This window comes from Bos mutus, chromosome 6 (assembly GCF_027580195.1).
Source record: "Bos mutus isolate GX-2022 chromosome 6, NWIPB_WYAK_1.1, whole genome shotgun sequence".
In the NCBI taxonomy this organism is placed as follows: domain Eukaryota; kingdom Metazoa; phylum Chordata; class Mammalia; order Artiodactyla; family Bovidae; genus Bos; species Bos mutus.
The window spans coordinates 3,083,366-3,144,313 of NC_091622.1; the positions used below are offsets into that span (position 1 = coordinate 3,083,366).

The following is a 60,948-nucleotide window of genomic DNA, read 5'->3' on the forward strand; positions in this document are numbered from 1 at the left end:
ATTTCTTTTTCTTGTCTGAATGCTCAGCTAGCACTTTCAGTACTATATTAAATAGAAGTAGTGAGAGTTGGTATCCTTGTCTTGTTCCAGATTTTAGCAAGAAGGCTTTCAGCTTTTCACTGTTTAATATTGCATTGGCTATTATTATGTTGAGATATGTTCCTTCCATATTCAGTTTGGTAAGAATTTTTATCATGAATGATTGTTGAATTTTATCAAACACTTTTCCTGTATTTATTGAAATGATCATGTGGTTTTTTTAAAATCTTTTGTTGATGTGGTAATAATAACAAAATAATAATTCTTCCCTCTTTTTCCTTGTAACATTGCTGTCACTCACTTTACTTATACATAAATGTGCTCATGCATAAGGATATATACTGCTATGTACTCAATCATGTATGTTTACATATGTAGATAAAATAATAACTGCAACTGTGTAAATGATTTTATATGTTTATATAGATATACATTATTGCTATTATTGTTGCTATTACTATTTTTAACAGACTACTATTTGTTAGAATAAGAAAAACCAAAGCTTTTATTTTATAATCACTTACTTCTCTGCTGTTCTTCCTTTATTTATACAGATCTGAGTTTATGACTTATATCATTTTTTCTATGACCTATCTCATATTCAAATTAAAAGCAGGAAGAACTTTTAATTTGAATATGATATATTTAGGTACAGTATTGTATGTATGTGTGTTTCTTGCCATTTATCCTCCTTGGTATTCTTCATGTTTCCCAGATCTGTGGTTTGGTGTCTGACATTAACTTTGAAGAAATTCTCCCTCATTATTGCTCCAAATATTTCTTCTGTTACATTTTCTCTTATTCCGTTTTTGATATTCCCATTATACATAGGTTATACCTTTTGTAATTGTCCCACATTTCCTGGATATTCTGTTCTGACTTTTTTGTTTGTTTGCTTGCTTATTTTGTCTTATTTTCTCTTTGCTTTTCAATGTTGGACGTTTCTATTGACTTACTTTCAAGCTTAGAGATGCTTTCCTCAGCTGTGTCCAGTCTAGTAGTGAAACCTTTAAAGATATTCTTCATTTCTCTTACAGTGTTAATGATCTCTGGCAATTCTTTTTTAAGCTTTCTTATAATTTCCACCTCTCTGCTTACATAGATCATCTGTTCTTGCATGATGTCTATTTTATTCATTAGATCCCTTAGCATATTCATCATAATAAGTTACTTTGAATGCCAGTCTGACAATATCAATATTCTTGCCATGTCTGAGGCTGACTCTGTTGCTTGCACTGTCTCTTCAAACTGTGTTTTTTGATTTCGAGTATGCTTTTAATTTTTTCTTAACAACTGGACGTTATGGGTAAAAGTAACTGATAAATAGCCTTTAATGATGTAGTGGTAAACTGTGAGGAGAGGGGATGTACTCAACTGTCCTAAGATTAGGTCTCACTCTTTGAGTGAGTCTCTGAACTGTGAACTTCACAAGCTCTCCTTAGGTCGCTCGCCCCACTTAGGAGAGGTACGTGCTTACATTTGGCTGGTGTTGGGTACATCCCTTCTCTACTATGGGAGACAAAAGGTAACTGGAAGTGGGTGTTACTCTTCCCCCAGGCCAGTTAGACTGTGATAAAAATCCAGCAGGTTAGGCTCTGACAAAATAATTCTCCTAAAGAGCAGGCCTTGTTATGAAGTATAGAATGCTCTGACATATTTTAAAATGGTTCCTCTTCCTCGCCTCCTGCTAGAAGCACAAGAGGATTTTTCTCCAATATTCACCGTAAAAGTGCAGTTAAGCTCCTGAGGGTAAACAACACAGCGTGCCTCTCCCCTCCCATATGACTGGAGTTTTTAACTCTCAAACTTGTCCACTCGAAAGTGAAAGTGAAAGTGAAAGTCACTCAGTCCTGTCTGACTCTGCAACCCCATGGACTGTCCATGGAATTCTCCAGGCCAAAATACTGGAGTGGGTAGCCGTTCCCTTCTCCAGGGGATCTTCCCAACCCAGGGATTGAACCCAGGTCTTCCACATTGCAGGCAGATTCTTTTCCAGCTGAGCCCTGTCTGCTACTAGGGAAGCCTGTCCACTCTAAGTCTCTATTAGAGTTCAAGTTTTTTTTGCCCCAGTACTGCTTCCATAGAAGTTTCTCCTCCAGTAACTTGTGATTCTCTGTAACTGTTTGTCTCTTCAATTTGGGTCCAGTAGTCTGTTCAGTGACTTCACTTCTCTTATGGACCTAAAGAGAATTTCTGGTTTTCAGTTTGTTCAGTTTTTTACTTCTTAGGACAAGGTGACAATTTCTAAGCTTATTACTTGCCAGACTGGAGACCAGAAGTTAGGGTTTCTTTTTGGAGTGATAAACAAAAACTGGAATCATATAGTGATATTGATTGCACAACTCTGTGAATATACAAAAGACCACTGGAAAATACTTCTAAATAATTAATTTTTATAGTATGCCAATTATATCTCAATAAACAATAAAGAGAAAGATTGCCCAGAAATCCAAATGACCCTCACAGTTTTCATTTCTGATGCTAAAACAAACAGAACTTTAGGCAAGGCTACTTTTGACAAAAGAATAATAAGATATAATTGCTTTAAAAATATGTGAAAAGTCACAGTTCATGATGTAATTCTGCTTAGTGAAGTAGCAGTTGTAAAGTTCCATGAAAAACTGCTTAAGTATAAAATACTGAAGATTTAATTTTAAAAAACAGTTTTAATAAAATACTGTTCACCCTTGGTCAACAATTTTAATTGACAGCTCTTTACGTTCTCTCCCAGGCAGGATTCAAGATTAAGGAGTTATGTAGGCACAGTCCTTGTAACAAGACTCCACTCATGAGACCCTATATGATGATGTCAGGCTTCAACTCGACCTGCTTATTGGTAAAATAATCCTAGAAGATGACTCAAGCTGGGATACCAGAAAGACTAGGGGTTGTATAGATCAGGAGGGCAGAGGAGAGCAAGACCTAGAGAACATGAAAGCAGGTTTGTATTGATAATCCTTGGGTGAGGGAGATCTGTGTCCCAGCTCTGCCCCTGGGCTTGAATCACCATAATTAGGGATTTGTGTTAGCTCTCAGAGGATGGCTTTGAAAATATTTAACTTTTACCTTCCTGATGTTGTTTAGGATTAGGGTCAGTGTGGACTAGAGATACAGGTCAGGAATGGAAAAATAGGGGATGCAGAGGTGGGGGAATCACGCAGAGTCTGGCACGTGGGAAACGTTCTTGGTGTAGGTCAAAGGCTCGTAGTCAGAAGCCAAGTTGCCTGGATTAGAATCCTGGCTGTCATTTACCAGCTGAACAACATTGGATGAGTTACATAACATCTCCATGCCTCAGTTTTATCTTCAGATATGTGAGGAAAGCATTAGTGGTACTTTATAGAATGATTTGTGATAACTGCTATGTATGTGATCATTTTTATTAGAAATTAAAAAATAGCAATGAAAATAAGCCCGTTGTAGAAATGTTTAATATATATATATTCATATCCATACAATGTGTTGCATGTACACACACACAAATATACTAATAAAGGAATCATTAAATGAAATTTGAGAAATCTTATCCATTTGCCCTAGAAAGCTATGCTCTCATTCTCATGGGCTCCAATTCTTAAGTGTAATGTGTTGTTTGATGGACCACAGGGATAAGTAGGTGAAGAAAATAGGGAGACTGTGACAGAATTCATGCTTCACTGAGAAATTACATTCCAAGAGAATCTCTGATTGCTGAGAAAAGCAATCCTGGCTGTAAAAAAAAAAAAAAGGTCTAGCACTACCTCTAAACTCACTGAACAAGGCCAGTTATCCCTGGGACCCCAGCTTAAATTTACTTCTTTCTACCATTTTTACTGTTCATGGAAAAATACTTTGTCAAAATAAATATTTACTTGGCTATTGAATTTTGAAGGTATGGTAAAATGTGCATGCACATATATATTCTTGGAAATTTGTGGAATAGAGAAGAGAATGACAATATCCAGTCAACAGTAAAGAAATAAAGGTGGTATGAATAACCCATGGAGAAGGAAATGGCAAGCCACTCCAGTACTCTTGCCTGGAAAATCCCATGGACAGAGGAGCCTGGTGGGCTGCAGTCCATGGGGTCGCAAAGAGTCAGACACGACTGAGCAACTTCACTTTCTCTTTCACTTTCTTTCTATGAATAACCCAGTTCTATTTTAAATGGAATTCTCTCAGAAGGAAATTCTGGATACAAATAATCACCATGGCCATATTCTCTCCCCTCTTCCATGTCAGTCCTTTCTGCAACTGAAATAAGAAAGAAGGTGAATGTCATTGTTATGCCTTAATAATGTTACTTGTATGAGGGAAAGAGAAGTCACTTCCTAAAACTCTATCATATGTTCAGCACATTGACGGGTTTGATAGCACTGGCAAGACTTTAGTCTGGTTCCTGCTGCATCTGCTGCTCAGTGTGTGGGGCTCAGATATTTCAACTTGAGCTTCGGTTGCCTCTTCTGTGAAGTGGTCACACCAGTCACACAACCTCACAGGTACTTAAATATTTGATATACTACTTGCTTAGGAAATGGCAACCCACTCCAGTGTTCTTGCCTGGAGAATCCCAGGGACGGGGGAGCCTGGTGGGCTGCCGTCTATGGGGTCACACAGAGTCAGACACGACTGAAGCGACTTAGCAGCAGAAGCAGCAGACTAAGTGCTTGAAACCCTATTATCATTTTCTTCCTATTTTATATAAGCTACATTATAATTATGCTCTTGTACTAAACCAGCAATTGATTTTTGTTCTTGAGTTTAATAAAACTCAATGGTTTGTATTTAACATGAATGTTTATTTCTTCTTGAATCACAATGGATCTGTGGTTGATTCTAGACTTTACTACTAGCTCATGGACATCTTTGGATGAAAGAGAAGAATTTGGTATTTGGTTCATTATGAAAAGCTAAAGAATGAGTAGCCTATACAGCTGAATGAAGATTCGAGAAATGGCGTCTCAGCAAATGTGCTGACAAAAAAGCACCTGCATATTCAGGCTGTTCTCAAGCAGCTATTTGTTTCCATAGCACCTAAGTAGACAAAGACAAATCTTCCATTTGTCCCCCAAAGCAGAAAACACCAGTTAGTTTCAAATTCCAGGTTTTGGTAAGGAAAGATGATATTTTTCATTATGCATTAAATGATGGTTTTAGAATTTTTTTTCAGCTAACTAAAATTCATTCTTTGGCTATAATTTGAATTTATATTAACATTCAATGCAAAGACTGATATTTGTCTTACAAGACAAATCATGCAAGTTTCTAAAGTGTCATTTTGGTTATTTTAGAAACGAAAATGATATAATAAAAGAGAAAACACCTCTGTGGTAAAAATGAACTTAGGAGAAGGAGTCCAAGAAAATTTGAGCATGTAAAGTCAATTTAATAATAAATGAGAAAGAAAGATTTGGACCATTATTTATTCATTTTTAAGAAATTTTTTTAAAACCTTCATGTACTTGCTTGCACTTTGCTAAATACACTGGGACACAGAGTCATATAAAACAGTTGCTGTCTTCATTAAGCTTCAGCAAGCCAGGGAGAGAGGCTGGACCACCAAGGGCTATACCACAAGGTATAAAATGCTTTATTGGCAAGCGGGTAGAGGATGCTTCACAGGCGGGAAGACAAGGACCAAAAAAAAAAAAAACAGTGAAGCTAAAGAGAGACACAAGAGAGACTGTTCAGAAAACAGAGAAACAATTTTAGTAAAATCAGACACATTTAACATTTTGTATAATACATCAAAGATATACTTATTTTTTAAAATATCTCTCCTTTCAATGATTCTGAGGCACAATAATGATTACAGGGTACATGAAATGAAGTATCAATATATACGTGACAAAATGCCTTGGTACACAGTGCATGATTGGTAAGACTCCACAGGGCACACAGTTCACACAAGTTAACATGAGCTACAGGAAGTGACCTCAGTTTTCTAGTATTTACCCCTCCTAGGCAGGGTGGGCAATCTTTCAACACTGTACACCTTGGTGCCCTTTGAAATATGGCCATTGAACATTAAAAATGAGTAACTATGTAGGCACTGATGTATAGAAAATACACTTTGTGGTCATATATATTATAAGCTGGAAATAAATGCTTTAAAGCTACATATATTTATTTATGCCAGAAAGCTTGACAAACACTGAACAGTCCATGAAGAATGGAAGCCTCTTGATCATTCATTCAAATAAATATATTCCAACTCTATGCAGCAATACTAATTTAATTGTTATACTCTGAAAGCCTTTGGTTGTCAGGAACCAAAATAGTTTTGAGGTTAGGGAACTGGTTTTCCACTTAATTCTTGTGGATGATCCAATTCCCCATGATATTCACCACTCAGTATTTTTAAATGCATTTTTTCATCTGAAGTGATAATCAATTAGGAACAAAATAAATCCTGTCTTAAAATTTCAAAAACAATGCAAGTCACTTCTGAACGATCTCAGACTAGGCATTCACATCTTGAATGCTGCTTTTGCAAGCTGTCACGTGTAACAGGCTGAAGGGATGTGTATACTGCACAGGACTGCCCAATCTATTGACAATCTCATCTAAGCAGGACTGTCCGATCTACCAACAATCTCACTGAGCCAGGGTGGCTCAATGGAGAGAGAACATCGGATACAGTGCTTCTAAAGTCAGTTTATACAAATATATTAAAGAAATTTCTTTCTAATAAATACAATATAAAAGCCTCTCTACTCTATGCATAAGTTTACAAAAAAACCACTTCAAAGATGTCTGGTCAAAGCTATAGCTATTGCCAAAATATTCTAAAGCCCACACAATTTGTTCCAGATATAATTATGACGGCTACTACAAAAGCAGTAAAAAGCAACACAAGAAAATCTTGGTCTTCCTTAAATGATTTCAATCCCATTCTGTAAGAGAACAGGTAATGAAAGTCCATTCAGGTTGTGCTTGTTTTTAAGCAGACGTCAATCATTTGGGACCAAATGCTATGGCAGGTTCAGATTTTTTCATTATCGTCAGTGTGGATCTTTTTAAGTGCGACTGGGCTTGCTTGCTTCAGAGATGTCTTAGAAACATCCGTGTGCATGGTGGACATGGCGATGGTCTCATAGTCGTCATCCCGAGACCGGAAATCACAAAAGCTAAAGAAGAACTGCAGGTCTCTCTGGAAATTTTTGTTCAGGAAGCCATAAAATATAGGGTTGACACAAGTGGAGATCATGGCTGTGAGGTGGCAGAGAAGGAACAACAGATTATGGTTGCAGGTAGCAATGATCTGATGGTCCCAGTCAAACACAGTGTTGAAGATGGTGAGAGGCAGCCAGCAGACGGCAAACGCCACCACGATGGACAGCAGCATGACGTTGATTCTTTTGGCTTCACTGGACCTGTACTTATTGTCTCTCATCTTGTCCATCATGCTGTTTCTTCTTTTTAAGCGTACATATATCTACAGGAGGGAAAAAATAAAGAATTCAAATAGAACCACTCACTGAATGAGTACTCCTGTGGAAAGAAAGTAAAAATGAAAATGGTAGGGGGAAAAGGTTTTCCTACCTTGAAGTAGCAAATAAATATAAAACAGAGCGGGCCAAAGTACTGTAGCACCAAGAGGAGAGTGGTGTAAGACAGCCGGTGAGAGTCTGATGGAAATTTATCAAAGCAGACGTATTTGTCCTTGAAGGCATCAAGGGTCACATTTTGAAATGGCTCATCTGTCAATACTTGATAGATCAGGAAGGGCAGAGAAGAAGCCACAGCAAGGACCCAGATGACAGCAATACCTACGTATGCATGTCTATTATTTGGTCTCCAACCCCGAGGATTGATAATCAGCTGATGCCGTTCCACGGCAATAAGGACCAGAGAGAAGATGGACACAGTGATGGAAACGCACTGCACAAAGGGGTTCAACTTGCACATTGCCTCACCAAAAACCCAGTGGTCCATCAGTGTGTAGACAAACGTGAAGGGAAGACACATGATGGCCACAAGCAAGTCTGAGAAGGAAAGGTTCACAATCAGGATGTTGGTGACATTTCTCATCTCTTTTTGTTTCAAGATGATGATGATCAAAGCCAGGTTTCCAGAGACCCCAAGAATGATCACAGCTCCATAAGCAAGTGCTAACGTGAATATCATGGCCAAGGGCAGATGACAATCATCATTTTCAAAAGCCAAAAACCGGGAATTCTTCTCTGAAAAGTTATAATAGATTGAATGATTTTCCACCTGAGAAAATGATGTTGAATTCATTTTGACTGGTTTGGCTGTTATAGATGACTTTAGACAAATGGACAGTATGTTTCTTCAAAGCAGGTCAAAGACTCAACTTATTTTTATTCTCTATATTAAAATCCGTTTATCAAAATTATTCTGAATTCTTCATTCCCTTGAACTGAACAATCTGTAAAGAGAAAATGACCAATTGTTTTATTAATTTTATTGAGGGCAGTCGCAACAAGTTCTCACTCATACTACAATTTAAAGAGAAGACACTGAAATAAACAAAATGTATTCTATATATACATCTTTTTTTAAATAGTAGAAACGGTGCAAACAATTTGAAAACATTACTAATACTTTTAATTGAATGTACTTATGTATTGAGTTTCAGGAAAATGTAGTGGTCTGTGCATTAGTAAAGTGTGTATAAATCTCCTGCCTATAAGTCTTACATAAAGGACCATCAGCACATTCCTAAACATTGTAGGAATATTAACATATAAAAAAACAATGCACAGGTTAGAATATTTGAAACAGATATGAAACTAAGAAAGGAAAACAAAAAAAAGTTGTACCTAATTCTTTCTCTTATTCTAAAAAAGAATTTATCAAATTGTATTGATAGCAATAGCCCCATCATACACTGAACTGCTTGCTCTTCAGAGAGGACTATTTGGCACAAGTACCTCAAGAAAATGATCAATTCAGTGAACCACCAAGAAACTTTATCCTATGAAGGACTGCTGAAAGACCAGGAGATGTTTAATCCAGAAAGGACTTCCTAGGAATCATACACACATCTTCTCCTATCTGAATGGGCAGCATTTGGTCCATAGCTTCTGGTTCAGAATACTGTGTCCACTCAAGTTAGAAGTAGGACCAAGGGAAGTGGATTATATTAAAACTATTTCACATCTTTACGAGGAACAAGAGTTTAATCAGATGGAACAAACTGCCTGCAAACTGTTCCCCACACATAATTTGTAATTGCTACTAGAAAGTCTGGGAAAGTTCTCATGGTGTGTAGGGGATTCAACTGGGGTAACTCTGAAGTTATTTCTGACTTAAAGATTCAACAACTTAATTAACATGTCAGAAGCTTTCTATGGATTTCTAAGGTTTTGTTCATGTAAATATCTTCCCTCCCACTAGACTGTATACAAATAGAAGGCTGAGATGTAAATTTTAGTTGTACTTTTGATCTTTCACAGCATTTTGTAATAGGAATACTCTTTTCTTACCAACAAAACAAATCATAGACAACAGTCTTGTAGACCTTAAAATCTCCTTTAAAAAAAAAAATCTCTGATTTTCCTTAGATTATTAAGTAAATATACGAGATGGGGTTTCTTATGTTAATTAACAAGCCATTGTGCCTGTGTTAAGAAAGGGAATTGCAGTGCTTTTCTTTCTTCTGTGAGAACAATAAAGAAAATCATGCAGATTTACTTCCATTGAAAAGGAGATAAGAAATTTCATGAATAAAATATGCTTTTGCTTTTTAAGTCGTGCCACTATTGAATCTTTCCTTGAGTGCTTTTGCTTTCTAGAATATGAGGTGTTGTCTGTTATAAAACTACAACTTATAAAACTGAAGAATAAAAGTAAAGGTTGCTACCATGTAATGAGAATGAAATTAGCAGAGCTAGGAAAGGCAGTGGAATGATATCAAGTATGAATGTTATAGAAACTCTCTCCTCTGTCAGCAGCCTGGAAAGACTCCTAGACTTCCTTGGAATCACACTTTTCTCTCAAGAATACCAAAGAGAGAGGATATCTGTGTCTCTCAGTGTCTGAAAATGAACTGAGAGGAAGCAAGTGCTATTCTAAAAATTATTTGGACATTTTGAATTTAAGAATTCAGGAAAAATAATTTTTAACTGGAGGATAATTGCTTTCCAATTTTGTGCTGGTTTTTGCTGTACAACAACGTGATTATACATATATTGTCTCCCTCTTGAGCCTCCCTCCCACGCCCCCATCCACACCTCTAGATCGTAACAGAGCAGCAGGCTGAGCTCCCCGTGCTATACAGCAACCTTCTACTAGCTGTTTTACACAGCTAGTAGAAGTGTATACACTTCAATGCTACTCTCTTAGGAATTCAAGAAAATTTCTCATCATACTTCAGAGTCAAGTTGCTAGAAAGGCATTTAACATTACGGCTCAATTATCTGACTTTTTCTTTACTGGTAGAACTAGCATGACAGGAAACTGAATCCTCTAACTCCACACAGCCTCCTGTCAGCACATGGGACCCAGTGGAGCATGCGACACAGCGATCACTACGCTTCCTGGGCTGGCCTGACACCTGAACACCACCACCCTGTCCCTCACTCCTGGTCTAACAACCCCACAGGACATGCCCTGTCCCAGCAGGGCCAGTCCCTTCACAGTCACCAAGGGCACCAGCCCATTATAGCTTCTGCATCTTTGCCTCTGCTGCTCCTCATCATCCATCCAAATTCTACCCAGCTTTCAAAGCACTATATAGTCCCTTGAATCTTAATTGGCTCCTCTCAATTATAATATTATCTCTTGAAGGTAGATATTATGTGTATTTCATAATACCTTGCAAATATCAGCTTTAGAATAAAAATGGCTGATGTGGAAAGCTTTTATGTGAGTTAATACTAACATCAATAGCTGAATTCTATTGTTGACTGGAAAAAATGCATGACCTAAAAGCTGAGAATTATGTTTTATTTGGTGGACACACTGAGGACTCAAGCCCCGTAGACACCCTCTCAAATCATTCTGAGGGACTTCTCCAGAGAGGTAAGGGAGGAGCCAGCATATATAGGAGTTTTTGCAACAAAAATCAGGTAGTTGGAACATCAAAATATTACTGTTAATTAAAGAAAACAAGACACCTGAAGTTAATGAATCTAATGCATTTCTATGTATGGGAAGATATAAGAGTCTGGGCTTACTGAAATACTGTCAGGGCCAGTATCCTGTTCTTTCCTGTGTCAATTTCCTCAGGGTACACAGTTCAGGGCAGCTGCAGTGGCTGGTGGCTTGATGGCCCAGCATTCTTTGTTTGCTGATATGGACTCCAAGGTGACTTCCTTGTCTACACTATCATAGTCCTTTTACATGTAAAATGGATGCTAGTTAAAAGAATCATTTTACTAGGTCAGGTGTGGGGGATGTTCCACTTCATGAAAAATTTAAAAAGGAATTGTTTCTGAAAGAGAATTCACTCATCCAAGAAATATTTATTGGACACTATTTTGTGTCAGACATGGTTTTTGTGGAAACAACAGTGACCTTCCTACTGGGTTTCTAGTCTTATGGACAGAGAAAGACATGAAAAAATAAATACGTAAAAGAGACAGTACACAAGATGGTAGTAAGTGCAGTGGAGAAGAATAAAGCAAGGCAGGGGACTTGGGATTGTCGGAAGAGCATTGCTGCTGGGTGGCTTGGAAGGTGTCTGATTGCTTGAGAAGAGGGCTATGAGCCAAGACCCCGCAGTCGGGGAGGGAGCCATGTAGACGCCTCAGGGAGGCAGCCCATGTGGAAAACACAGCCAAAATCCTTAAGACTGGAGTGTGTGTGGTGCAAGTAGATGAGAAGTGAAACAAATAAGGGAGGGACTATGGAGCAGTAGTTGGAGGGTAAGCAGAGGAGAAACAGACTGCAGAGTATGACTCCAGGGACAGTCTTTGACTTGTCTCAGACAAGAGGAGGACTCGCCGGAGAGTCTCTGGTAAAGACGTGAAGTCCTATGATAGTGTTTTAAAATTCTTACTCTAGCTGTTGTTTTCAAGGACTTAAGATAGGAGAGAGAAGTAGGTGGGTTCATTTAGAGGCTAGTGCATTAATCCAGGCAATAGGTAATGGAGGCACCAAGATGTTTGCAGTGAAAACAAAGAAAAATACAGTTTATATCTATTTTACATCTATATCTAAGTCAAAATTTATTTTGACTTTGACAAAAGTCACTACATATGGGACTTAATGCAAACACTTATTAAATTATTACAGTTTATGGGCAACAAAGCTTTCTTGCAGATGAATTTAGGTTAAATCTACTGAAACTCCAGTCTTTGAAATTATCTTTGAATTTATATTTGAAATTTATATCCCTTTAAAATTATATTTGCTACACATACCTGTTGAGGAATAGCAGTTTTCTTATTACGTAGAAGTTACTTTAGCTACATAGAAAATGAAAACTATTTTTTTTAGAGTATTCAAAAGACTCCTTTGCTAAGTGCATGTCATTCCACTTGGGTAAAACAGTTCTGCATGAGATAAAAGGTATATTTTCAGCCTACCTAAACATAATCTCAAGGATGATAATTGTCAAAAAATAACAATATTGAGAATTTACATACATCATCTTTGAAAAAGAAAATGATTTAATATTTATTATTCCAATATACACCTCTAAAATGAAATAGGGACCTAAAGACACGTGGCAAAATAAAAACAAATGGTTGTTAAATCTCAATAGAGCTGTCGTGCTCCTTGGGACAAAACAGACACACACACTACATATATCACCAGTTGGCAAATTAGCCCCCTTCCAAATGGAAATATTTCTCCATTACAGTTAGAGTACTGGCCTTCATGGTTTGCTGTTCCGAGAGCTGTTACAACCTGAGAAAACAGCTCTCTGGTCACAACCTGTTTCAGGTACATTTTATCATTTATTCAAAACTGCCTGCTCAACTCCCTAGTTTTTTGGAAAAGAAGTATCAGCCTTGTTACTTACCAAATTAACTTTGTTAATAACCAAAGTTATTGCTAGTTCATGGACGTGAGTTACATAATTCTGTTTTTTTTTTTTTCCCCTTCCGGGAGGGCTTGCTCAACAGACACCTGCCTTGTAACAATAAGGAAAGACTAATAAAGCAGTAGTCGCTCACCGAAAAGCAGTAGGTCTTTGGTCATCGGTATGCAACGCAATCCGGCAGACAGCTTTCTGCTCTCACCGGGGAAGCAACACTGTTGCTGGGGTTTCGCGTTCAGGCAGAGCCAGGCAAGCTCTGTGCTTCCCCTGCCCGTGTGCCACCTGGCAAGTTATGCTTTCCCTGGGATCTTGGTGGGAAGGCAAATCTGAAAGCCCTTTAAAAAAAGAAAAGAAAAAAAGAAAAAATAAAGGAATGTCAAAACATCCCCTCACTTTCCCCTCCCCTAGATTTTCCTGAGTTATCAAAGAACAAATGGGATGTGTTAAATCAAAATTCCTGTCGGCACGCTTACGCGCCCACCTTTTTCATATTGTGTGACTACGTGAACTGCCCCAAACTGTCCTCATTCCTAACACTTCCACCCCCTCCCTCTCCGCCACACACACACACACACACACACACACACACACACACTTGCCATCCATTTGTCTGGAGATGTCTCTACCAATAACGATGAGACTGGCCAAAGCAGAAAACATCCACAACGGCCGGAAACAGACAAGCAGAGCCCAAACTCAGTTCTCTCTGGCCCAACGGGAAAAGTGGAAGTGCTAGTTGCTCAGTCCCATCCGACTCTTCGCGACCCCATGGACTGTAGCCCGCCAGGCTCCCCAGTCCATTGAATTCTCCAGGCAGGAATACTGGAGTGAGCAGCCATTCCCTTCCCAGGCGATCTTACCCTCCCAGAGATCCAACCCGGTATCAGTCCTTAAAATATTCTCCGGTCTCCAGTCCACCTGGACCACTCCAGACCACCAAATGGACCACTTTGGCCACCCCAATCTCCAGTTCATCCACAATTTCCTACCCAGTGGCGCTCCACCACCACCACCAGTGTAAAAGGACCTCGAGAGTTGGATGCTGGAAACTCGGAAGTAGGGAACAGGGTGTCTCTTAGTGAGCGGCGTGAGACAGGAGAGGCCGGCTCCGGGGGGTAGGGCTCCACCCAGGCAGCGCGCTGGGCGCCCACCTGGACCGGGGCGGCTCCCCGCCGACACGAGCGGAACGCGGGGCCGAGGCGGACTCGCAAGCCCTCCTCCTCCCGCTGTCCCAGCGGCGTGTTCCTTCGCAAAAGCCCACCGCAGCCGCCCCGCGGAGGCTCGCGAAAGATGCCAAAGACAGCGAAGGAAGAGGGACGCAGTCTCACCATGGCCAGAGGAGGGGCACTCGAACCCCGTACAGAACCTGGGTCACCGGCGTCCACCCCACACCTCAGCGGTCCCGTGTGGCGGGTGGTATGGAGCATCTCGCTACCGCCTGCGCGGGACCGAACCGAAGGCTGCCCGGGCGCCCGCAGCTCCTCATTTCGGGACTCAAAAGCCTTTCCTTCCTCTCTCATCCTTCACCTCATCAGTGAGAGATTTCTCAAAAGTCAGTCCCTTCAAAAGTGTACACTTGGAACTTACCCTGTCTGCTGGATCCGTCTTTTGGCCCGTTTATTAAAGCGAAAAGGACGGTCGCGGAAGGGAGTGGAGTGGAAAGATCGCGGGTGTTTGTCCGGCACAAATCCTAAAGATCGGTGGGGAAGGAAAGAGCCGCCCCTGAAGCTGAGCTCCACCTAGTCCCGGACACGTGACAGCCCGGGTGCGCCGCAGCCCCCCGCACCCTCTCCGCGGTCTCGCCGGAGGCTCCGGGGGAATTCGAGAGGCAGCGTGGAGAGCCGCGCGCACTGTCCGTCCACGCGCCCCGGCCGGGGTGCGCGCTCGGCACTCGGAGGGGCGGGCAGGGAGGCGCTGCGCCGGACTGAGGTCCCGCCCGCGCGCGGTCGCTGGCGGTCGGTGCCACCTCGCGGCCGAGGCTGTGCGGGAAGCCGAGAGAAACCCAGCTCCGGGGAAGCGGGCCCTAAGCCCATCCCGACTGCGCCGCTTCTGTCTCTCGCCTCTCTTGTGATGTTCGGATGTTTCTTACGCCAGACCAGAAGTTTTTGTTTTTGTTTTTTAACAGCGAACAAAGAGAAGACCTTAAAAAAGCACAAGTAGCAAATCTCAGATAAGATGGACTGGCTTTTTTTTGAAGGTTTTCTTTTCTTTTTCTTTTTTTTCCGCTAGGAAAACGCGGTGAGTCAGATGTGTTCCCAGCATCGAGCTACTTACTCCTTTCGGGGAGCATGAGGAATGGAACATTCGCCTGCGGGTCAGAAAGAGTCAGTGCTGTTTCCTAGGTACTTAATCTACTACCGTGCGGAACGCTATGAAAGAATAAAAGAATAGAATGTACATAGAGTGCATTGATGGAGCAAGGCCATCCTGGCTAATTGTGATACAATGATCTCAGATCTTCTACATAGTTCTAGTGTACTTGGAAAAGCCAAAGTTGTCTCTCTCTCTCACACACACACTGTTTATTGATGTAGATGACTACAACTTCTTCCAAATCAAGCTGTTAAATAATAAAAAGTCTTCTAATAAAGATACAGAACACTGCCTAGGAGATAGATACAAGCTTTATTACTATAACAACTACGATTGAAATCTGCTTTCAAACTAAAAACAGAGCAAAATTCCAAGACAAATGGAATTACTTAAACTTTGTTGGAAAGTTTTATTTTTCTAATTGTTAGGTTGATTAAATACTATTTAAAGTTCAATAGAAATTATATCTCATTATTTATATAATGTTGTACATAATCTCTGTAGTCCCTCCCCCTCAAAAAAGGTTTCTAAAATGTTTGTCATTGGATATATTTTTAGAAGGCGACTTCTCAAGTGGCCCTAGTGGTAAAGAATTCGCCTGCCAATGCAGGAGAGAAAAGAGACACGGGTTAGATCCCTGGGCTGAGATCCCCTGAAGTAGGAAATGGCAACCTGCTCCAGTATCTTTTCTGGAAAATTCCATGGACAGAGGAGCCTGGTGAGCTACAGTCCATGGGGCACAGTCATATATGACTGAGCACTGTATTTTTATAAAGTTGGAAAGGAATTATGACCAAGGATCAAAATACCACCATCAGGTAATAAATATACTGTAACAATACATATGATCATATTTTTTAAAAACCCACTAATGATTAAAGAATAGTAAAATGGCATATATAATTTCTTTTTTCTAAACTAAGGATGAAAATATAAGACACTTTAGGAGTTTCAATTGTTTAAAGAGAAATAACTCATTTAGGTTTCTATTCACTCTCTGTTTACTCCATCCCTTAAGTCACATTCTGTTCATAGAAACAAATTTACCCCAGCTCCTCATCATCAAATTGGCTGTTTTTACTCTGCTGCAAGAATTACAAATGAAATAATTTAATTCTCTAAAAAGAATACATTTTTATGTAAACAATTTGCTATATCAAGAAATATTTTAGATTTAAGAATATAATTTGGAGTCATTAGACACTTTCTTTTCTGTGTTTTCCAGGAATAAAAGCATGTCTGCAAGAATGCCCAAATTACGATGTCCATTGTATTTAGTCATCTTCTTAATTTTTTATAAAGTGTCCCCACCAAGGCCAATTTATAAAGCTGCATTCTTGAGACATTAATGTCAAACACTAATCTTTGAAAAATTGTTGGTCTCAAAGACTTTTTTCCACTTCAAATTTTATGATACAAAGGGAGTTTTGAAACTCTGAGTGAAAACAGATTTATACAGTTTCCTAGGAATATCATTTACTAAAGACTCTTTGCAACATGTGAAATAAAAACTTATAAGCACAGTATAATAAGATCTTCTTATAATGTAATCTTATAGAAGATCTGAAATAAGCAAAGTAGTATGAGTTGCTCAGAAAATGTGTTAAACAATAATCTGAATTCCTCAAAAAGATTTAAAAGTATGAGTGTTAAAGATCTTCTTTTCTTTCTACTATTAAGTGAACAGTCAGTTGCATACTTTCCTACTTGAGATTCAGTTCAGTTCAGTCGCTCAGTCCTGTCTGACTCTTTGCGACCTCATGAATCGCAGCACACCAGGCTTCCCTGTCCATCACCAACTCCCGGAGTTCACTCAGACTCACGTGCATGGAGTCAGTGATGCCATTCAACCATCTCATCCTCTGTCGTCCCCTTCTCCTCCTGCCCCCAATCCCTGCCAGTATCAGAGTCTTTTCCAATGAGTCAACTCTTCGCATGAGGTGGCCAAAATATTGGAGTTTCAATTTCAGCATCATTCCCTCCAAAGAAATCCCAGGGCTGATCTCCTTCAGAATGGACTGGTTGGATCTCCTTGCAGTCCAAGGGACTCTCAAGAGTCTTCTCCAACACCACAGTTCAAAAGCATCAATTCTTCGGGGCTCAGCTTTCTTCACAGTCCAACTCTCACATCCATACGTGACCACTGGAAAAACCATAGCCTTGACTAGATGGACCTTTGTTGGCAAAGTAATATCTCTGCTTTTCAATATGCTATCTAGGTTGGTCATAACTTTTCTTCCAGGGAGTAAGCGTCTTTTATTTTCATGGCTGCAGTCACCATCTGCAGTGATTTTGGAGCCCAAGAAAATCAAGTCTGACACTGTTTCCACTGTTTCCCCATCTATTTCCCATGAAGTGATGGGACTGGATGCCATGATCTTAGTTTTCTGAATGTTGAGCTTTAAGCCAACTTTTTCACTCTCCTCTTTCACTTTCATCAAGAGGGTTTTTAGTTCCTCTTCACTTTCTGCCATAAGGGCGGTGTCATCTGCATATCTGAGGTTATTGATGCATATCTGAGGTTATTGATAATTCTCCCGGCAATCTTGATTCCAGCTTGTGCTTCTTCCAGCCCAGTGTTTCTCATGATGTACTCTGCATATAAGTTAAATAAGCAGGGTGACAATATACAGCCTTGATGTACTCCTTTTCCTATTTGGAACCAGTCTGTTGGTCCATGTCCAGTTCTAACTGTTGCTTCCTGACCTGCATACAGGTTTCTCAAGAGACAGGTCAGGTGGTCTGGTATTCCCATCTCTTTCAGAATTTTCCACAGTTTATTGTGATCCACAGAGTCAAAGGCTTTGGCATAGTCAAGCTAGGTAAAACCTCACCTTTGCTAGAGAGAGAAAATGTTCTGCATCTTGTGAAATTTCACAACAGCCAGATCTATAAATCATGACTGGGAGAATTAAATTAGTGACTTATTCTCATGTTCTCTCAGGCAACAGTCTTGTTCTACCATTTAAACAGAAGCATAGGATCTACACCTTAAACCTCTGTAGATCTTAGTTTTATCATTTAAAAATTGGAAGAGCTTATGGTCTGGTGCTAAAAATTCCATGATTTACTTCTTGGCTAGATAAAAGTCTGTCACTATATTCACTCTGGAATTTACCCACTGTAATTACTTTATTGGCTGCCTGATGAATTTCTGCTATAAGGGTTAAAGTTCCTGAAATATTGGCAGGTCTTGATACATGAGAATTATCACAACATCATTCAGAAAAATATTTTTTATTTAATTTTCTTGAACTGTAGTTGACTAACAATGTTGTGTCAACAGAAAAATCTTGATAGGAATTAATACTACCTGTGAAAATTAGAATGTAGGTAATATTGACTAGAAGAAAATTCCACTTGGATAGAACTTACTGTAAAGTATGTTGATGAATCAGTTCATTATTCTATGAATTATTAGATGCCAATTTTTCCTTCTTTCTGTGACTTACCTACTGCTTTTCTTTGAATCTATGATGTCATAGAATGTAAGTTGCAATGTTATTTTATGGATCACCAAGAAAAAAAAAATGCTTCTAGTAAAAAAATGACATACAATCAATTGTAATTAAATTTCAGAATATTAAAATATTTTTAAAGTCCTCATTTTTGAATCAATAAAATATAGTAGGTAAAGAACTTTGCCTAAATTGATTAGTACAAATGATCAGTGCAATCACTTTATTCAGCTATCTTTTTGAGAGAATTAACAGAAAGAAGTGATAGTTGATTTAATTAAAATGTTAGTATGCAAGTATATAGACAATTCAATTATCTTCATAGTATAGAAGAAACCAAATATTGGTCATAGATTTGCTCTTGATTTGAAATGGGAATGTACTCAAGGAAATAGGCTACAAATTTAGAGCATTCGTTATAAAATTCTGTCAGAATAGATTCTGTATGACAATGATCTTAAAATTACTTGGTAAATATTTGAACATTTTTCTGCAGATTTCGTCCTGTTAAACACTCTTTAAACATTCAACAAACATGTAATGTTATTTTGCAAAAGTGTAATGCTATGTATGTATTACATGGTATAATGAAAAGAGCTTTGTCATTGTACTACTATCATTTTTATTGTAATCACTACCACTCCCTTCGTATCTCCTTTCAAACAGGAGTAGGTATAGCTAGAGAGAAGGGCTAGGATGAACACCACTGACCTTCTATCATCCATGACAAAGGTCTCTGTTCATCCCGCCCCACCCCTGAAATCCCAGGCTTGGCATTAGACCCCTTCTCAATACAGCACATCAGAAGATCAGACTTCACCCCATGAAGTAAAGCTAATTCCTATCTTGAGACTGGGCAGTTTTTCCCCAAAATAGGAGAAACATTCATTTATATGCATTTAAATACTATGACAAATGAACACAGAGGTGGTATGAAATGTTCCCAGGTATCACTTTGCTAGGGTAACTGTTCCTCATTCACCCCTTTGTTTAAGGTCTACCTAGAGCTTTTATTTCCTCAGGTACACATATCAATGAATTTAGAATGAGGTTTATATCCAAGTAAGGTCTGTGGTATAACCCAACCCTTCTTACCCAAGGAAACTGCATAGCTGCCACTCTCCACTAGCATTATATATTGCTGGAAATAAATCAACTGTGCAGAGTATTGCAACAAGAAGTTCAAAATCTCAGTTGAGCCTTAAATGTTGCTCAGAAATTCTCAGGCTTGGGGACTCCCAATTCCTCTCCTCTTAGAAGCTATTTCAATTTGCCACCCTTCTCTTCCAGCCTCCTACCTCATACCCTCAGCCTCAGTGGACTCCCCCTTCTTTCTGAAAGGAGTAAAAGCCACTAAGGTATTTTTTAAATTGAAGTAGAATTGATTTACAATGTTGTGTTAGTTTATGGTGTACAGCAAGGTAATTCAGTTATATGTTGGAGAAAAGAAAACAAAAGTCGCTGAATCGTGTCCTACTCTTTGTGCTCCCATGGACTATACAGTCCATGGAATTCTCCAGGCCAGAATACTGGAGTGGGTAGCCTTCCCTTCTCCAGGGGATCTTCCCAGCCCAGGGATCAAGCCCAGGTCTCCCGCATTGCAGGCAGATTCTTTACCAGCTGAGCCCCAAGGGAAGCCCAAGAATACTAGAGTGGATAGCCTATCCCTTCTCCAGTGCATCTTCCTGACCCAGGAATCAAACCAGGGTTTTCTGTGTTGCAGGTGGATTCTTTACCAACTGAGCTATCAGGGAAGCCCTCAATTATATTTATATGTATATACATAAAGAAAGAAAGAAAGAGATTATTTTCCTTATGAGGGCTTCCCAGGTGGCACTAGTGGTAAAGAACTTGCCTGCCAATGCAGGAGAGGTAGGAGACACGGGTTCAATCCCTGGGTTGGGAAGATCTCCCAGAGAAGGAAATGGCAACCCACTCCAGTATTCTTGCCTGGGAAATCCCATGGACAGAGGAGCCTGGCGGGCTATAGTCCATGGGGTCGCAAAGAGTCATAGAGAGAGATTCTTTTCCTTATAGGTTATTACAAAACATTTAGTATAGTTCCTTGTTCTATATGGTAGATCCTTGTTGGTTATCTATTTTATATCAAGTAGTGTGTATATGTTAATCTCAAACTCCTAATTTGTCCCTACCTCCTCTTTCCCCTTTGGTAACCATGAATTTACTTTCTATTTCTGTGAGTCTATTTCTGATTTGTAAATAAGTTCATCTGCATAAATTTTAAGATTCATATATCAGATTTGTCTTTCTCTGTCTGCCTTTCTTCACTTAGTATAATCATCTCTAGGTCCATCCATGTTGTAAAAATAGAGTTACCAGATAATCCTGAAATGTCACTCCTGGGCATGTATCTGGAGAAAATATTAATTTAAAAAGATACATGCACCCCAATGCTCATTGCAGCACTATTTACAATGGCCAGAACATGAGAGCAAACTAAATGTCCATTGACAGAAGAGTGGATTAAAAAAGATGTGGTGGCAATATTATTCAGCCATAAAAGGAAGGAAATAATGCTGTTTACCATAGGGTATTTATTTTCTTTCACAGCCCTCATTTTGGCAGTGGGTCCTCCAGCCTAGCTGATCCAGACTCCAAGCATTAAGTCATACCAACCCACTGAATTTTCCCAGTTGATGCCCCAAATACTATGTCACAGACAAGCTATTGCCATTGTCCTCTCCTGAGATGCTGACTGACTTAATCCATGAGCATAGATCCCATGAGTTGTTGTTTCCTTATCAAGTTCTGAGAAGCTTGTTACACAACAGAAACATAACCAAAAACACCAGTTTGTTCAACAACTCACTTTTCTTAATTCAACACTTAAAACAAAAACAACTCCTCGCCCTTATCCACCCTTGTCAGAAATTCTCTAGCTGCCGTGTCTGTCTTGGCCAGGAATGAAGCCTTTCACTCCAGTCTTCTCACTGTGCCTCAAGTGGCCCACTGGAACCTACTTTTGCCTGTGTCACCAATGGCTACACCTGGGGACAGAATTCAGACTTTATGATGCATTTGTCTCATTTGACCATCCTCTCCTTTGACTTTTTTATTCTCCTTTGACTTTTCTAACTACACTTCAGGTGGTTCTCTTTTCTTACTTGCTGTTTGTCAGCCTTCTTCCCCAGGATTTGCATCTCCATCTCCTTCTTAGGTGTCTCTCTCCCTAGGATCCTGTTATATCAATGAGCCAGTGATGGCCCCTGAGTATTAGCCTAAAATGGTGCCCATACTGTTTACTTCTTCATAGCAGACCAAGACACCAATGCCAGACTGCACCAATCTCAAATTCTCACACATCTAGTTGTTTTAATACAGTCCAAATAAATATATTTTTAGTTATTTAGAGCCTACCTACGTTATATACTCTGAGAAACTGCACTCAACATCTGCTAACCATGAATGACAAATCCTGCAGCGTTGAAACACTATCATCTGATGCTGCCCTTCAGACCTCTCTGACCCAAATCTCCCCATCTTGCTGGTGAGTGGCATTTTCTAAATGTCTCTAAACCACTCTCTATTTTCTTCTTCTCCCCAGGGGTTTCCTTGTCCCATCCTCCTTCTAAGTGGTAGCCCATACTGCTATCTCTGGGAGGTGTCTTACTGAGAGAAACTTCCCTGTCATGCAAGCCTGTTCAAGACCAGCCAAATAAAACGTGTGCACCATGCTTTTCCTGCTACTGTCTCTTCCTTGATCAGCTCTGAAATTCCCACATTTAACAGAGCTCTTAATCTATATATTTTTTCACGTTGAAGCATAGTCATACCCTCTGCCATCAGCGACTCTCTTGTACTCCATGTGAAGTGCAGACCTCTCCCAGATCTCCTTGGCAAACGTGCTGCACAGCTAGTGGACATGATCCAAACCCGGGCCATCATCTCAGCCCCTCAAGCCAGAACCTGAGGATCATTCCCGGCATTTCCCTTTCTTACACACACTTAGATTCAACTGGTCTCAAGGGTGATGGGTCAGTTGACAACTGGTCACACATCGGCGTTGATTTCACAGCATGATATCTCTCAAACGTGTTCTTTTATATCCATCAAGCTCTAGTTAGTTCTCTACTGAATGGTCCTTCTGCCACCAGCTGCTGTCACAGTAGTTCAGTGATAAAACTGCTCAGCTGAAATCATCTAGTTGCTCTCCAGAGCCTTCAAGAAAAGTGCGAACAGTGTTCTTTTGAACAAACGTTTTCAGTGTGATCCTCTGCCCACTTCCCAAACTTTGGTTAAACTGAGCTGTCTTCAGGTCTCCAAATGTTGCTGTTTATCACCTCTGTGTCTTCTCCCCTACTCCTTACTTGCCCACCCCCTCCATCTGCTGGTTTAACTTGCACCAATTCTTTCAACTTCAGTTCAAGTATCTTCTCAACTACAAAGCCCTCTCCTAGATCTATCTCTCATCTCTACAGATTGCCCCCATGGTCTGAATTTGTATTTATATTCCTATTTTTATTCCTACTGCACTCTGAGTTTATTTCAAACACAATATATTGCAGACAGTTATATATTACACAGATCTACAGCTATACTGTAATCTCTGGAAGGCAGTAACTCCTTTTTTTTTTTTTTTTCACTTCTTAAAGCTTAGAGTCTAGAATAATATCTGGTGTTTCATAAGATACTGAAAACAGTTCTGTTGAGGGATTGAAGAATGAGAAGTAGAATAGGCCTATATAAATTATGAACATCACAAATCAAGTCCACTTGTTCATCTCAAACATTAAAAAATATCTTTAACATTTGTACCTATGATGATTATTATCATTTTTATACATATGAATCACACATGTATACCTTTTTTACATATGATTACTAGACTCTTCTTGATTCTTCTTAAACTTTTTGATTTTCCTAAATGTTGAATTCTGCTTTTACCATTCAGTGTAGGCTTGAGTAATGGACCTCGCTGCCTTTGAAAATGAATATAATGTCTAGTAACGAAAGTGTCTCATAACTTTTTCTACTTGCTGAATAATATACTTTAAAAAGCTGGAGTATCCATTAGCATAAAAGTAAGAAGATGGTAACAGATGGATTTTTGAAGAGCATTCAACCATATTCACTTTTGATTCTGAGCTTATGCTTTGAACCATTCTCTAAACATCCTTTTTAAAGACTTAAAAATAAACTGACATACCAAAAATAAATAAACTATTTCCTTTTCATTTCCACTTAAATATAGCAAGCTATATTTAGACTTAAAACTAGATTTAATATTTTAGCTGTAAAAATTCACTAAGAAATGGAAATTTATCTTAAAATAATATTGAGGTGATAATTATCAACATTTTTATGAGGAGTTTTAACCTACAAAAGGGAACAATATATGACTTTTTGTGAATTTTTTTGATAAACATTGTGTCTCTAAAGGATTCCATGTTCTCATTTTTTATATTTTTTGTAATAAAAGTCTTAAATAATGTAATTAGATATAGAATAATTTGCTTTAAGAAACACCACAACTTTTAAGAATGAATTAAATATTACTATAGAGTAAGCCTTCCTCAGTGATCAATGCAAAGAAATAGAGGAAAACAACAGAATGGGAAAGACTAGAGATCTCTTCAAGAAAATTAGAGATACCAAGGGAATATTTCATGCAAAAATGGGCTCGATAAAGGACGGAAATGGTATAGACCTAACAGAAGCAGAAGATATTAAGAAGAGGTGGCAAGAATACACATAAGAACTGTACAAAAAAGATCTTCACGACCCAGATAATCACTATGGTGTGATCACTCATCTAGAGCCAGACATCCTAGAATGTGAAGTCAGGTGGGCCTTAGAAAGCATCACTACAAACAAAGCTAGTGGAGGTGATGGAATTCCAGTTGAGCTATTTCAAATCCTGGAAGATCATGCTGTGAAAGTGCTTCACTCAATATGCCAGCAAATTGGGAAAACTCAGCAGTAGCCACAGGACTGGAAAATGTCAGTTTTCATTCCAATCCCAAAGAAAAGCAATTCCAAAGAATGCTCAAACTACTGCACAATTGTACTCATCTCACATGCTAGTAAAGTGATGCTCAAAATTCTCCAAGGCAGGCTTCAGCAATATGTCAACCGTGAACTTCCAGATGTTCAAGCTGGTTTTAGAAAAGGCAGAGGAACCAGAGATCAAATTGCCAACATCCGCTGGATCATGAAAAAAGCAAAAGAGTTCCAGAAAAATATCTATTTCTGCTTTATTGACTATGCCAAAGACTTTGACTGTGTGGATCACAATAAACTGTGGAAAATTCTGAAAGAGATGGGAATATCAGACCACCTGACCTGCCTCTTGAGAAATCTGTATGCAGGTCAGGAAGCAACAATTAGAACTGGACATGGAACAACAGACTGGTTCCAAATAGGAAAAGGAGTGTGTCAAGGCTGTATATTGTCACCCTGCTTATTTAACTTATATGCAGAGTACATCATGAGAAATGCTGGACTGGAAAAAACACAAGCTGGAATGAAGATTACCGGGAGAAATATCAATAACCTCAGATAGGCAGATGACACCACCCTTATGGCAGAAAGTGAAGAGGAACTCAAAAGCCTCTTGATGAAAGTGAAAGTGGAGAGTGAAAAAGTTGGCTTAAAGCTCAACATTCAGAAAACGAAAATCATGGCATCTGGTCCCATCACTTCATGGGAAATAGATGGGGAAACAGTGGAAACAGTGTCAGACTTTATTTTTGGGGGCTCCAGAATCACTGCAGATGGTGACTGCAGCCATGAAAATAAAAGATGCTTACTCCTTGGAAGAAAAGTTATGACCAACCTAGATAGCATATTCAAAAGCAGAGAAATTACTTTGCCAACAAAGGTCTGTCTAGTCAAGGCTATGGTTTTTCCTGTGGTCATGTATGGATGTGAGAGTTGGACTGTGAAGAAAGCTGTGCGCCGAAGAATTGATGCTTTTGAACTGTGGTGTTGGAGAAGACTCTTGAGAGTCAGTTGGACTGCAAGGAGATGCAACCAGTCCATTCTGAAGGAGATCAGCCCTGGGATTTCTTTGGAAGGAACGATGCTAAAGCTGAAACTCCAGTACTTTGGGCACCTCATGCGAAGAGTTGATTCATTGGAAAAGACTGTGATGCTGGGAGGGATTGGGAGCAGGAGGAGAAGGGGACGACAGAGGATGAGATGGCTGGATGGCATCACTGACTCGATGGACGTGAGTCTGAGTGAACTCCGGGAGTTGGTGGTGGACAGGGAGGCCTGGGGTGCTGCAATTCATGGGGTCGCAAAGAGTCGGACATGACTGAGTGACTGAACTGAACTGATAGAGTTATTAACAGTTGCAGGGTAGAGAAAGGTACAAAAATAACAGGAAATTATATTAACAATATTTCTTTCTTCTTTTTCTCCCCCCTTACCCAATATGAAGGGGAAACAAATAATGTTTATGACCATCAAATTTTTCTGCAGATCCATATAAGCTATTCTTCTACCCATGTATTTGTAATGTGTGCTTGTTAATGGCATTAACAGAGTTCAAAGTTCAAACGTGTTAGTGGAGACCTCCTCTATGGGCTTCGGTTCTCTGTAAGGACGCAAAAAACCTAAGTTCTTACCTGTTGCAAGAAAGTTTATTGACAATAAGGAAAGAAAGAACAGAAGAACACCTCAAGAGAGAGGTGGGTTCTGCCAAGGGAGGCAATGGCCCTGAAGAGCTGCGGTACAGAGATTTAAAGGCAATGGCCATTTGCCTAATCCAGGGAGTTGTTCACTGCCAGTCTTGATTGACAGCTGCAGGTTATATAACAAGATGCTCTACTGTAGCATGTCCTTCCATAACTCAGTCTGTTATAACTAGATGTATGTATTCATGGAATATTTATGAGCAGTTAATAAATCCAATGGCCACCGAAGGTTGCTTTAGTACATGATAGTGTGAAGTGTGGGCATGTCCCAGAGTAGGCAAAGTCCTGCCAGAAGGCTTGTGGGGAATTTTTCCAGCCTCCTGACTATTTGGAGTACTGATGGGGGTATGTTAGGGCGGGGCTAGTAAATTGCTTGTGGGGGTGGGATTAGGTGGCTATTGAATGTTTAGCTGAAGGGGCATCTCTCCTTGCTCTTAGCTAACTTCCTGCCTAATGAAAGGGAGTTCCAGATCTGCTAGTCAAAATATTTTGTTTTACAGACAAAAAAAGTAAAGACTAAAAAGATAAAATTGTATGCCTAAAACTATATGATTAATTTGGAATAAAACCTAGCTACAATCCAGGTATTTTGACAAATGATGAATATACAAATACATAGGAGATATGTGATTATATAACTATATGAATGTTTGCCACATGTAAGTATGTAGGTATTTTTAACATGAAGAATTACTTTGAGAAAAAAACTGGCATCAGTCACTGATTTATATTTAGTGCTTTAATTATTAGGGCATCAAAAAGAAAGATAGAGTTTTGCTTACTTAAGTAGCACAGTGCTCATCAGAAGACTATGAAATGTTTATAGTTTCCTCGTAACACCTCAAAGTTATAATTGAATTCCCTGAGAAAACGACTCTGTGCATGCAAATACTTTGGAGTAACTTTTTTAAAAAACTAGCTTTTGTTAGTTAAATTGCATATATTTCCCAATTATAAGTTAGTTCATTGTCTTAAGTCCTGAATCTACTAGATTCCAAGGAAATCAATGCATCAGTGAGCTCATAAAAATATGTTTAATACATAGAAATGGCCCTTTCCATACTTTTTAAGAATTAAAGATTTAAATTTATCATGATAGAAACAGTGGACAAAGAAACATTTACCCTTAGTGAATATAACAAAAATTCTCAGAGAAAAAAATACAACTAAAATATTTTCTTTCATTAATTTACTGCCACTATAATGGTTGAGATCACATATCATTTGAGATTATATCAAAGCACTTCAGTAACTAGTCTCCACAAATGGTAGTTGTTATTAAAAAGCAGCAATAACTTTGATAAAAAACAACAGACGTTCCTCAGAGAAAAGTTACCCCAGGCATTGTCTGGAGTGTTTTCTTATTCAATAATTTGTCTCAGGAGTTCCTGAGCAATTTTAACTTTTACCTTTATAGATATGCTTCCTTCTATAACTGATAAAGAACCATGAAAACTGGAAAATGGCCAGTTTAATTTTGTAACACACATAAAACCCAACTTAATTTCCCAAATGAGCATTTTGCAAATAGTGAGTGGGAAAAATACATAGAACAGAGGTGGACATTACTGTATCTATTCCCAGGGATAGTGTTGATACTTCCTCTGTTTGGATGACACTCCATCAAATAGAAGCAAAATTACACTATTATACTCTACAGAATTATAATGATTCATCTTGAATCCTTCCTGGAAAATTTGAAAATAAAAGCACAGTTATCTTCATATTTTCTTCTTTATGTAACATATTGTTGAAATTTTACAAATTGACAATTCTTTTCAAAAGAAAGGATTTCTAATGATGTATGGCAAATGTGTATTTAAAGAAGAAATTCTGACTCTCTTTTTGAGGCTTGCATGTTTGTGCGTGTGGTGAGAACAGAAATGGTGGATTAAACACAATCTGCATCTCAAAGACATGCTCCTTTTACTTTTACTTTAATAATTACTTCCAACCTAAAGGTTCATATCATCAAAAGAAAAAACCCCGAAATTTGTGGAAAGAACAAATTACAATTTTCTTTCTAACATAAAAAAGCTTATTGCATAGACCAGCTGTATTTGTTTTTGGAAGATAGTGTTAGGGCTCATGGTGGGCCACCTCAAAATGTGCCAAGATGGCATGTTTGTTACCTCTAATTAAAGTCACTTCAATGACCGATGTGAGACTTCCCTTGTGGTCCAGTGGTTAAGACGTAGCCTTCCAGTGCAGGGGGTGCAGGTTTGATCCCTAGTGGGGGAGCTAGGATCCGCATGACTACTGGTCAAAAAACCAAAACGTAAAACAGAAGCAATATTATAGCAGATTCAATAGACTCTAAAAATGGTCCTGATCAAAAAAATCCTTAAAAAAAAAAAAGACCAGTGTGAGAGAGACACTCTGACTCTTCTTTCTGTCTCTCTGGAATCAAGAAATAATCTCTCCTGCAACAGGTCCTCTCCCCTCCTGTGGAGGCAGAAAGACATCTTCATCACCAGAGATAGGAAATCTGGGCAGAGAAGCCTGCATAATGCTTCCCTGGTGGCTCAGATGGTAGAGCATCTGCCTGCAATGTGGGATACCTGGGTTCAATCCCTGTGTCACTCCAGTACTCTTGCTTGGAAAATTCCTTGGATGAACGAGCCTGGTAGGCTACAGTCCAGGTTGTCACAAAGAGTTGGACACGACTGAGCCTGTATAAACAAACCATATTATTTCTTGTATTTACTGCTCCAAGCACAAACTCTATTTAGATGCCTTACTAATTAAGCACCCAAAGCCTAAATTCCCTTGTCCTGCTCACAAATTTATTGTTTGTCTAAAAAGTGTAAAAGCTGCCTGCTTTAGCCACTTCTGAGGTCTCATTTCTACAAGTTCTCCATGCAAATGAATTAACATATACTTCTTTTTCTCCTGTAAATCTACCTTGTGTTCATTTTATCATTAGTCCAGCCACAAGGACTCCAGAAGTGAGAGGGGGAACATTCCCCCTCCCAGACAATAGTCACAAGGGGCCTTTTTTGGAAGTTGTTTTAAAGCCCATGTGCCCCAGAAGTAGGCGTGTATTGTAACTATACAGGGGATAGAAGGGTAGAAATGTACATGGCAGGTATGGCAGTATACAGTATAGATGCTGGAGTTAAGGAAATCTAAGAACCAAGCTTTCTTTTCTCCCCAGGCGTAGCTTCTTGACACTTTCATCTTTCCTTTCACCCACCACACAAGCCTATGGGCATTTTCAAAATGCCTGCTGTGTTAAAATAGTGACAAATGAAATAGGATGTTTATATTCATGAGCTCTTGGATGGCTCTGGCTGCTGCAACAACAGTCCGTACAGGTCCCCTGAGTATCAAATACTAAAATTCAGCAGAAAGGGGCACAGGAATTTTTTTCTCTGACTTCTGGGGTAATAGTTAATATTTACTGCCCTCAGAAATTAGATTTACAAGTAACATTGCTCCCAAGGGACACAGTCCTCTCAGGGGACTGCACTCGTCCCTAGACATGGGATACTGTGACTGTCACACAGCAGCTTTCAGTTTTAAAGTGTGCAATAAGCACACCCCTTCTCAGACCTAGCTATGGTCAAAGACCCTGTTTGTGATCCTCTTCGTGTTACAGAAGAAAACTTGGTTCTGCTCACCCTCCCAAGTAAAGCCAGTCCACTGACACTAGGTTGCGGTGAAGGAACGTGCAGTGTTTATTGCAGGTGCCAGGCACGGAGAATGGGCAGCTCAAAATCAAATCCCAGATGGCTTTCAGGGAGAGGGTTTTAAAAGCAGTGTGACAGGGAGTGCTGCTGAGTGAGTGACCAGCTTATGCATGATTCTTGAATTGGTTGCCATCAATATTAAGTTTCAAGCATCATCAACCTTCTGGTTTCAAACTCCAGCGTCTATATTCTTACGATCATAAATTTTCATCTGGATCTGGTGGGGATCTGCTTCCTATAAAAACAACCTAGGAATGTGTCGGAGAAGGCGATGGCACCCCACTCCAGTACTCTTGCCTGGAAAATCCCATGGACGGAGGAGCCTGGTGGGCTGCAGTCCATGGGGTCGCTAAGAGTCAGACACGACTGAGCGGCTTTACTTTCACTTCTCACTTTCATTCATTGGAGAAGGAAATGGCAATCCACTCCAGTGTTCTTGCCTGGAGAATACCAGGGACGGGGAGCCTGGTGGGCTGCCGTCTATGGGGTCGCAGAGAGTCGGACACGACTGAAGCGACTTAGCAGCAGCAGCAGCAGGAATGTGTCAGCCCTTTGCCTGTATCTTTCAGGGACCTAATGATTCCGCCATGTGGTCCATTTATTCTAAATTGTTACCAATTCCCCAGTCCAACAGCTATTCTTTATTTCTACATCTTCACATTCCTAATTATTAGCTCTGAAGCAGCCTTTAGAGACTCAGAGACCTGGTAGCCTAAAAGAAAATACTTTTACTTCAAAGGATAGGGACACAGGGGTTTATTACCAGTTCATCCCTAATTTCTCTCTCTCTCTCTATCTCACACACCCACCCACCCACCCACACCCACACACACCCTCTCACACAGAGAAACCATAGGCTCCTGACAACTGATAACCAAAAATAAGGCAAATCTACAGGATGGATACAGATTTGGACATCTGGAGGACGGAAATCACGTTGAGCAGACACGGAGGACAAGTTTCGTTTGTTTGGTCTTTTTAACCTATGACAACTCTTTCCCTCCCCGTCGTCTGTAGCTGCCAGGCGCAGCCCGTGGAAGCCAGGGTTCGGCAGCAGCCTCCCCGCCTGGCGCCCACGCGCCGCCCGCGCCGCGCCGGGAGGAAGCCAGCCCCGCTCCGCAGGGTGCCTTGGCAACCCCGCGCCAGCGAAGGTTAGGCGACCCCCGCCCAGACGCCTCCCCGCTTCACTCTGGAAGGTGAGAGAAAGACCGGCGCTCTGCTTGCTTTGGGTTTTTATTATTTTTCTGTTTTCGAGCAAGGAGAAAACCTGGGCCTTGAAGAGTTCAAGGGGAGCCTGAGCTACGGCGCTGCTGCTCCCACGGCGGCCCCGAGCCCCACCTCCCTGCACAGCCTTGGCGGGAGACAGGGTGCCTCCTCTCCCCCGCCGATCCAAAGGTAGGGGGCGCCCCGAGCAGGTTCGGGGAGCAGGGCTGGGGAGCTCGGCGAGAGCGGCCCCTTTCTCTGGCGGCCCGAGTCCCTGCAGCCGCCGGGAGCAGGAACGGCCGCGATCCCGGGAGCCGAGGCGCCCCGAGGTGCCCATAGGGCCGGGCTTGACGTCAAGGGTCCGAGCTGAGAGCGGGCGCCTCTGGGGCGCGGAGGGAGAGGGAAGGATTCAGCGGCGCTTCTGTGCGAGTCCGGTGGCCGGGACGTGGGTGAGCAGAGCTGAGCAGGAAGAGCGTGTCTAAGGTCCCGCTGGCACTGGTGCAGGGAGGACGCGGCTCCCGGAGAGGGCGAGCCCTGGGAAGCCCGGCAAATTCGGAGCTGGGGTGCCGGGGGGTGCTCCAGGCGGGGACCCCGGACGCCGAGCACCTGCAGCCCCGCTCGCTGACGCCCGGGACCCCGCAGCGGCGCGCCCGGGTCTGCGCTCCGGGGGCAGGTATCCCGACACTTCCCAGAGCCTCGAATTCCTAGGCTGGGAATTCATCCCCGAGCTTGCGGACCTTTCAGTTATCTTTTAAAGGGACCGAACCACCCTGTTGGATGGAAGCCCAGAGACTTGCTGGGAGCCTGTGGAAATCTCCTAAGGCGCTCTCAGCGAAATTTGCCTCCCAAATGCAAATTTAAATTTCAGATTTCTCAAGAGAAAAGAAACTGATGTAAGAAATGGGGAGAGAGGGTGGCTCGTGCCTGCGTGTTTATCAGCTGAACGGAACAGTATTTCTTTACAATTCACATTTTGCCAGATTCTGGCTTTAAAAGTAGATCATGGGGATATTTGAGAACGTGAAACATAGCCATTTGTCCCAGGATCACAGCAAAGTGGGCAACAAGTGATATTTTATCATTGCTAGAGGGGAAACAATTGCACGTATTTAATTCTTTTGTGTGATTAGTAACCTTTTTGAGAAGAAAGATGTGTATTTCCGTAAGGCAGGAAAAGATCACAGCAAAGCGACTTTATTTAAGTGTATAAGCTCAGTCCTTGTATGTCCTCTGAGTTCCGTGCAGCTCCTCCCATTCTTTTTAAGAACTATCTATTGAAATACTCGTCTATTCACAAGATTCCATATGTCTTGGTGTCACATATAGATCAATTTTTATAAACAATTACAATATAACAAAATTACAGTGTCTTTACAAGATACTGCTTTTTCAAAAAACGTCACCACAGTTGGACCAGGAACTTTTGTTTCTTTAACTCGTAAGGCTAAGGATAAAAGTTTGATGTTTCAGCCTGGGAATTCTGAGCGGAGGAGGGGGGTTAAAACCAGGTATAAAAGAGTGAACAAAAATTATGCACCACAAAAGTTTTCACACAGTCAATATCAGATTTCTTCTAAAATAATATTTCATTTTAAAAACATTCTTTATTTCATAATTTCTCTAGTGATCTAAGATGAAGAGAAGTTCACATTTAATATTATTTTTATTATCTGTAAAATATTTATGCTGCATAAAATTGTACAACATTCATTACAACACTTGTTGAAAAGCAGATCGTTATTAAAGATATTTCCATTTCTATTATAGCCTTGTTTATTGTGCTTTTCAGGAAGAAAGAGAAATTAGGGGGTAAGTTTAAGGAAAGAAACCCTCTATGTTTTTTCACCTTTCATTTTAAAGTTATTCCTATAGTATAAATTTTTCAAGTAAAGAAACGGAAGACTTGAATCTTATTAGATAGAATTTTCCTGATGTGCAAAATGTTCCCAGGCTACAAGGAGACACTTTGAAAGGAACAGTTTAACATTCCCTCTTTGCCCCCTTCTCTCATTTGCAATATCCATTATTTAGTTGTGAGAAGTTATCCATCCAAGAAAAAATTTACAGAAGGTTCCTTTAGTGTCGAGCGTGATCTTAGGTGTTATGTGTGTACTTGGGGTGGAGTGGAGCTACAGGAAGAGCACAGAAAGTTTAACTACATAGTCACAGCAAAATAAAATGAATAAATGAATGGTGAATGAATGAAGGAATATGAGGTGAGAGAAAGCATAAGGGAAAAAAGATAATCTATCAGTAGGTACAAATAAACATTCATAGGATTCCCCAGAAATACAAGTATTCAAGCTGTAGTGAAAAAACGACATCAGGAAAATGCCTTTCTTTCTTTTATTCATCATCCATTGAGGGCCTTTCGTGTATGAGACAATTGTAGTTTGCAACAACTCATCAGAGACCTTAACACCTCAGAATATTCTTCACATCATACCTGTATCAGTTATCATTCTTCTGCCACAGCCTAGCAAAGCACCTAGCATATTAGATGTTCAATAAATGCTAGTTGAATGAATAAAGGAACAACTGATCTCTCTTAGCTATTCATTAACAAAAAAGGCCTCCCTTTTAAATAATGTGTAAATTAGTGTCTTTTAGAGAAGGATAGAAGTGTTGTCTTCAGTTTTGTCATGTCCAGTGAATATTCAGGGTGACATTTTTATGACACAGTGATTTTTTCCTTATTTATGTGCATATAATTATGTGCAAATATTTATGCGCATATATTATAATAGAATTGTACCAGCCACCAACTGTACAACCTGATGTACTTCTTTTTCATTTAAGTAAAAATGTTGTAAATATTTTTTACCTTTTCGGTTTTGTGTTCTTATGCGATAGCCTTTATCAGTGAAGATATTTGGGGGCAAACCTCAGACATATTGCAGACTTGGTTCCAGACCATTACAAGGCAAGTCACATGAGTTTCATTTTCCAGTGTATATAAAACTTATGTTTAAACTATAGTCTATTAAGCATGCAATAATATTATGTCTAATAAAACAATGTGTGTGCATGCATGCTAGGTAGCTTCAGTTGTGTCCGACTCTTTGCAAGCCTATGGACTGTAGCTTACCAGGCTCCTCTGTCCATGGGATTCTCCAAACCCCAAGGAGAATCCCATGAACAGAATCCCAAGGGCCTCATGGAGAATTCCATGGATAGAATCCCATGCCCTTCTCCAGGGGATCTTCCAAACCCAGTGTCTCTTATTATTCCTCCTGCATTGGCAGGCAAGTCTTTACCACTAGCACCATCTGGGGAGCCCCAAAACAATGTACATACCTTAATTAAAAATCCATTATTGCTTAAAAAAAAAAAGCTATCTGAGCCTTCAGTGAGTCATAGAGTTTTTGCTGTAAAGGGTCTTACCTCAGTGTTGGTGGCTGCTGACTGATCAGGGGAGTGATGGTTGCAGAAGGTTGGGGTGGCTGTGGCGGTTTTTTAAAGTAAGACACAATGAAATTTGTCCCATTAATTGTATCTTTTAGGAGTGATTCCTCTGTAGCAAACAATGCTGTTCATTAGTATTTTACCTGCAGTAGAACTCCTTTCAAAGTTGGAGTCAGTCCTCTTAAGCCCTGCTGCTGTTTTATCAACTGAAGTTGCATCATATTCTAAATCCTTTGTTGTCATTTCAACAACCTTCACAACATTTTGACTGGGAGAAGATTCCATTTTAAGAAACCATTTTCTTTGCTCATTCATAAGAAGCAACTCCTTACCCCTTAAAGTTTTATCATGAGATTATAACAATTCAGTTAGTTCTTCAGGCTCCACTTGCTATTTCCTCCACAGGTGCAGTTACCTCTTCCACTGAAGTCTTGACTCCTCACAGTCATCATTATGGTTGAAATGATCTTCCCAACTCCTGTTCATATTGACATGTTGACTGTTCTCATGAATCACAAATATTCTTAACAATATCCAGAATGGTGAAACCTTCTAGGTTTTTCAATTGACTTTGCCCAAATCCATCAGAGGAATCATTATCTATGGCAGCTATAGCTTTACAAAATTCTCTATCTTAAGTAATAAGACTTGAAAGTTGAAATTACTCTTTGATCTGTGGGCTGCAGAATGGATGTCATGTTAGCAGGCATGGAAACAACATGAATTCTCTTACATCTCATCAGCCTTTTGGGTGACCAGTTGTATTGTCAATGTGCAGTGATATTTTAATAGGAACTATTTTTTTTTTTTCTGAGCAGTAATCTCAACAGCAGGTGTAAAAAATTTGGTAGGCTGTGTTGTCAATAGACATGTTTTGTTGTTCCATTTATTAAGCACTGACAGAATAGACTGAGCAGAATTCTTAAGGGCTCCAGTATTCTCTGAATAATAAACATGCATTGGCTCAATTTAAAGTCACTAGAGCATTAGCCCTTAACAAGAGAGTTAGCCTGTCCTTTGAAGCTTTGGAGCCAGGTACTGACTTGTCCTCTCTAGCTATGGAAGTCCTAGAGGGCATCTTCTTCCAATATAAGACTGTTTTGTCTACACTGAAAAACTGTTAAGTGTAACCACCTTCATTATTTATATGAGCTAGATCTTCTGGGTTACTTGCTGCAGCTTCTACATCAGTACTTGATGCTTCCCTTTGCACTTTGAGGTTATAGAGAAGGCTTCTTCTTTTCTTAAACCTCATGAGCCAATCTCTGCTAGCTTTAGACTCTTCTGCAGCTTCCTCACCTCTCTTAGCCTTGACAGAATTGGAGAGAATTAGAGCCTTGGTCTGGATTAGGGTTTGGTTTAAAGGAATGTCACTGGTTTGATCTTTCATCCAGACCATTAAAGCTTCCTCTGTATCTATAGTAAGGCAGTTTCTTTACTAATCATTCATGTATTAATTTTCGTGCCTGGAGAATCCCAGGGACAGGGGAGCCTGGTGGGCTGCCGTCTATGGGGTCACACAGAGTCAGACACGACTGACTGAAGTGACTTAGCAGCAGCAGCATGTATTAACTGTAGTAGCATTTTTAATTTCCTTCAAGAACTCCTTTGCATTCACAAGTTGCCTAACTATTTGGCAAAAGAAACATAGGTTTCCGCCTATCTGGGCCTTTGACATGCCTTGCTTACTAAGCTTAATTGTTTCTAGCTTTTGATTTAAAGTGAAAGACCCGAAACTCTTCTTTTCACTTGAATGCTTAGAGGCCATTGTAGAATTAACAACTGGCCTAATTTCAACATTGTGTCTCAGAGAGTAGGGAGGCCTGAGGAGAGGGGGAGAGAAGGGGGAACAGACACAATGTGTGTGGATTAAGTCACATCTTATATGGTTACAGTTCCTAGTGTCCCAAAACAATTGCAATAGTACATCAACAATCACTGACCACAGATCAACATAACAAGTAGTCATGAAAAATTCAAACTATCAAGAGAATTACCGAACGTGGCGCCGAGACACAAAGTAAGCATGTGCTGTTGGAGAAATGGTGCTGATGTCCTTGCTCTGTGCAGGGTTGCCACAAACCTTCAGTTTGTAAAAACACACTGTAAGTGAAATAAAGTGACGGACTCATTTTATAATGAGGCCTGATCATAATTTAAAGTTGAAACGTGGTAAATTATCACAGTTGCCTATGTAGGTACTCTTCATTTCATTTTGGGGCCCTTTGTAACCTTGTCTAATTTCAGTGGTTCTAATATATGTGTATATGTAAATATACATACATACATATATGCATATATATTCAATATTCTATATATTCATACATTGAATATTAAATATATATGAATATAGAATATAAATGGACATTCAATGTTCAATGTATTAATATATCTGTATATATTCAATACATAAATATATACATATATTATTGTATACATTGTATATATAAAACGTTTATACATATGTACATATATGTATGCATGTATGTTTGCATATACACATATACTACAACCATGGCTCAGATGGTAAGGAATCTGCCTGCAATGCAGGAGACCCAGGTTCCATCCCTGAGTCAGGAAGATTCTGTGGAAGAGAAAATGGCAACCTGCTCCAGTATTCTTGCCTGGAAAATTCCATGGGCAGAGAAGTCTGGTGGTTTACAGTCCATGGGGTTGCAGAGTCAGACTAAGCACACATATATACACATATAGTTGTACTCTATGCTAAATTTGTCCATGTCCCCCAGATGACTCATTTCTGTTATTTTAAAAGCTGAGAAAATTAAACTACTTTTGTAAATTGATTAAGTAACATATTTATTTAGCATCTACTATGTACAACATACTCTATTAAGCATCATTAAAATCATGAAAATAATTGAGACATTTTCCCTTTTCTCCATCAGAGTGTCACAGAGAGAACTGACCATGCACTGGAGGCACCCTGAATTTTAGACTCATGCCACATTCTTCTGTCATCACCAATAGTGCTGCTTCTTCTCTTACTAAAAATTTGGGACAGTAATTTTTACTCTCGAGATGTTTTACCCTACAATTACATGTCCCCAGAAAACACAAAGCCATTATAGAGTATACTGTCCAGTTTCTCTTCTGTCCTTGCCTTGGTTGCAGGGGGGACAATCAGTAGCTACTGATGTACAACTAAAGAGGACTGTTTGCAAAAAGTGAATCCAGAGAAGAACAGCTGAGTATAAAGGAATCATAGTAACAAGCAGCCTTACAGACTGTGAGTGTAAATAGGATAGGGAAGAAGCCAGATGGAGCCAGGGGGTCACTGGAGCTCAGGAAACGAGGCAGGAATGCCAGTCGAGGCTGCTCTGATTAGAAGCTCATGGAACTGTCCAGGGGAGCGGCAGGAAGCCCATTGACTGGGAATATGATGAGTGGGATGATTTAGTAAGCCTGGTGAGTCACTATCGTACCTACCAGAAATCTTTTTCAACTTGAGACAATATCAGCGTAAATTATTGATTAACACCTAAGAATAAATGAATAAAATCCTGAACTTTTGAATTCATTTATCTTTAAAAGGGGCTTCCCTGGTGGCTCGGCTGGTAAAGGATCCGCCTGCAATGTGGGAGACCTGGGTTTGATCCCTGGGTTGGGAAGATCCCTGGAGAAGGGAAGACAACCCACTCCAGTATTCTGGCCTGGAGAATTCCATGGACAAAGAGTCGGACATGACTGAGTGATGTCTCACTTTAAAGGAATGCAATTGGCCTTCAGAAATTTAATAATGTAGGATCTGTTATAGAAGTTGTGAAAAAAACTTTTGAATTTCTCATAGTACAACAATGCTTATATCATGCTATTTGAAAATTGCTGTATGTATACTTGAAAAGTTATTTATGACAAAGGTATGTGAACAATAAGATTTGCCCTTTGGAAATTTATTGGCCCAGGATCTATATATCCCTTATAAATAGAAGATAATTATTTACTATTAATTTAAATATATATGTATTTTTATAGTTTTAAACATAATTACCCAACTATAGATCTAGAAATAGATTGATAAACTTACAGTGATTTTTTAAAGATATATGTACCTAAAATATATGTATCTCCATATATATCCATATATATATATATATTTCTGTCTATCTATCTATATCAGGATATCTGTTACAAGGTATACTCATCAGAATTAACTAGCTGTTGCTATCCTGAGTATTCTATAGGATATTCTTGTTTAGAAAAAAATGGGAAGTGCTTGCTTTTTTAAAGGGGAGAAGGTTTTCCTTTTGCCTCTTCTTGATATATTATAGGCAATTGTGTACTTCATTAGACAATAATGTCAAATCTGTAATATATAACAGTAAATAAGTAATATCATTGTGGTATTAATATTATTAATATCCTTGAGGTGACAAAATTTGTGGTATGTTATATTAGTATCCGGAGAAGGCAATGGCACCCCATTCCAGTACTCTTGCCTGGAGAATCCCATGGACAGAGGAGCCTGGTAGGCTGCAGTCCATGGGGTTGCTAAGAGTCAGACGCGACTGAGCGACTTCACTTTCACTTTTCACTTTCATGCATTGGAGAAGGAAATGGCAAACCACCCAGTTTTCTTGTCTGGAGAATCCCAGGGACAGAGGAGCCTGTTGGGCTGCCGTCTATGGGGTCGCACAGAGTCGAACACGACTGATGCGACTTAGCAGCAGCAGCATATTAGTATCACTTCTTTATGCTATAATATCTTCCTTAAACAAAATGAATTTATTCAGTCTTTTTAAGGCTGAAATATATTTTCAATCTTTAAATTAAAAAATAAACAAGTAAATTTTGTTTTTAAATAAACCAGCAGCTAGCTGGTCAGTGGTTTAATTCATGATAATCTGCAGGTCTCAGAGAACTGAGACTTGATCACAGGATGATTTTGCTGTCAAGATTGTGTTCACGTAAACATTTACTGAGTGACTACTCTGTACATGTAGGTCCTATGATAGTGTATCTACACTTGAGAAGCTCAAATCTGAAGATTTTATGAACTTGATATATTTGGGATATTAGACTCTGGTTTGAATTTATTTTCCCACATATATTTACTTAACAGTACCATGATGAAGTTACTGTGCCATGTTTTATGGTCGATATCACAGTGAGTAAAGGACAGTTTCTGCTTTCCCATTGGTTATACATAAATAAGATAAACTAGTTTTTATTATACTTGCAGTACAAAGCAAATTATGTCATATAGTATCAGATTCTATAAACAGAAATATGTGGGGATTCAAAGGAGATCATATCCAATTAAATAGATCAAGGAATAATTTAGGGCAGGTTACTTTCAAGTTTGACCTTGATTGATGTAGGATAGAAAGAAACATCTAAGATATGACTACAACATGTATCTCCACTAGAAAAAGTATTAATTAGCTATTATAATTAGATATCTTGAAGTTCTTATCCACATTTTCCTTTTCCTTCCCTTACATTTTTCCTACATAAGTGAAAAAAAAAGGCCTACCTTTTTTTTTTGGTCTACTGTTTTAACATGAATCAATGCATCATAGAAATGAGGATAGATTTAAACTTACTATAATTGTTATGGCTGATATTTGCACTGTACTTGGTGCCAGGTAAAGACTTCACTAAACTTTCTTAGTAAATTAATAAGGTAACAGGAGAAAATGGTAAAATTTTGCTTCCTTCTCAATGGATTACTTTATAGTTGTCATGATTTTTTTTTTTTTTTTAGTTCCTAACTAGTGTCTTTCTATTCCAAGCAGGAGTATAATATGGATTCAGAGCTCAAGGATTATTATAACAAAACATCTGCTGGCGAGAACAATACTGCTGCTCTTCGGAACTCTGATTTCCCAGTCTGGGATGACTATAAAAGCAGTGTTGATGACTTGCAGTATTTTTTGATTGGACTCTATACACTTGTAAGTCTTCTTGGTTTTATGGGGAATCTACTTATTTTGATGGCTCTCATGAGGAAGCGAAATCAGAAGACTACAGTCAACTTCCTCATAGGGAACCTGGCCTTCTCTGATATCTTGGTTGTGCTGTTTTGCTCACCTTTCACACTGACCTCGGTCTTGCTGGATCAGTGGATGTTTGGCAGGGTCATGTGTCACATTATGCCTTTCCTTCAATGTGTGACAGTTCTGGTTTCCACTTTAATTTTAATATCCATCGCCATTGTCAGGTATCATATGATAAAACACCCTGTATCCAATCATTTAACAGCTAACCATGGCTATTTCCTGATCGCCACTGTCTGGACACTGGGTTTTGCAATGTGTTCTCCTCTCCCAGTGTTTCACAGCCTTGTGGAACTTCAGGAGACCTTTGGCTCAGCATTGCTGAGCAACAGGTATCTATGTGTCGAGTCATGGCCATCTGATGCATACCGAATTGCTTTCACTATCTCTTTATTGCTTGTTCAGTATATTCTGCCCTTAGTTTGTCTAACTGTAAGTCATACTAGTGTCTGCAGGAGTATAAGCTGTGGATTGTCCAACAAAGAAAACCAACTGGAAGAAAAAGAGATGATCAACTTAACTCTCCATCCTTCCCAAAAGAGTGGGCCCCAAGTGAAGCTCCCCAGCAGCCAGAAGTGGAGCTACTCATTCATCAGGAAGCACAGAAGGAGGTACAGCAAGAAGACAGCCTGTGTGCTGCCAGCCCCAGCCAGGCCGCCCCTGGAGAACCGCCCTGGAAGGCTTCCGGAGCACGCGGGCTCCAGGAAGAGTCCGCTCCCTTCATCCAGTAAGTTCATACCAGGGGTGCCCACCTGCTTCGAGGTGAAACCAGAAGAAAACTCAGATGTTCATGAGATGAGAGTAAACCAGTCTATCATGAGAATTAAAAAGAGATCTCGAAGTGTTTTCTACAGACTGACTATCTTGATACTAGTGTTTGCGGTGAGCTGGATGCCTCTACACCTTTTCCACGTGGTAACCGATTTTAATGATAACCTGATCTCAAACAGACATTTCAAGTTGGTGTATTGCATATGTCACTTGCTAGGCATGATGTCCTGTTGTCTTAATCCAATTCTGTATGGATTTCTTAATAATGGAATCAAAGCTGACTTAAGGTCTCTTATACACTGTCTGCATATGTCATAATTCTCAGTGTTTACTAAGGAGAAAAAAAGTGTGGTAATCACCTAAAATGTATTCATAGTAACTATGTATTTATAATCAACAAATTTTGTTAACATGTGGAATTTATGTATAAGAGCTGTGGATTTGGATGTCAGTTCATAATATATAGAAGATAATTTTAATGTGTTATATAAGATAAATTCATTTAGTTGTGTAAAGTCATTGTCAATCCAGTCTGTAATTTCATTTTAAAGAGTAGTTATATTACCTTCCATTTCAGCTTGTCTGTAAATCAATGAATTGTAAGTTCTTGCTTAAAATAAAAATTTTATTTAACCATCTCAGTATTTTTTGTTCAAAATTTTAAGTAAAAAAAAAATCTTATTTTTCCTAAGATATTTAATTTCAAATATGAGGACTATCTATTAGTCTTCATTTTTACTTCACAGATTTCTTAATATTTTACTTCTGAAAATACAGAAAAGTTTCAGTATGCCGAGAAAACCATAACTAAATGACAGATATATGTTGTTGTTCTTGTTTAGTCACTAAGTCATGTCTGACTCTTTGAGACTGCATGCTCCTCTGTCCATGGGATTTCCCACACAAGAATACTGGGTGGGTTGCTATTTCATTCTCCAGGGAATCTTCCTGACCCATGAATGGAACCCATCTCCTACATTGGAAGGTGGATTCTTTATCGCTATGTCACTAGGAAATTCCCCCTTGGATACAGGCCTAAGTCATAAATTTAATTGCCAACAGTGGGTACAGTTTTGGAACCTCCACAGGAAAATATTTATTTCCTATCATTGATGATTGCTCAAGTTACCAATTTATTATCACTATCCTAGTTGTTGTTCAGTTGCCAAGTCGTGTCCAACTCTGCAACCCCATAGACTGCTGCATGCCAGGCTTACCTGTCTTTAACTGCCTCCTGGGGTTTGCTCAAACTCATGTCCATTGAGTTGATGATACCATCCAACCATCTTATCCTCTGTTGACCCCTTCTCCATCTGCCCTCAATCTTTCCCAGCATCAGGGAAAAAGTTGTGTTTGTTTTGCTTTTCCAGTGAGTCAGCTCTTTGTATCAGTTGTCCAAAGTACTGATGGTTCAGCTTCAGCATCTGTCCTTCCAATGAATATTCAGGATTGATTTCCTTTAGGGTTGACTGGTTAGAACTCCTGCTGTCCAAGGGACTCTCAAGAAGCTTCTCCAGCATCACAGTTTGAAAGCATCAATTCTTTGGCACTCAGCCTTCTGTATGGGTCAACTCTCACATCTATTTATGATTTCTGCAAAAACCATAGCTTTGACTATATGGACTTTTTTTGGCAAAGTAATGTCTGTGCTTTTTAATACCCTGTCTAGGTTTGTCATAGCTTTTTTTCCAAAGAGCAAGCATCTTTCAATTTTAGGGCTGCAGTCACCATCTGCTGTGATTTTGGAGCCCAAGAAAATAAAGTCTGAGACTGTTTGAATTGTTTCCCCATCTATTTGCCATGAAGTGATGGGACTGATGCCATGATCGTATTTTTTTGAATGTTGGGTTTTAAGTCAGCTTTTTCACTTTTCTCTTTCACCATCAGGAAGCTCAGTGTTCCTCTTCACTTTCTGCCACTAGGGTGGTATCATCTGCTTATCTGAGGTTATTGATATTTCTAACTGTTGCTTTTTGACTTGCATACAGGTTTCTCAGGAGGCAGGTAAGGTGGTCTGACATTCTCATTTCTTTAAGAATTTTCCACAGTGGTGATCCACACAGTCAAAGGCTTTAACACAGTCAGTGAAGCAAAAGAGAATGTTTATTTGGATTTCTCTTGCTTTTTCTGTGATCCAGCAGATGTTGTCAATTTGATTTCTGGCTTCTTTGCCTTTACTAAGTCTAATTTGTATATCTGGAAGTTCTCAGTTCATGTACTGTTATAGCATAGCTTGAAGGATTACCTTGCTAGCATGTGAAATGAGCACAATTGTGCTGTAGTTTGATCATTCTTTAGTATTGCCCTTCTTTGGAGTTGGAATGAAAACTGACCTTTTGTAGTCCTGTGGCCACTGCTGAGTTTTTCCAAATTTGCTGGCATATTGAGTGCAGCATTTCAACAGCATCACTGTTTAGGATTTTAAATAACTCAGCTGGAATTCCATTACCTCCACTACCCTTGTTTGTAGTAATGCTTCCTAGTGGTTTTACCTACATTCTTCAATTTAAATCTGAATTTTGCAATGAGGAGTTCATGATCTGAGCCACAGTTAGCTCCAAGTCTTGTTCTTCCTGACTGTGTAGAACTTCCGCATCTTCAGCTGCAAAGAATATATTCAATCTGATTTCAATATTGACCTCTGGTGATGTCCATGTGTAGAGCTATGTCTTGTGTTGTTGGAAGAGGATGGATATTACAATCAGAGAACTCTCTTGGCAAAACTGTTAGCCTTTGCCCTGCTTCATTTTGTTCTACAAGGCCAAACCTTCCTGTTCCTCCAGGTACTTTTTGACTTCCTCCTTTTGCACCAGTCCTCTATAATGAAAAGGACACCTATTTTTGGTGTTAGTTCCAGATGGAATTTTGGTCTTCACAGAACCATCCTACTTCAGCTTCTTCAGCATTAGTGGTTGGGGCATAGACTTGGATTACTATGATGCTGAATGTACTTACATAGAAATGAGGCAGCTTGGGGTTCCCAGGGCATTCTCTGCCAATCACTACAAGCCACCCTATCCATACTGTTATGTCACCTCATGTTGTGACAAAACACATCTGCTTTTCAGTTTCTAGATTTTCTAACACAAAACTAGGTAGAAGCCTCTCTGCTTTTTAGCTTCCCTCTAATCTGTCTGGGGTTATGAGTGTCCTAAATTTTGACATGATAGCAGAAAAAAATTTGGTTCACTTTTCTTTTCTCTTTCCTTCTTCTTCTTACTTTATGGTCTTCTGCTTCTTTCTGCCTACTAAGAATGTCCCTTGCTAATAACATCTTCATTTTTCGCTGCTCTATGGCATGTGAGAAACACTGGGCTGGAAGAAGCACAAGCTAGAATCAAGATTGCTGGGAGAAATATCAATAACCTCAGATATGCAGATGACACCACCCTTATGGCAGAAAGTGAAGAGGAACTAAAAAAGCCTAGTGATGAAAGTGAAAGAGGAGAGTGAAAAAGTTGGCTTAAAGCTTAACATTCAGAAAATGAAGATCATGGCATCCGGTCCCATCACTTCATGGGAAATAGATGGGGAAACAGTGGAAACAGTGTCAGACTTTACTTTTGGGGCTCCAAAATCACTGCAGATGGTGACTGCAGCCATGAAATTAAGATGCTTACTCCTTGGAAGAAAAGTTATGACCAACCTAGATAGCATATTCAAAAGCAGAGACATTACTTTGCAAACAAAGGTCCGTCTAGTCAAGGCTATGGTTTTTCCAGTAGTCATGTATGGATGTAAGAGTTGGACTGTGAAGAAGGCTGAGCACCAAAGAATTGATGCTTTTGAACTGTGGTGTTGGAGAAGACTCTTGAGAGTCCCTTGGACTGCAAGGAGATCCAACCAGTCCATTCTGAAGGAGATCAGCCCTGGATTTCTTTGGAAGGAATGATGCTGAAGCTGAAACTCCAGTACTTTGGCCACCTCATGCGAAGAGTTGACTCATTGGAAAAGACTGTGATGCTGGGAGGGATTGGGGGCAGGAAGAGAAGGGGACGACAGAGGATGAGATGGCTGGATGGCATCACTGACTCGATGGACGTGAGTCTGAGTGAACTCCAGGAGTTGGTGATGGACAGTGAGGCCTGGCGTGCTGCAATTCATGGGGTTGCAAAGAGTCGGACACGACTGAGCGACTGATCTGATCTGATCTGATGCATAATAATTTCCTCCATGGAGACTTGCTTAGTGAGTTAAACAATTTATGTTCTGTCTACTCTCAGTTGCTCAAGAGTTGAGTTGCTCTTTTTTTTCCTTTTCTCTCCTGGTGTTTGACTTGATTGCCTCTTTTATAACACCTCCACAAAGAAAGCATAGCTAAAATAAATGGAGATGAAATTAGAAACAGTCAACCTCACTAAATTTTAACAATAATTTTAAAGAATTCAATTAAAAAAAGATGGTAAATTAAATTTTAATCGTTATTTAAATTTTCCTGCTAGGCATGTTGCCCATTATTATGGATAAACAAGCACTAAGTGGGGAAAAAAAAAGCTGGGGAATGCACAAGTGAAGTTGTTCAGTCATGTGCAACTTTTTGTGATCCCATGGACTGTAACCTACCAGGCTCCTTCATCCAAGGAATTTTCCAGGCAAGAATACTGGAGTGGGCTGCCATTTCCTTTTCCAGTGGATCTTCACAACCCAGGGGTTGAACCCAGGTTTCCTGCATTGCAGGCAGACCCTTTACCATCTGATCTACCAGGGAAACCCAAAGAGCAAAAGCCCAAAGGGAAATGTACAAAGAGTATCTAAAATGGCTAAATGATGAAGAAACATATATGAGGATGATTCTATTCAGATATGTATTGAATGCCTGCTGTCTACCAAGACCTCTTCTAGGTATTTGGGATACAGCAATGAGAAAGATACCTTCTGGTCTGATGCTTGCCTTCTGGTGAGGAGGGAGGGAGAACCAGTGGATTGATATATATCATTAGTAAGCAATATGAACTGTAAAAGGTGAGTTATATAGTAATGATATAATATATAGATAGATATATTCATTTCCTAGTGTGTATCAATAAAGTACCACAAGATGGGTGGCCTAAAACAGCAGAAACTTATTGTCTAACAGTTCTGAAATTAAAAATGTGAAATCAATGTGTCTGTTCCAGTGAAAGTTGTGAATTCTCCTTGTCTCTTCCCACTTCTGACTGTTAGTCAGCATTCTTTGACGGTCCTTGCCGGTGGACTACATCACAGGACTAAGGTCATGGCATCAGGTCCCATCACTTCATGACAAATAGGAAAAAAGTGGAAGCAGTGACAGGTTTTATTTTCTTGGGATCCAGAATCACTACAGACAGTGACCGCAGCCATGAAATTAGCTTTTTTTGTGGGTACAGGATTGCTATAAGAAATTCACACCTCTAGACTAACATGAGGCTGTTATATGACAACTAAAGAAAGATGAACAATCCAAAGCTGGATAATTTAATGCCAGTAAAGGATGGTTTGATAATTTTAGAAAAGAAGTTTGCCTTTTAAAATATCAAGATAAGAGGAGCAAGATCCCAATTGAAGCTGAAACTCCAATATTTGGCCACCTGATGTGAAGAACTGACTCATTGGAAAAGACTCTGATGCTGGGAAAGATGGATGGCGGGAGGAGAAGGGGACAACAGAGGATGAGATGGTTGGATGGCATCACCACCTAGATGGACATGAGTTTGAGCAAACTCCGGGAGCTGGTGATGGACAGGGAGGCCTGGCATGCTGCGGTCCATGGGGTCACAAAGAGTCAGACATGACTGAGCGGTGAACTGAACAGAAGAAACTTCTGCACACCAAGAGTCAGCTGATGAGTTCCAAAATAACAGTAAGACATTTGAGAAGAAAGAGTATCTGCCTGAACAGGTTTTTAATGCAGATAAAATTGTCCTTTTCTGGAAAAATTGCCATAAAAGATATTCATTAATAAGCAAGAGAAGAGAGAAGGGTTTGAGGCAGGAAAGTGTAAGCTTACTCTACTGTTTTGTGCAAACGAAGTCAGATTTATGATCAGTTCAGCACTTATTTATAAAGCTGCTAATCCTTGAGCCTTGAAGGGAGATGATAAACATTAGCCAGCAGTCTTCAGGTTGGACAACAAGAAGGCCAGGACAATGAGAACACTTTTTTTTTTGAAGTAGTTCCATTGATGCTTTGTCTCTAAAGTCAGAAAATATCTCTTGAGCAAAAGGGACTGATTTTTAAAGTTCTTTTGATATTGGGCAACATCTCTGGCCACCCAAAACTGCATGAGTTCAAGAATGAAGGCACTGAAGCTGTCCACTTGCCCTTAAGCACAGTATCTTTGCTCAGGCCCTAGATCAGAGGGTGACAATGACCTCTAAAGGTTATTATGATATCTATGGAAAGGACTTTCCATAGATATAATATCTATGGAAAGGATTTTCAGTACTATAGAAGAGAACACTGATAGAAGATTGTGGAAGTCTAAGAAGGATTACACCATGGAAGATGCCATTGTTGTTATAGTAAAAACTGTGAACACCCTTGAGTCTGAAACAACAAATTCTTGCTTGAGAAATCTATATCCATATATTGCACATGACTTTACAGGATTTCTTATAGAGCCACGCAAGGTCATGAGAGAGTTTATGAATATGGCAAAAAAAAAAATGATAAGAGCGAGGGTAAGAGCTAATAGACATTACACCAGAGGATTAACAGAAGATGACTTGACAGAGATAAGTGCTTGCAAAGAAGTGCCAGACAAGGAGTAGGAGGATGTGGAAGAAGCAGTGCCAGGAAACAAGTTGGCATCGGACAGTCTGTCAGAATGGTTCCAATTATCCTAGACTCCTTTTGACTTCCTCTATGACATGGACCCTTCTATGAAACAAAGGAAATAGCAAAAGGATTGGAGTCTGTAGAGAAATTGTGGGGAGAGAGCAAATTAGCCAAGATGGCATATTCAGGCTCTTTCACCTCATGTTTTGTAAATAATGGTTATGTAACAGCTAAAATCACTTATCCTAACAGCTGAGATAGCACTGAGCCTGTGCGTCACGAGGTATGCACTAGGTCATGGGTTTTGTGGGCGATATGGATATATGGGCTCCACTTAAGAAAGTGGTGACATTATTGCTGTATCAGGGCTGTGCCCACTGGGTCAGCCCAGGGAGGAGATAATACAGCGTGTCTATTGCTACAGCTACGGCGACAGCCAGAAGAGAGGTTGTGTGTAGCTGTGCTGTGTTGTGGTATATCTGCTGCCTCAGCTTCTGTGTCAACCAGAAGACAATAAACGTGTCTGCAGTTCCTACAGCTCCTCGAGTCTCCTTCCAGCCTCTTAACTCACCCCTTGCCTACCCTGGATTCAACGAACAGTATGCACAGCAAGACAATTGGTGTAACAAACATGATGAACAGTAATACAAAAATATATTTAGAGAAATGACAAAAGCAAAAATCAGACATAGATTACAATGTATTTCCGCAAAGTTACATCTGCATCCCCTTCTATATCCTCTGCCACCCCTGAGACAGCAAGACCAACAGTTCCCCTTCCTCCTCCTCCTCAGCTTGCTCAAGATGAAGAGGATGAAGACCTTTATGTCTATCCACTACCGTTTACTGATTAGTAAATAATCTTCATGCCTCTTTTGTGTGTGTGAGTGCCTTCGTGTGAAAATCTAATAGCTGTACAGCAAGAACTGCAAGAGACATTTCTGTCATCATTATCATCATAGCCTAAGTATCATGTAGAACATCATGTGCAAGAGGTACTAAGCGTATAACCTACCCTTATATGAGCATAAGGTGAGTGACATTTAATATAAGATTAATAATGTGGAACTTTGCTTTCAAAGAATTACATTACTATACAATATGCCTCTCTTTCATATTTGGAAAGTTTGCATCTCAGACTGTCATCATAGATGAGGCTTTTAAAAGCTGTAATGAATATTAATAACACTGTATGCTATAAAATTCTGTTTTATTCATTAGCGTGTAGTCTTCCCTGATGGCTACTGTGAAGCGATTGTATTGATTATATTCAGTTCAGTTCAGTTCAGTTCAGTTCAGTCACTCAGTCGTGTCCGACTCTTTGCGACCCCATGAATCGCAGCACGCCAGGCCTCCCTGTCCATCACCAACTCCCGGAGTTCACTCAGACTCACGTCCATCGAGTCAGTAATGCCATCCAGCCATCTCATCCTCTGTCATCCCCTTCTCCTCCTGCCCCCAATCCCTCCCAGGATCAGAGTCTTTTCCAATGAGTCAATTCTTCGCATGAGGTGGCCATAGTACTGGAGTTTCAGCTTTAGCATCATTCCCTCCAAAGAAATCCCAGGGCTGATCTCCTTCAGAATGGACTGGTTGGATCTCCTTGCAGTCCAAGGGACTCTCAAGAGTCTTCTCCAACACCACAATTCAAAAGCATCAGTTCTTCGGTGCTCAACTTTCTTTACAGTCCAACTCTCACATCCATACATGACCACAGGAAAAACCATAGCCTTGACTAGATGGACCTTTGTTGGCAAAGTAATGTCTCTGCTTTTGAACATGCTATCTAGGGTGGTCATAACTTTCCTTCCAAAGAGTAAGCATCTTTTAATTTCATGGCTGCAGTCACCATCTGCAGTGATTTTGGAGCCCAAGAAAATAAAGTCTGACACTGTTTCCACTGTTTCCCCATCTATTTCCCATGAAGTAATGGGACCGGATGCCATGATCTTCGTTTTCTGAATGTTGAGCTTTAAGCCAACTTTTTCACTCTCCACTTTCACTTTCATCAAGAGGCTTTTGAGTTCCTCTTCACTTTCTGCCATAAGGGTGGTGTCATCTGCATATCTGAGGTTATTGATATTTCTCCTGGCAATCTTGATTCCAGCTTGTGCTTCTTCCAGCCCAGCGTTTCTCATGATGTACTCTGCATATAAGTTAAATAAGCAGGGTAACAATATACAGCCTTGACGTACTCCTTTTCCTATCTGGAACCAGTCTGTTGTTCCATGTCCAGTTCTAACTGTTGCTTCCTACATTACATTAGGTCACCTCAAAACAATCATATTGCTGCTACCTCATTATCAATACATAAATCTTCATACTTATAAATACATAGGAATTTCTTTTCACATCATCTTTTCATTTTTTTTTAATTTAAATTTTATTTTATTTTAAACTTTACATAATTGTATTAGTTTTGCCAAATATCAAAATGAATCCGCCACAGGTATACATGTGTTCCCCATCCTGAACCCTCCTCCTCCCCCTCCCCATACCATCCCTCTGGGTCGTCCCAGTGCACTAGCCCCAAGCATTCTTGATGTCTAGTGTTACTCATACATATAATATCTACAGTGTTTTGTATCATACAAGAAAATATTGACAGATAATTCATCTTGTAAACAGACAATGTAAACATATGGTGTCAATAAACACAATACAGTACTGTAGATGTATTTTCTCTTCCTTATGATTTTCTTAATAACATTTTCTTTTCTGTAGATTACTTTATTATAAGAATACAGTATATATCTAACATTCAAAATTATGTGTTATGTTATCAGTAAGACTTCTAGTCAACAGTAGCCTATTAATAGTTAAGTTTGGGGAAGCCAAATTTACATGCAGACTTTTGACTATGTGGGTATTGGCACCCCTAACCCCCATGTTGTTCAAGGGTCAAATGTGTATATATGTATATACAGAGAGAGAGAGATGCATAAAGCATATATATGTGTGCATATACCTATATTGGCATTAAATATGTGTGTGGGGGGCAGGTATGGGTATATGTGTAGAGAGGACATTAAGCATTCATTTTTCCTAAGATCACATATATAACACATATATTCTTAACACCATATATGTGTATATGTATATATATACAGTATATCATGTATATATACAGTACACCCACATATGTATATATTATATACTGTAAAGTATAGTATATGTTGACTATATACATATATATAGATAGATAGATAGATACTTTAAAGGGATATAAGGCTTCCTGGTGGCTCAGTGGTAAAGAATCCACCCTGCAGTGCAGGCAACCCAAGAAATGAGAGTTTCATCCCTGGATTGGGAAGATTCTCTGGAGGAGGGCATGGCAACCCACTCCAGTATTCTTGTCTGGAGAATCCCACGGACAGAGGAGCCTGGTGGGTACAGTCTGTGGGTTTGCAAAGAGTCAGACATGACTGAAGCGACAACATAAAGGGATCTAAAGGGCTATACAATGGTGATATTTTAGTTATATCATTTCTTTTACATGTATTAGTTAAATAGATTAATGAAAAGGTACTCTTTTTTATGTATTATTTTGATAACCAAAGGTACAGTTTTCTCAGGAAACAAGATGAATGTTTGATACTATCTCTTTGTTTACTAATTGTCAAATAGTGATCAGCTCATGAATTTAAACACATTTGATGGGGTCTGATTCATTGACTTTACTGTCATTATTGAAGAAGGTCACATAGTTTCATCTTTGGCAGGTGAAAGCCTCTTCAAGTTGGCTCTGGGTCATCGATTTTTTTTTTTTTTTTTGCTGTCTAATATATATAATTGTTATCTGTGGGAAGGTCAGGTCTAATAGTAAGTGAAACTCTCTCAGTTGTGTCTGATTCTTTGAGACCCATGGACTATACAATCCATGGAATTCTTCAGGGCAGAATTCTAGAGTGGGTATCCCTTCCCTTCTCCAGGGATCTTCCCAACCCAGGATCAAACCTAGGTCTCCCACATTGTGGGTGGATTCTTTACCAGCTGAGCCACAAGGTTCAATAGAAGTTACTTATTTACATCAGATGTGGAACTCCATTATGTGCATCAGTTCAGTTCAGTCGCTCAGTCGTGTCCAACTCTTTTCGACTGTATGAATTGCAGCATAGCAGACCTCACTGTCCATCACCAACTCCCGGAGTTCACTCAGACTCATGTCCATCGAATCAGTGATGCCATCCAGCCATCTCATCCTCTGTCGTCCCCTTCTCCTCTTGCCCCCAATCCCTCCCAGCATCAGAGTCTTTTCCAATGAGTCAACTCTTCGCATGAGGTGCCCAAAGTACTGGAGTTTCAGCTTTAGCATCAGTCCTTCCAAAGAAATCCCAGGGCTGATCTCCTTCAGAATGGACTGGTTGGATCTCCTTGCAGTCCAAGGGACTCTCAAGAGTCTTCTCCAACACCACAGTTCAAAAGCATCAATTCTTCAGTGCTCAGCTTTCTTCACAGTCCAACTCTCACATCCATACATGACCACAGGAAAAACCATAGCCTTGACTAGACAGACTTTTGTTGGCAAAGTAATGTCTCTGCTTTTGAATATGCTATCTAGGTTGGTCATATCTTTATCATATTGCTGCTACCTCATTATCAATACATAAATCTTCATACTTATAAATACATAGGAATTTCTTTTCACATCATCTTTTCATTTTTTTTAATTTAAATTTTATTTTATTTTTAAACTTTACATAATTGTATTAGTTTTGCCAAATATCAAAATGAATCCGCCACAGGTATACATGTGTTCCCCATCCTGAACCCTCCTCCCTCCTCCCTCCCCATACCATCCCTCTGGGTCGTCCCAGTGCACTAGCCCCAAGCATTCTTGATGTCTAGTGTTACTCATACATATAATATCTACAGTGTTTTGTATCATACAAGAAAATATTGACAGATAATTCATCTTGTAAACAGACAATGTAAACATATGGTGTCAATAAACACAATACAGTACTGTAGATGTATTTTCTCTTCCTTATGATTTTCTTAATAACATTTTCTTTTCTGTAGATTACTTTATTATAAGAATACAGTATATATCTAACATTCAAAATTATGTGTTATGTTATCAGTAAGACTTCTAGTCAACAGTAGCCTATTAATAGTTAAGTTTGGGGAAGCCAAATTTACATGCAGACTTTTGACTATGTGGGTATTGGCACCCCCTAACCCCCATGTTGTTCAAGGGTCAAATGTGTATATATGTATATACAGAGAGAGAGAGATGCATAAAGCATATATATGTGTGCATATACCTATATTGGCATTAAATATGTGTGTGGGGGGCAGGTATGGGTATATGTGTAGAGAGGACATTAAGCATTCATTTTTCCTAAGATCACATATATAACACATATATTCTTAACACCATATATGTGTATATGTATATATATACAGTATATCATGTATATATACAGTACACCCACATATGTATATATTATATACTGTAAAGTATAGTATATGTTGACTATATACATATATATATATAGATAGATAGATACTTTAAAGGGATATAAGGCTTCCTGGTGGCTCAGTGGTAAAGAATCCACCCTGCAGTGCAGGCAACCCAAGAAATGAGAGTTTCATCCCTGGATTGGGAAGATTCTCTGGAGGAGGGCATGGCAACCCACTCCAGTATTCTTGTCTGGAGAATCCCACGGACAGAGGAGCCTGGTGGGTACAGTCTGTGGGTTTGCAAAGAGTCAGACATGACTGAAGCGACTACATAAAGGGATCTAAAGGGCTATACAATGGTGATATTTTAGTTATATCATTTCTTTTACATGTATTAGTTAAATAGATTAATGAAAAGGTACTCTTTTTTATGTATTATTTTGATAACCAAAGGTACAGTTTTCTCAGGAAACAAGATGAATGTTTGATACTATCTCTTTGTTTACTAATTGTCAAATAGTGATCAGCTCATGAATTTAAACACATTTGATGGGGTCTGATTCATTGACTTTACTGTCATTATTGAAGAAGGTCACATAGTTTCATCTTTGGCAGGTGAAAGCCTCTTCAAGTTGGCTCTGGGTCATCGATTTTTTTTTTTTTTTTTGCTGTCTAATATATATAATTGTTATCTGTGGGAAGGTCAGGTCTAATAGTAAGTGAAACTCTCTCAGTTGTGTCTGATTCTTTGAGACCCATGGACTATACAATCCATGGAATTCTTCAGGGCAGAATTCTAGAGTGGGTATCCTTTCCCTTCTCCAGGGGATCTTCCCAACCCAGGGATCAAACCTAGGTCTCCCACATTGTGGGTGGATTCTTTACCAGCTGAGCCACAAGGTTCAATAGAAGTTACTTATTTACATCAGATGTGGAACTCCATTATGTGCATCAGTTCAGTTCAGTCGCTCAGTCGTGTCCAACTCTTTTCGACTGTATGAATTGCAGCATAGCAGACCTCACTGTCCATCACCAACTCCCGGAGTTCACCCAAATTCACATCCATAGAGTCGGTGATACCATCCAGCCATCTCATCCTCTCTCGTCCCCTTCTCCTCCTGCCCCCAATCCTTCCCAGCATCAGAGTCTTTTCCAATGAGTCAACTCTTCGCATGAGGTGCCCAAAGTACTGGAGTTTCAGCTTTAGCATCAGTCCTTCCAAAGAAATCCCAGGGCTGATCTCCTTCAAAATGGACTGGTTGGATCTCCTTGCAGTCCAAGGGACTCTCAAGAGTCTTCTCCAACACCACAGTTCAAAAGCATCAATTCTTCAGTGCTCAGCTTTCTTCACAGTCCAACTCTCACATCCATACATGACCACAGGAAAAACCATAGCCTTGACTAGACAGACTTTTGTTGGCAAAGTAATGTCTCTGCTTTTGAATATGCTATCTAGGTTGGTCATATCTTTCCTTCCAAGGAGTAAGCATCTTTTAATTTCATGGCTGCAATCACCATCTGCAGTGATTTTGGAGCCCAAGAAAATAAAGTCTGACACTGTTTCCACTGTTTCCCTATCCAATTGCCATGAAGTGATGGGACCACATGCCATGATCTTCATTTTCTGAATGTTGAGCTTTAAGCCAACTTTTTCACTCTCCTCTTTCACTTTCATCAAGAGGCTTTTTAATTCCTCTTCACTTTCTGCCATAAGGGTGGTGTCATCTGCATATCTGAGGTTATTGATATTTCTCCCAGCAATCTTGATTCTAGCTTCTGCTTCTTCCAGCCCAGCATTTCTCATGATGTACACTGCATAGAAGTTAAATAAGCAGGATGACAATACACAGCCTTGACGTACTCCTTTTCCTATTTGGAACCAGTCTGTTGTTCCATATCTAGTTCTAACTGTTGCTTCCTGACCTGCATATAGGTTTCTCAAGAGACAGGTCAGGTGGTCTGGTATTCCCATCTCTTTCAGAATTTTCCACAGTTTATTGTTATCCACACAGTCAAAGGCTTTGGCATAGTCAATAAAGCAGAAATAGATGTTTTTCTGGAACTCTTTTGCTTTTCCATGATTCAGCAGATGTTGGCAATTTGATCTCTGTTTCCTCTGCCTTTTCTAAAACCAGCTTGAACATCTGGAAGTTTATGATTCATTTATTGCTGAAGCCTGGCTTGGAGAGTTTTGAGCATTACTTTACTAGCATGTGAGATGAGTGCAGTTGTGCGGTAGTTTGAACATTCTTTGACATTGCCTTTCTTTGGGATTGGATGAAAACTGACCTTTTCCAGTCCTGTGGCCACTGCTGAGTTTTCCAAATTTGCTGGCATATTGAGGGCAGCACTTTCACAGCATCATCTTCCAGGATTTGAAATAGCTCAACTGGAATTCCATCACCTCCACTAGCTTTGTTCATAGTGATGCCTTCTAAGGTCCACTTGACTTCACATTCCAGGATGTCTGGCTCTAAGTAAGTGATCATACCATCATGATTATCTTGGTCATGAAGATCTTTTTTTGTACAGTTCTGCATATTCTTGCCACCTCTTCTTAATATCTTCTGCTTCTGTTAGGTCCATACCACTTTTGTCCTTTATTGAGCCCATCTTTGCATGAAATGTTACCTTGGTATTTCTAATTTTCTTGAAGAGATCTCTAGTCTTTCCCATTCTGTTGTTTTCCTCTATTTCTTTGCATTGATCACTGAGGAAGGCTTTCTTATCTCTCCTTGCTATTCTTTGGAATGCTGCATTCAGATTATGTGCATTCTAAATCATAAATGATAAAGACTTTAATGAGAATAAATTCTCATTCATGGTGTTTCAAATCTCTCTCTCTTTCTCTCAGTATTAATAAGTTTACTAAGGGGTAGAATGTCAAGGGCTAGGCAGTAGAATATTGGATCTACATAATCTTGAGTGCTTTTAACGATTTTCTTGTACTCCATATAATTTGTTCGTAAGTCGGGGTCATGCTGTAGATGCAGTTCAATGTAAGTGAGACACATTCACAAGGAGTTAAAACCCAGAACTTCATGGAGTTATGTATTCAGGAAACAATTTAAGAAGTAACTTTTTCACATGGTATGATGGCCAGAGTCCTGCGCATTTTTCAAATTTACCCTAGAAGTATATTTGAAGATAGTGATGTTTTTAAAATCTGTTCCTCTACCAACAGATTTTGACACCAAAGTGTGGGGTTTTCTTTCACATCAGCTACTAATTCTCCAACTCTTGGGACATAAGTTGAGTGTCCTACAATTCAATTCTGACACTATTCAGTTCCGTACAAACCTGGAATTAGTGCAGATCCTGCAGGCCAGGACCTAGTCCCACAAAGCTGCCCCCGCTTCAGACACCAGTCAAAAGCCTCCAATTGTCAGTCAATGGACTGTGAATCTGGGGTTACCATGATCCTTCCTCAGCTTGTTAGCATTCAGTAATGCCTGATAGAACTTAGGGACACTCTTTACACTTATTGTTTAATTTTAAAATATGTTATAAAGATACAGATGAGTATCCTGATGAAGAGGCATTATTATGTATATAGGAAAAGGTCCAGGATGGTCCCAAGTGCAGGTGCATCTGTCTTTTGGAGTTGGGGTGCACCATTCTCTCAGCATGTGCACATGTTCACCAACCCAGAAGCTCTTCAAATGCGGGAATTTACAGATTTATGGAGATAATTTATGGAACTTCCTCATGTAGTCATAATCAATCATCCATTCAGTTTCCAGCCTCTCATACCCCCCTCCCAGAAGATGATTGCTAACTATGTCATAGTCTTTCTGGTGACCAGCCCCATCCCAAAGCTATCTAGTAACCCACCAAAAATAATGTCATTTGAACAAAAGATGTCGCTATTATGCAGGAAATTCCAAGGGATTAAGGAGCTCTGAGTCAGAAACCAGGGAGGAGACAAAATACATATTTATTATTATTCACAGTGATAAATGAATGCCAAAATATTGCAACTATACTCTTGTACATTATACAATACAATTCTTCTTAGTATTCCATCCTGAATAGATGTCAGCAAACTCTTATCTACAATTCTTGATGTGAAATTATCTAAGCTCCACATAAAACTAGTAATGAGCCTTATACATACCATTTAAGAGATATAGCAACACATTTTCCTGCAGAAATATTAATATTTTTATTACGGAATGCTGCCTCAGACCATACTGGTGGTAGCAAATAATAGAATATGGATATTCTAATATTTACTTTTCTAAACACATCTGATCCCAGATTTTGGATGAAAGTTGTGGCTATGTAATCTATGCATCTACCACTTATTCCCCATCAACCACATTTTAGCAAATAATTTCTTTGAATAATCTCTTTATCCCTTATTTACATATATTTGTATGCATTTACTTCCCAAGTGGCTTACTGGTAAAGAATCCACCTTCCAAGCTGGAGACCAGGGTTCGATCCCTGGGTCAAGAGGATCCCTGGAAAAGGAAATGGCAACCCACTCCAGTATTCTTGCCTGGAAAATCCCATGGACAGAGGGGCCTAGTAGGACACAGTCCATGAAACTGTGAACAGTCAGACACACCTGAGCGACTCTGTCACACAATTTTAAGTTTCCTGGCTCTTAATATGAATGATTTTGTTTGCAACTTCACCTTCAAGGACAGTTATATCTGGCGTGGCTTTGGACCCAGGGGCTCCTTACTGTGTCTGTAAATCTTCATGGCACTTATGAAGTGTTTGGGGCCATTAAAATCACTAAAGGTACAAATAGATGCTGTTTAAATGTTTGCTTAAATACTATGTTTTATCTGCCCTCCTTTCTTTGATTATATCAGTTCTGAGAGCAAGCTCAGGCTGGTAGCTGAGGCAAAAAGAGCATGCTGGTGACTCGGTCATTCAGCTGACAAAGCACTTGGCTGGACACCCGAAACCACTGTGGTCCTTTGACCTTTATAAAAGTTTTGGTTTTAGTCTTAGATGTGAGTTAAGAGACACCATTGTTTCATAGGAAGCAGAAGGAACACTGTGTTAAACTACAACTTAATGAGGAGGAACATGATGATAATTTTGCAAATCTGTCTCAGTAGCTTCAGAAGTTTGCATTAGCTACTTTAAAAGTTTATGTGGCACACCAAGATGTCTCTAAGCCTAGTAAAAATATTATTAAAATGAGAAAATAACTGGGCCTATTTGATACTTGATTTATTATGAATATTTATTAAGAATAAAGAGTATCCAAACCAAAGATACAGCTGTGGAGTAAAATGCTCTATAAATGGAAACCTAAATGTCTAATATCATTTATAATATCTAAATCATTTATAATAAAGGCACAAAAGTATTGTCATCAAAAAATTGAATATATGAAGTCCAAATTGAAAAAGTTCCAAAATCAGATTATGAAAGCAGGAATTTTTAAAATATTATTGACATCATAAACATTTAGTTGCATTTAAATCTATAGTTTAAAACGCACCTATCATCAAAAAATATTTTAACTGGTGAAGTTATTCCAACTTATTTTAAAGTAAGAATGTATTATGTGTTAAATATATTAAAAAAAAAAAAAAACCTAAATCTCTCTAGAGATGTAGTGAATATTGTTAAAGTTCATTTAAAGTAATATCTTCATGCTCCTAAAATGCAATACAATACAATACCATAAAAAGATTATATTAGGCAGCAGCTTTGGTGGTCTCTACGAATACTTTTCTTGTGGATAGGTACATGGTGCTGAGCTAAGAGTTTTGGTGGCAATTCCGAAGATAGGAAAGAAAGGGGCAGATAGACTCGTAATCTTGGGCTTTTTGTTTGTTTTCTCTTTTTCTCCATTCAAGTGTGCTGCCTCAGGCTCCTTGCATCAAGAGTAATGGATTTGAAGTCTTCTTCCTCAATTAATCTGTCACTTCTTTTCTCCTTAGAGTTAGTCAAGCATCTTTCACTTCATTTTTTTTTCTTTGTTCTGTAACTTTTCCTACATCTTCTCCTCTAATCCTATTTTGCAGCTTGATTAAAACTGTGATAGTTTTTCCCTGCCCTCATGTTGATGATTTTTTTAAGGATTCTTATCAGAAAAAGATTCCTTTTTTTACTTCTTAGAACACGATAAAGGAAAGATTTGTTTCTCGTTTGAACCTGACCATTTTCATGGATGATCTGTGCCAGAAACTGTGCCATTTTTCAGATCACCTTATTGATAATCAGAGTTTAAACAGCAGACACCTGGATTTGGGTTTGTCCTTCCATTCCTAAGTCCTTTAAGAAATGTACTCCACTCTTTCTGCCCCTAGTTAGTCAAAATTCAAGTTTATTTGCTTCTTATCTTCCAATAGGACAGATCACTTCAGATATCCATAGATAGCTGGAATCTTTCTCTTCATATTTGGAAATATTTGGAAAGCTGTAGTAATTTGATATATAATCTAAAGAAACAGGAATCAGAGAGGGGTGACCTAGAGAGAGAGATAATCCAAAGGTAATGTCTACTTGATTTTGTTGTGCCTTTTTTTGCTTTGGAAAACTTACTTTTTAAACATATTTGCTTAGAATCTTGTTAAAGTAGCTGTATTTATTCACCTAAGAACACTATGCCAGGTAACATAAGAAGTGGTAAGGAAAAGAAAGGCTTCCTAGTGTGTAGGTGGGTGATAAAAGTTTTATGGTGATCAATACCAGAAATTGATACTTCCACTGAGTCATTAATAGGTAGCCACAGAAAGCTCTGAATAACCTAATAGGAAAAAAGTCAACTCATCTGCATTATACTCATTTTATACTTTTACAAAAACTAAACTGAAAATCTGTTTTTTTTTTAAATTAATTTATTTATCTAACTGGAGGATAACTACTTTACAACATTGTGATGGTTTTTTGCCATGCATCAGTGTGAATTGTCCATAGGTATACATATCCCCTTTACCCTGAATCCCCTCCCACTGCCCTCCCCACCCCATCCCTCCAGGCTGTCACAGAGCACCAGCTTTGGGTGTCCTGCTTCATGCATCGAACTCACACTGGTTATCTATTTTATATATGGTCATGTATACATTTCAATGCAATTCTCTCAAATTTTCCCACTCTCTCCTTTTTCCACTAAGTGCAAAAGTCTGTTCTTTCCATCTGCGTCTCCTTTGCTGCTCTGTATGTAGAATCATTGGTACCATCTTTCTAAATTCCATGTATATACGTTAATATATTGTATTTGTCATTCTCCTTCTGACTTACTTCACTTTGTATAATAGGCTCTAGGTTCATCCACCTCATTATAACTGACTCAAATGCATTCCTTTTCATAGATGAGTAATTTTCCATTGCATA

General features: G+C 39.4%; 2 protein-coding genes and 1 pseudogene across 4 annotated transcripts; 1 reads left to right on the plus strand and 2 right to left on the minus strand.

Moving 5' to 3' along the window:
• Positions 1 to 5,386: 5,386 nt before the first annotated feature.
• NPY1R (neuropeptide Y receptor Y1) lies at positions 5,387 to 14,952 on the minus strand. Its single transcript, XM_005892191.3, has 4 exons — positions 14,564 to 14,952; positions 13,113 to 13,311; positions 7,564 to 8,413; positions 5,387 to 7,456 (listed from the first exon to the last, which is right to left on the minus strand). Exons 3-4 carry the CDS (start codon positions 8,260 to 8,262, stop codon positions 7,004 to 7,006), a joined length of 1,152 nt encoding a protein of 383 aa, XP_005892253.1. The 5' UTR covers positions 8,263 to 8,413; positions 13,113 to 13,311; positions 14,564 to 14,952; the 3' UTR covers positions 5,387 to 7,003.
• A 16,067-nt stretch (positions 14,953 to 31,019) lies between these two features.
• On the plus strand, positions 31,020 to 42,124 carry NPY5R (neuropeptide Y receptor Y5). Of its 3 annotated transcripts, none has more exons than XM_070372904.1 (3): positions 31,020 to 31,296; positions 34,157 to 34,226; positions 40,465 to 42,124. In XM_070372904.1, exon 3 carries the CDS (start codon positions 40,474 to 40,476, stop codon positions 41,812 to 41,814), a length of 1,341 nt encoding a protein of 446 aa, XP_070229005.1. In that variant the 5' UTR covers positions 31,020 to 31,296; positions 34,157 to 34,226; positions 40,465 to 40,473; the 3' UTR covers positions 41,815 to 42,124. The 3 variants fall into 3 exon arrangements, with proteins under 3 accessions (XP_070229005.1, XP_005892252.1, XP_070229007.1); XM_070372906.1 differs by lacking the exon at positions 31,020 to 31,296 and adding an exon at positions 31,317 to 31,752; XM_005892190.3 differs by lacking the exon at positions 34,157 to 34,226.
• LOC102274169 (tigger transposable element-derived protein 1-like) lies at positions 31,657 to 36,669 on the minus strand (annotated as a pseudogene).
• Positions 42,125 to 60,948: the final 18,824 nt, after the last annotated feature.

Excerpts from the sequence above, each read along its gene's own strand:
- NPY1R (XM_005892191.3), bottom strand. The coding sequence starts at position 8,262 with ATGAATTCAACATCATTTTCTCAGGTGGAAAATCATTCAATCTATTAT. Across the intron at positions 7,457-7,563 it reads TATTTATTTGCTACTTCAAG|ATATATGTACGCTTAAAAAG; the intron begins GTAGGAAAACCT and ends TCCCTCCTGTAG.
- NPY5R (XM_070372904.1), top strand. The coding sequence starts at position 40,474 with ATGGATTCAGAGCTCAAGGATTATTATAACAAAACATCTGCTGGCGAG.